Here is a 69,666-nt window from a genome sequence, read left to right as displayed (position 1 = left end):
TACAGCATGGCCCTCATCACGAAATAATAGTTGCGGGAATAATAGGAAGGGTTGTGGGTGATGTCACGGAACAACTACCTGGTGAACTTGTTGAGCTCCGACCCCGTCCTCTGTGGAAGGTGTTTTCAAACATCATCTTATTCCCGAGATCCTCTCATAACGTCGAAAGGGTTGATTATCCCCATCTTGCAGGAGAGGAAACTGAGTCTCAGGGAACTCGGGTGCCTGTCCCAGAGGCAGGGCGGAGATGCGAACCCAGCACATCTGGCCCCCACTTCGGAAGTGTGTGCCGCTTTGCTTTCTTCTCTACGTGTCCATTTTCTCTGAAAGCCTGTCTTACTGCACTAATCAGAAGAAAAAATAAGCAAACACTAGAAAGTGTCCCTTGGTGGTTTGCCTGTTTGTGCTGGAGCCGTGACACTGTAGACTCTAATTTCTGTCTCCAGGACACTCTGTCCTGGCCCCCACTGCCCGCACACTGGGACCCGCCCCAGGGCACTCTGGCCTGCGTCCCCCCCACAACTCCCCATTCCCTCATTGTGGACAGTGGGGTCTGCGGGCAGAGTCTCAGGCCTGCTCCACACCAGCTAGGCTAAGACGGTAACCTGGGAGCCTCAGTTTGCTCATCTGCAAAATGGGTGTTGATACCACGTAGGACTTGCCAGGGGTTTTAGGACATCAAATGGAATAAGACCGTATGTTCCACCAGTACTTAATACGCAAGAGCAGCCGGTCACTTGTTTGCAGAGTGGATTGCAAATTGAAGGACGGCCTCAGATCCTGGCTGGGACACAGCGGGTGAAAATAACTAAGCAAACAACCTCCCGGGTTGTTACCATCTTCACTGTTTCTGTCCCGATGGCCACAGCCTTGCGCAGCCGGATGGGCGCGGTGCCCTGAGAACTGAGCAGACCTGGGCTGAATGGCCATCCTCAGGGGATCGAGGGGAAGGCGCCACAGCCCACAAGCTCAGAAGACCCCAAAAGACCCTGCTTCACCCATTGGTTTTCCACACCGAGAATCGATTTTCAAGGGTGTTTCCCAGAAGTGGTCTGGCCTCTCTGGGGCTGTTATTCATCCACCCAACCCTGGCCGCCAGGCTGCCTCCTGGCCAAACCCTCTCCTCCCGCCCAGCCTCCTGCATTTAGGACTTCCATCAAAACTGAGATGGGTGGGGGGGGCATGATGCTGGTTCCCGTAAATATCCCCGCCCTCCGCGGTTCTGCATGCCAGCACCCTGCCCGTCCTCCCCATATCCCGGCCTTCCGCAGCTGAGGCCCTTGGCAAGGCTGGGCCTGGAACGCCACACTGGGACCGGGGCAGCCTTTCCCAGGCTGGGGCTTAGAGGACAGCGGTCCAGGCCAAGTGGCCAGGGCTGGCGGGGAGAGACACTTCCTGCCCCCGAGGTGGGGGGGCAGGGTGAGACTGCGGCCAGCTTCCCATGCCCACCCCAGCTCACAGATGTTGCAGGGAGTGTCAGGGGAGTGCGGGGATTAGGGCGGGGAGGAGGGAGAACTGCCCAGGGAAGGTGGGGGAGGAGCCCTGGACAGGTCACGGGGAGCCACAGAGAGGCATGGGACAGAGGATGTAGGCTGTGTCACTGCCCTGCCGTGGGCCCCCACGTCCCTCTTGGGCCCTGCTCCTCCTCCCCTGTGTGCAAGCCGATGTAGGAGATGGCTCCCTTCACAGCACTCACTGAGCACCTACTGTGTGCTGGGTCACGGGCTGGGCCTCTCCTCCCTGCACACGGAGCTGACATCTGGGTGGAGTGAAAGGCCCCAGGGGGCAGGTGTGGATGACAGGAGGCAGGAGCTCCCTGGGGTCCTAGATGAGTAGGAACTGGCTGGTGCCCCAGGGGAGGGGCAGCACGAGGGCCAGGGACTGGTCTTTCTCCACCAACACCAACAACGCCAACACTACCACGAGCACCAGTCCCAGCAATAACTACCACACTCACAGCCCTCGTCCCCACCCCAGCATGACCGATAAAAACATTGACACCACACCACCACCACCAATAACAGCCTCAGCACCGACACCAACTACTTCCACATCGCCAATGTCAAGAACAACTGGGCGGCCATTGAAGGTGAAGACGGGATAAGGTCTGCACTTTGATAAGTTCCTACCCAGAACCCAAATGGATACGGCAGACAAAAGGGGCTCTGCCGGGCCTGGGGCTGCGGTCCCTCAGCCCCCCTCCCATTCACAGAGACGTCTCAGAGGGACCCCAAGGCTTTGAGAGATGCAGTTTGGGAAGCACTGGCCTGGATGACCTCTAAGGGCCCACCCAGCCTGGCATTCTAGGCTCTGTGAGGATTTGGGGAGATCCTGAAGTGGGACCCCAGCCCCCACTAGCACCCACACACAGACTCTGACGGAGCCCCCCACCCCACCCCACCCCAGGGAAGCAGCCCACCATCCCTTGTGCCCACAACCCCCACCAACAGTTGCGAGAAGGGCGAGGTGGAGAAGTGAGGGTCGGTGGCTTCACCTCTGGGGGCTCCTCGAAGGTCAGGCCAGTTGTCGCCTCCTAGTAAAGTTCTCTCCCAGCCCTTAGACACAGCTGACCCCCCCAACCCTGTGCCTCCAGAGCTCTGAGTGCCGCTCCCACACACTCGCTGATCATCTCGCCAGTCTGCGCCCTCTCTGAGAAAAGGGGTGGCATCTGTTTGTGCTTCATTCTCATTCATTCCTTCACTCAATTAACAGGTGCTGGGAATAGTGTGAGGTTAGACAAGCTCCCTGCTCTGAAGGGTCACACAGTGTAAAATAGTGTTACATTCATCACAGTACATCAGGGATCCACCCAGGGACTGACACCGAGGGTCCCCAATAAGTCTGCTGAGTAAGTAAGTTAGAGAATGAAGGAAGGTGGACAGGAAAGGGGGGGCCTTGGTGGGGCAGGCTCTGTGAGCCCTGCCTTTCCCCATCTCCCACCTCCTCGGTATTGTCCCCTCTTCTCTGTCTGGCCTTGCCAGACACCCCGACCCCCTCTCTAACCCAGCTGAACTCTGGGCAAATGCTGTTCCAGTCCCGGCTGGAGTTTTTCAAAAGAAAAACAAAGAGAGCCAGATGCCGGAGCGCACAGGGCACAGACTCCTTGAGGAATGTCTGGCTGGAACAGCTGAAGCGTCATTGGCCATGGCATCGTTTCAGCCCGGCGGGGCCAGGTGCTGGGCTTGGAAAACAACAGCATCCCCCAAACTGCCACCACCACCACACCACCAACACCAGTGACAATGTCAGTACCAACACCACCATCCTCACCAACACCACCATCACCTCCACCACCCACAGGGACATCACCATTCTCAATAACGATGAAAAGAACATCAACACCAACACCAATCACTTTAACGTTACCTAAGGCAACAATACCACCAGTGACCACAATAATTACAGCCCTACCCCAACCCCAACATCACCAGTAGAGACATGAACACCACCACCATCGATAACAACCTCAACGTCAATGTCAGTGAGTTGCAGGGAACTCACTGCCGATACCAACAGTACTTTCTCTCTCTCACAACACTGCCACCAATACCATCAACTCTGCCAGCACCAACTCTAACACCAACACCACGAGCACCACCACCGACAGCTCGCCACCAATTACACCAACACTACCATCTCCAACACTGCAGCACCAGCCCCAGCCGGCAGCAGTCACCCCGACCTCAGCCACCACTACATCAGCCCCTTACCACTCACTTCTACGCTAACAGAGAAACCTGCATCAAAGCACCACCCCCGACCTACATCCACTGCCGGCAGCGGTGGCCATGTGCCAGGGACAGGACACGCGTGCTCTCAGGCAAGGCCTAGCCCAGCTCTATGCTGTACCTAATATTATCGCACCTCTCCCTACCTATGGGAACGCAGGCTCGGAAAGGTTGGCCCCACCCAGTGTGTTAGACAGAACCAAAGGGCTGGGTCTCGACTCCAGCCCAGGGCTCTTCCCATTGCGTCCCTGCCTGTCTCCTTGGCCTGGAAATCCTCGCTAAGCTGCTCCTGGTGCCTGTGAGGTGGGCCTGAAATCTCTCCCTGGCACTTCCTGGCTGGTCTCTCCATATCTCAGGGTCTTTCCTTCCTCGCCTGTCGTAATGGGACTGTAATTATTATGAGATCCCCGAGTGGTGGGCAGACTCCTGAGATGGGGTACGTAAATCATCAGGCGGGGCACCCAGCACTCAGAAGGCATGGCTGGGTGACAGCTGTCACAGTTGGGAGGACTGGCAGGGGAAAAAGGATGTTCCACTGTGCAGATCGGGACCCAAAGTCTTCACACACTGTTGGTAACAACGATCACAATCATAACAACTAGAGCAGGCTGCAGCCTTGCGGCACTGCCAGGCAGTGTCCCGGTGCTCAGGAATGGTAAGTGATTAACCGGCGCAGGCAGCCAGTCTCGGCCAGCGCCCTTAATCACTGGTCTAGATCTCCTCCAGGAAGACAATTAGCATCTAGTGAGCACCTACTATGTGCTGGTGCTTCTCACAGATTATCTCTAATCATTGCAACCTTGTACACAGATAATACTGATCCTGAGATGAACTTGAACTTGGGCTCCCCAGTTTGGCCGGGCCCAAAGTGAGGTTCTTGCTGTACCACAGGGACCCCAGCCAGGGCAGGTCTATGTCAGAGGCTGTCAGGCACAGAGGGTGGCAGATTCCAGGCCTGCCTTCCTGGCTTCCAGGGCTATGAAGGCTCCAAGTTGCCCCCGCCTCAATGCTGTTCCAACCCCAGGGGAGCTTGGAGGCCAGGCCGGTTAGGTTTTTGGCATCCCCAAACGCAGCTGCCCAACCATAAGGGTTTTGTCTTTCCAGGCTGAATGAAGAATCCTGCCCCCCTCCCAAGTTCTCGTTCCCAGAGAAAGGCCTTGGCAGGACCCCTGATCCCCCCTCCCTCCTCGGGACGGATGGCTTCCAGCTGCCTGCCCCCCAGCCTGGGAACATTCCTCGGGGCTCTGCACAGCCCACCATCTCTGAAACCTGAGTGGCCCCTCCAGAACCCCAGCCCCCTTCCTCCGCCCCACCCAGGGCTACCTCCGGCACATTCTCTTCAACACTCCCCTCTTCTTTCCCCTACCAGCCCCCCGTTAGCATAACCACAGGGTCATTTCAATCTGGAAGGGGCTGAGCACAGAGGAAATTCTGTCCCCAGTCACCTAGCACGTGCCTGGCCCTATGCCAGGCACCTTACAGATGGGCAGTCAGTGCTGCCAACTACCTGGTGAGCTGATGCGTTACAAACGGGGAGACTGAGGCCCAGAGAGGCCAGGTGCTTGGTGGGCAGCCCAGCGGGGTAGGAGCTTAGGCTGGTCTAAGGTCCTCCACACCCAGCCTGTCCAACTCTCTCATTATAAAGGTAGAAAAGCAGGCCCACTGGGGAGGGGGCTTGCCAGGGGGACACTGCCGGGAGGGGCAGGGCTGGGCGTGAGCAGGAGTGTCTGATGCTCCAGCACGTTCTCTGTCCACTCCCCACCTTGCCGCCTACAATTTGGGTGCACGTCTGGCCTCCCCTGGGTTGCATCCGGCACCCCCATCTCTGCCTCACTGTCCACTTTCCACCCCTCCTCACCCTGGTCGCAGAGAGGTTCGTTGTAGAATGCAATCTGCACACGCCCCTCTCCTGCTTTGGAACCCCTCATGGCTCCCAACGCCCGTGGGATTAGTTCAAGTGCACAGCTGTCTCTGTGACAGAGACCCTGCCTACATCCCCGGCTGAAACAGCCCCACTCCCTGTCTCACTCCCTACGCAGAGCTCCTCAAACACACCTGCCCGCTGGGCCTCTGAGCCTTCGCAGATGTTATTCCTTGAGCTGGAAGTGTCCCCTCGGCGCCTGCACTCCACACAGCCCTGTAATTCCCGGTCACCTTGTCTGCCTCCCTACCAGGCCAGGGCTGGCTCCCTTCCCCGCTGAGGACTCTCCAGGACTTGCCACGTCTTCTGGGAGGAAGACAGTGTAGCCCAGCAGCTGGAAAGCCCAGGCCTCAGGCAGACCCTCACTCTAATCACGGCCTCGTTACCTGGGCAATGTCATGTGGTGCTCAGAGTCTGCAATGGTGACACAGGGGCCCCCATGACCTCCCCAGCCACATCCCCTGACGAGGGACTAGAAGAACCAGCTTAGGGAGAGTGAGGGCAACAGGTGCCGCCCAGCCCCCAGCAGGGCCTTTCCCACACGGGCCGCCAGCTGGGGAAGATGGATGGGCCCTTCCCAGCCGAGGAGCGGGCAGCTCACATCACGGAGGGCTTCGCAGCCCTGGCCGCAAAGGCCATAAACCGTTCCGGAGCCAGACACGGGACTCAGGCCACTTTTTCAAGTCGTGGGAGGCTGAGGGGGTATTTTTGTTTTATTTTGTTGGGATTTTTTTTTTTGGAAGAAAAAAAGAAAAAGAGAGAGAGGAGGAAAGACCTGCTGCGTTGTCCCCTCTCTGTGTGCCTGTCCCCAGTGTGGCCAGGAGAGACCAGCCAGCCCGCCGAGGTGGCTTCCTGCTCGGGTTCCACTTGTGACCTGGTCTGTCTCACCGGGCTCTGGTGACCCAGGGCGGGGCCACAGCTCTCCAGCCTCATCTGCCAAATAGATCGATAGGCCACAGACCTTTAAGACAGACCCCTCCCAGCTCCACTTCCTACAAACCTGGCTTTACAACGGGCAGAGGCAGGGTTCCTATGGAATCAAGAGCCTCTCCCCGACTCAGTGTGCGGTTGGCACTTAATATTAAATAAATGCAGTACTCCCGCTCTCCAGGACTCACTTTTTCCTGCTGAGATATGGGTACAAATGTTCTTTCAGTCGTGGAAGCTGGGACTGCTGAGCCATGGCCATGCACCAGGCTCAATGCCAGACACAGATGGGGTGTGGAGGGGAGATTACCAGCCTGCCCCACGGTCACCCAGCAAGTGAGCAGCCCGAGCTGGGATTTGAACCCGCGCACCTCAGGCCCCACACTGTGCTGTCTCCTCCCAAGGCCTCCCAACAGGAAGCACTAGAACAACGCCAAAAGCGCTGGGCAAAACACAAACCAACACAAAACAAAAATGCAGGTTCTGGGCAAAGGCTCGGGCACAGCAGGAGGGGCCCATTCCCCCAGGCCCTGCTTCCGCACAGAACTTGCACTTGGCCTTCATGATGCCGAGGCTTCAGTGTAAACCCTGGGGTCTGACAGGCACAGACCCACCCCAGGCCTCCCCCCTCCTCCTCCCTTTGTGGCCTTTGTTCATTGCTTCAAAATGAGAGTAATGTGGGGGGGGCACCCCCACCCCATCAGACGATTAGCCCTGTGAGGCCAGAGCGGGTTGCTGCTTTCCTGAGCCCCACAGCATGCTCAGAGGGCCTGTCATCGATCATTCATTTACTCATTTATTGAGGACCTACTATGTGCCAGACACTGCGCGGGCCCTGGAGACACAGCAGTGTCTCCTGAGATAACGCAGAGCTTGCCACCTAGTGGAAGAGACAGGCACAGGTAAAGTCACTGGGGACAGGGCTGTGTGCCAGGGAAAGCGAGCCGTCTGCTGTGAATGAGGGGACAGACGTCAAGTGCCAGGGAGGGGAGAAGAGAGAACATCTCTTTTAACAAGATGACGTTTAAACCGAGACCTGAAGCATAAGGAGGAGCCAGCCTGGCTTACTGTTCCCTGGGAAGAAAGGGAAATTTGGCCCCACTCCCTCAACTTACAGATGGGGAAACTGAGGCCCCAAAAGCTCACACAGGCAGTCAGCAGCAGAGCCGGGACTAGGTACCAGACACTCGGTCCTGCCCCAGGGTGTGGACTCTTGTCCTCCTCCGGAGCCCAGGGAGGGGGCGGGGGAAGACCTCCAAGCCTGCGGCACAGCCTGGTGAGTGGGCAGGAGGAGGCGACTGGAGCTGGGCGGGGGGCTCCAGCTGGGCTCCACCTGTCGGGCAGGCACAGAGCCCCTGACCATGCCAGCCCCGGGCTCCCCAAGGCCCACCTGCCCACCCCACGGACCGGGCTTCAGAAAACTGATTTTCTAACAGCCGTCCATCAGGCTGGCACGTCCAGCTGTTGGTGGAACTCCTGAGTCCCCAGAGCCCCATCCACCGGAGGAAGCCGCCCCTGGAGCTCCCCCTCCTCGAAATGACCCCTGTGGCTCCAGGGCCGGTGACTGGAGACTCCAGGACGCACCTCCCCTGCAGGTCTCCCCCGCCCCACCCAGCAGCGCTGAAAGGGCCTTCAGCCTTCACCTCCTAGTACAGCCCCTCCCCCAAGGTGCCTCTCCAGCCTCACAGCCTAGGGCTGCTTGCATAGCCCTCAGGGACGGGGTGCTCAGCCCTCAGTGGTCCCACCGAGTGGGAAATCCTGGGAGTGGTCACTGTTCGCTTTATACTTGAAGACAGGTGACGAAGTTGGCTCCAAGGCCACCTACAGCCCCAGACCGCCTCCATGGTGTCAGCCAGCTCCTCCACCCTGTGGCTTCTCCCAGGATGTCCTTGCCTCTCCTAGGATGTCCCCAAATGTTCGCTGCGAGGCGGCGCCTTGAGGCCAACGCGAAGCTTCTCTACCCCTCAGCCCAGGTCCCTGACCTCTGCTCCTGGGTGAGGCTGGACGTCACCTGTCCCCCTCAGTCCTGACAACAGTCCTGGCCCTGGGGTGTCCACGGATCTGTTTCCAACGACAGGAGAGAGGAAGGGGCAGGGAGGAGAGGTCGGCCCTGGACTTGGTGGCAGAAAACTGCGTCTCCAGCCTTCTAGAGCTATCTGCTGAGTCGCCTGGGGGAATGGACAGTCCTCTCTGGGCCTCAGTGGCCTCATCTGTGAAATGGAAATAACAAACTCCGAAGAGCGGTAACAGTCTCTTATTGTGTATAACCTGTTCTGGGGAGAGGGCTGTTAAAAGGCGGTGGGGCCCCCGAGGCCAAGAACCAAATTTCACCCACGCGGAAAACCGCAGGATGACCCCACATGGTAAGCAGGACATTCCCCAGGGAACCACTGGGGTTCCTGGGTTGGAGTTGAGGAGTCCAGCCCAGAGAGGGGGTTTAAGCAGCCAAGGGTCACCCAGCTGCAAATGACAGACCTTGAACCAGAACCCAGGTGCTCTGAGCATTGGGGCCAAACTACCTTCTCACCCACAGGCCTTCCTGCAGGTCCCTAGGAGCTGCAAGACCCCAGAACGCCCACCCTCTCCCCATACGTCCCTCCGTCATCCCTGAGGGACCGGGTTTGGCAGGGCCAGTACGACAGAGGAGCTGTGCCTTCAGCGGGTAGAATCTGGGTCACAAAGAGTTAAGGCTCGGCTTGGCGGGGCTCTGCCTTGATCCTCCTAAGCGGGCAGGACCCCAGGCGGAGTGGGGGCTTGGGTTTCATGCACCCCCACCCTGGCCTGGCTATAAAATACGATCGTGTCTCACTGCTGATTGATGGTCTAAGGGAAACCTTGGGGAGGTAGGCTGCGGTGAGATTCGATTTTCAAGGGCTCAGCCATTGATATTCTATCCAAGACCTTCTGGAACCTACCACGGGCCCATCTCCATGAGCCTGTAGGCTCTGGAAGAGGCTGGGTGGCGGGCAGGACAGACACACTGCCCTCCACAGCCAAGACACCAGGTAGAAGGGCCATGCGCCCGGCACCTTCCCTGGGAATGGCCCACAGGGTCCACTCCAGGACCCCCGCAAGCCTTGACGTGGGTGGCCACTCGTTCAGTCAGTCATTTCCCAAGCACATACCATGTAGCAAGGAAAGGGGCTCAGAGGTGGGCAGGACTAGACACAGTCCTGGCCTCATGCAGCTTGCAGTCCAGCAGGCCCAGGAGGACTGACTCTGAGGTTGCCTGCCCGCCCGTGGTGCGCAGGGCGGAGGGCCAGGTCAAGAGTGAAGTGCTCGCAGGGGCTGGGGCTGTGCCTCCAGGCTGACCTGGGCCCGCACCTCCTCTGCCACTCAGGAACTAACTGTCCCATGCCCGTCCGTGGAGCAGGCAGGGACATAGCCCCACCAACAGCTAGCATCTGTCAACTGCACGAGGGCTCATGGTTTCCAAAGCCCGGCCGGGCTATCTGAGCGAGGCGCCCCCACGAATGGACAGTGGAGGGAGACAAGCCCCAGCCAGCAGCTGGCCCTCGGCCCTGCCCCAAGCTCCCCTCTTCTCAGCACCCCCAATCCCCTGGCCCTGGGGTCCCTAATCCACCCCAGAGTGACACAGAGCAAGTGCTGTGTCCCAGCATCTGCCTGCTGCCAGGATCACAGAGGCCGGGAGAAACCCAAGCCCCTGGACCCAGTGGCGGGATGTCAACAGCAGATTAGACCTCCTGCTGTTCCCAGGATCCAGAAGGGCGGGGGCTTTCTCTCCAGTTCTCCCCCACCTTCAGCTCTGGGCAGAGACCCAGCACCACCACCAACCCCCCAAAAACACTAGAAGGCCAGGACCATTGATAGGACCCTTTACTCACGTCCCAGAGGCTCAGAGGGAGCAAGAGGCTTGGCCAAGGTCACACGGCGGTCCTGTCCAGAGCCATGGCCAGCTCCCTGCTCTCCGTGCCCAAGCCTGGAAGCTTCCTGCACCAGCTCCTCCTCTTCCCATTCCCCTCTCACTCCAGTGATTGACTCTGACTGTGACCTTGACCAGGGCAGCGAGGTTTTTCTCCCTCACTCACTTGTCAGCTAACAATCTTCACGGCCTCAGACACCCTGGACTGATCGATCCCCCACCCTGGCCCCACCCCACTCCCACCCATGGCACCCCACTCCAGCCTCAGAAGGGCCCCCCAAGTCTCTTCGGCCAGGCTCTGTAGAGGGTTTCAAGCCAGCAGGCTCAGGACCCAGGGCGTTTGGTTTGGGAGAGAGAGGCGGGTTCTCACACCGTAGCTGTGGGAGGTTTCACAGTAAAATTCGGATCCTAAGTCTCTCTTGAAAAAAAAAGTGTTCAAGTTACATAGTTCCCCGCTGTCCTGTCCCCTCAGAGCATCAGCCTGGCCTCCTTAGGAAATTCAGTCTGCAAACCCTTCGGGTCAGGGTCTCCCCGGGGGCAGGGGAGGGAGTTGGGAAAACTTCAACACTAATCTTTTTTTAATGTATTGAGGTAACAGTGGTTAACAACGTTATAGGAATTGCAGGTGTACAACATTACGATTCCGTGTCTGTGTGCGGGTGTGTGTGCTCACATCCCAAAGTCTGGCTTCCCTCTGTTACCGTGCATCTGACCCTGTGCCCAGTTTGCCCTCCTCCGACCCCCTCCCCTCCGGCGACCCCCATTCTGTTGTCCGTGTCTAGGAGTTTATTATGGAAACTAATAGAGAGATTCCTTTAAAAACTAAGCCTAGAACTACCCCATGATTCAGCAATTCCCCCTGAAACAGGGAAACGTTAACTTGTGAGGATATGCACACACCTGTGTTCACTGCAGCCTTATTTGCTACAGCTGAGACGGGGAACCAGCCCAGTGGCCACAGATAGAAGATGGATAAAGAAGGCGTGAGGCGTATGCGCAGCAGAATACTACGCGGCCCTAAAGCCGACGGGGCGCTGCCCTCTGGGGGAATCTCGAGGGTACTGCGCTAAGTGACGTAAGCAAGGTGGAAGAGGACAACTGGTGCGGGTGGCGGGTGTCACCCAGACACAAGAGCACAGTGCCAGCAGCAGCATGGAGCCGACAGAGACAGGCCCGGACTGGGTCATGTGCAGAACCTCCTCCTGGGTGGGGTGTGGGGGTGCAAGAACGGGAGGAGTCAGGGCGTCCCCAGCAAGGCTGGTGGGGGCCGCTCCGTCTGTGGAAGAGCTCCCCACTTGCAGCCTGGGTTCAGCGGGTGTTTATAAAAGTTTTCCCACCATTTCTGTCCGTGAGACTGAGTGAGTTGCTTCGGTCCTCTGAGGCTCCGGGCACCCCTCTGTAAAAGGGGAGCGAGAACTGTACTCACGGGGGTGGGGGGAGAACTGTACGAGGTCAAGACTGCAAAGGGCATGGTAAAGTGTAAAATACTATCAATCACACACTACAAAACCACCAACGTTTGTAAAATCAAAAAGCCGCAAAATACTCTGTGTCACCATGACCGCTATTTCGGGTGGAGTTCCCGGTGTTGGGTGGGCGTGTGATGCCGTGCGGCAGGCTCCCTTGGTGTGGCCAGGGTGACCCGATGGCCCTGCGCCTGCTGTGTGGGCAAACCCCTGCCCTGAGACGGGACGGAGGCAGGGGCACGGCTCCGCCAGCTGAGAGGGTCCAGCTTGGGAGTCAGGAGGCCCTGGGCCTGGTCCCAGCTCAACACTGATTCTTGTGTGGCCTTCAGAGCTGCTACCCTCTCTGGGCCTCGGTTTCCCCTTCTGTAAAGTAAGGGGATTGGGCTAGTGACCCCCAATGGCCCTTCTGGCTGCGACCCTGTTCAAAGCCCATTTCCCTCTCCCTTGTCTTGCTCAGAAGTTCAGTCTCCCAGCGCCTCCCAGGGAGTGCCAGCTGGCCACACCTGGGGAAGGGCTATGCAGGCCTTGCCGACTCTCATGCCACCCGAACCTTCCTCTCCCTGCTTCCTCTCCCACCTCCTGGCTCCGGCTCTGCCAGGGTTAATTGGCCCACGGACCTCAACCCTGCAGGAAAAGCAGAGAAGGGGGCCCAGGAGCCTCCCTCCACAACCCCCCTCACCATACCCGGCACAGCTGTCTCCCCACATCCCAGCCGCCCCAGGATTACCAGGCTCCCAGGGGCCCAGAGGGAAGTAGATCACATTCTTAAGGGCCTTATGTCAGGCCTGCTGCTTCCCGCTCCCCTCTCCAGCCCCCCAGCCCCCACCGGTCCCCAGACCCCATCCCGCATGCCTCCTGGCCAAGGCAGACTAGTGGGCAGGGAGCCAGTCAGGCCTGGGCACGAATCCGAACCAAGCAAGAGTTTTACTTCCCTTTTTGAGTCTCAGTTGCTTCACCTGCAAAATGGGGATGATTCCCTTGTCGAAGGGGACATTGTAAAAGTCATATCTGAATACAGGAAGTGTGGTGTCTGTACCTTTGGGCAGCCCCGTCCTCCTGGGGGCTGTGTGCAAACTTAGTCCTCACAGGAGTCCTCTGAGATAGATAGGTCCCATCACTGTTGCCTCCATTGTGTAGACAGGGAAACTGAGGCACAGAGAGGCTGAGTGGATTGCCTGAGGTCACACAGCCAGTTATGGCATTCAGAGCTGGGATTCAAACCCAAGCCTTTCTGGCTTCAAAGTCCACAGGCTTAATTACACTAAAGTGACTGCTTGATAAGGGTTAGTTCCCCTCATCCCCATTTCCAAAGCCCTCTCTTGTGTCACACTCTGTGACCAGTCCAGCATGAGGAGAACCCTGGGTCAGGTGGCGGTCACAATGCAGCTTCCACTTGCGCTCCCCGAGCCACGGCTCTGCCTCCCCCAGCGCTGTGGCATTTGACCGGGTGCCGCCCTCTCTGGGCGTGACTTCACCTTGGACGTGAACATCAGACCAGGAGGTGCTGGCATGGCGGCCGGGCCCGTGTCCTTCTCCGAGCTCTTGTGCAGGCAGACAGCTCAGCTCCCAGAGGCTCGAGCAGAGAAGGGACAGGGGCCAGCGGCCGGAGATGTGCTGCTGATACACTTTAAACATGCAGATGGGGAGAAGGGAGGGACATTCAGACAGACCTGTGTGACACCTCACAACCTGAACCCCGCCATAATGGGTGCCAGCTGGATCTACCTGATGGGCTTTCTGCAGAGTCGCCACTTGCTTTCTGAAGTGAGAGTCCACATGGGCTCAGTGTGTCCCTCTGTGAAATGGAGCTCCAGACCAGAGACCAGGTTTCTCCCTATGGCACGAGATAGCTCATGGGGACATAGACGCTGGCACCCTTCACACCTCTGCCGTGGCTCCTGTGTCCCCAGCCTCCCCCCTCTTCCTCCCTCTCCAGTGCCTCTCCCCCCTGCCTCTCACCCTTCCCTGAGCCTGCAGGCTCCATATCTGTGCTCACACCTCTCCTGCCTCCTGGAATGCCCAGCCCCAGACCCACCTCCCTGGGCACCTTCCCTGACCCCCCAACCCCTGCATCTCCTCTGGCACAGAACAGCCCCTTGATGTCTAGTCACCTGCTACTTTGCTTTATACTGTGTGTGCGTCAGAAGTTGCTATTTATTCATGATTCCTAAAAAAACGAGGGTTCTATTTACTTTTTTTCAAAAATTTGCTGGCATAAATACAGGCTGATTCTTTAACTGACAGATTGAATTAATAAATTGTAACCCCCTCTGTCACCATCACCACCATCAATATCACCACCACTGACATTAGTACCACCAATGCCACTACCATCAACATCACCACCGACATCACCACCATCAACATCAGTACCATCAACATCACCACCATCAACATCACCATTGACATCACTATCATCAACACCACCACCATTGCCATTAGTAGCACCACTGCCACTACCATCAACATCACCATTATCAACATCACCACCAACATCACCACCATCAATATCACTACCATCAACATCAGCATCACTACCTCACCACCATCAACTATACCCGCAGCAGGAAAGCCCATGTTGCCATCTTCATCACCGTTGTCACAAATGCTACTGTTTTCATCCTAAGCTATTGGCATAATGACTTCCTTCCACAGCTTTACTCAGAACCTCCTGTGGGCCCAGCACCTGCTGAGACCTTCCCACTTACCTTCTCATGTAACTCACAATGGCCCCAGTCCCATCCCTGTCCCTGGGGAGTAGGTACGCCTACTGCACCCATTTTACAGATGAAGAAACTGAGACACTGAAGGGCTTCTTGAATATTTAAAGTGATAAAGACAGGAGAGGAATGCAGGCTTGTCTGACTCCAGAGTCCATCTCCTTAAACACCAGCACCCCAAACCACAGCAAAATTGCCATTACCTTCACCACCCAATAAATAACCAACATCAGCACCGTCATTAGCATTCCCGCCACCACCAGCGCCGTGCCCATCACTGCCAAGACCTACTGCCATTAAGCTCACCACCGTCACCTCCGTATCACCTCCAGTCCCACCATCGCTTTAAGATTCAGCTCCACTGACGTTAACCAGAAGCATAAGCCTGGTCCCCGGCCTTGTCTGTGCCCATCAGCAGGACCACACCTTCCTCCCTCAATCTTGCCACCCCGTCATACAAAGGATGCCCTGGAGAGAACCAGTCACTTGTTTCCTCATGACATCGGGGAGGGAAATTTTCACGGCAGGAAGGTCGGGCCTGGGTCTGAATGACTGCGTCCGATAAGCATTCATTCGATCATTCACCCTCTCAGTCGGCATTGACGGGGCACCACTGTCCACGTGGACCAAAGGGGTGCAGAAGAAAACAACACAGAAACAAGTCCTCTCCTCATGGAGCAGGGAGGGCCGGTGTCGAACAATCATCAGGAGAAGCGGAGCACCCCAGAAGCAGGCTGGCTGTAGAAAGGCCTGGGATGGGATAACCTAAGCTAGTCTGGGAAGTCCAAGAGGACCACCTACTCAAGCTGAGACCCGAACACCAAGCGGGAGTGAGCTAGGCAAAAAGGAGAACACACAGGGGTTGCCAGGAAAGAGTCCTGGTGGAGGACACAGCATGTGCCAAGGCCCCGAGGTAGGAAAGCCGTCTGTCTCCTCTTAGAGGAGCTGAAAGGACGTAATGTGGCTGGTGCAAGATGTCACAGGGGAGGGTGGAGGTGGCCAGAAATTGAGCCCTACCTGCCTCCTAGGGAGTGACAGGAGGATGGTGGTAAGGGGATGGTTCTTTCTGGGGTCTGAACAGAGAACTCCCAGTCCCAGAAGAGCAGGCATAGGCGACCCAGCATGAGGCCCAGAGGAAGCCGCCCCAGTACCGATGGGGGCTGATGAAATGTTATGGACGGTGCTGAGCCATTATGCAGGGAGAATCGATTGCTCGGGCTGATGCCTGCCTGGCACAGAGACACAGACACTGAAATGTCAGGCCTGTGATCTGAAAGCGTCACCCAGCAGCCGGTGAGTGAGCACAGCCCCACGGGTGCAGGCAACGATGGGGAAATTGACAAAATAAACCAACACCCCCAGATGGGAACAGGGTGCCCAGAAGGTGCCGGCAGGCAGTGGGTTCTTGTGCACGCAGACCACTCGGCTGCCAGGGGCTTGGGGAGGCTGGGCCATCACTACAAGGGGCTACCAGGTGTGTGTGCACGGATGCACTCTGAACATGCAGATTGGGGGAGGGGCAGGAGCTCCAGGGGACCGCCCAACCCCCACTTCCTGGGGAACTGGCGGCAAAGGAGGGGATGGAGGAAGGGAAGCTGCAGGCAGCGCCCAGGGGAGGCGGGGGAGGCCTGCGGGGCCGTGTTCTCACCCCAACACACTCCTGGCCATGCTCCTGCCCCCACGACGCACCTCTTTGCAGAGTTGTCCCTGTACCCGCCTCCCAGAAAAGTCTGGGCTGGCTGGGGCGGCACTCCGAAACCACATTTTCTGAGACCGATGCCGAGCCATGTATTCCCCATCTCATTTGAATTTCTGGCTATGCACGCTCTCAGCATGAGTGTGACTCTGCAGCAGGAGAAACTGTGGTTTCAGGCAGTTGGTGGCCCAAGGGGGCCGTTTGGGGGCCTCAGCAATCAACACCACGGAGCGGCAATGACCACGTGCGTGGCACTGGGAGCCCCCTGCCGGCTCCATCCATCCCATTTCATCCTCACCACCGCTGACCCTCTGAGAAGCATCGTCACCGTCATTTCACAGACAGGGAAACTGAGGCTGTCAGAGAAGTGATGTGGCCAAAGACATCCTGCCAATAAGAGACAAGCTGGGGTCTGAACTCTGTGCTGTCACAGAGTCATAGAAGGTCCACACAGGGAGACCTCACTCCCAAGATGCACAGCAGCAAACACAAAAAAGCGTCCTGCCCAAGGAAAGAGCTGGAAGTCACAGGACAACAAGGGGGTGGGAGGGTGGGGGCGGGGAGACCAGGCGGAGGGCTGGCTCCAGGGTTGGAAGCTCAAACCACCGCTTCCCAGGCCTCCTGTGTCCTGAGCCCTCTCTTCCACCGTGGACTCTTACAAAGGCCCTGCTTCAGGGACACACGTGAGCCCGTTCTGCAGGGTCATCAGCCCCATGGGACGTTCTCAGCGTGGCATCCCCGCCACCCTTAACACACCGATCAGATCGGGCCTTCGCCCGCTGAAACCTTCCTGTGCCTTCCCCGCTGTCCTGAGAATAAATCCAAGATGCTGGCGGTGCCCCACGTGGCCCTGCTCTGTCCAGCCGCTGCACCGTCCCTCAGCCTGTGCCCCCTCTGGGTGGAAGGCCTCCCAGCAGCCCCAACGTGACCTCAGGCCTCAGCTCCAAAGCCGCCCCCGAGGACACACCCTCCCTGGCCGCCTATCCCCCAACCCTGTGCAGAGCCACCCCAGCCACTGTGTCACATGGCTCTGGTCCGGTCTTCCTTCCTAGGACCGAACGCAGCATAAACGGGTCTCGTTTGTGCTTTCATTCCCCTCCCGTCCTTGCTCTCCTCAGTACTGGAGTTCAGGGTGCTTGGGTACAGGGGGTTTGTCCTGTCTTCAGCATCTGGAGCTGTGCTTGGCACATGTAGGTGCTCAATGAATAATTAACATTGTTAGCCAAGTTTCTTGTACTAGCTCAGGACTCAGCACGCAGGGACACTGAGGCTCCTGGACACTGGCCACCTGGGGACTGGACTTTTGTCCAGCTCCACCACTTCCTCACTGTCTGGCCATGGGCCGGTTGCTCTGCCTCCCGACCCTCGGTCTCCTCCCCCTGTAAAGAGGGAGGTTAGAGGGGAGTGAGGTGAGACGGTGCGTACACGGGGCCCGGCATGTGCCTGGCACAGAGTATCCATTCACTGAACTCACAATCATAGTAACAGCGCCGCCGCCTCCCCTCTATGCGGGACCCCCCAACCCTCCCCGTTCTGGGAAGGTGGCTCTGGGCACCAGGCCGACCTGCCTCGGTCCCACTTCCTAAGAAAATGAAGTCATCTTTCCGGCCTGCCCATCCTCAAACTGTTTATTATTTATTCTTCCTGCTTCTTATCCATCAGCCCAAGTGTGTGCACTTGGATCCATGTGTGGGCAGCTGTGGGCACATGTCTCCACACTCATGCACACACAGAGAAATAGTTGTGCTTAGAGGGACACAGAACAGAGGGCTTCCACACTCGACACCCACTCACACAGGTGTGCACACCCAGGCACTTGTGCAACCACACCCATGTGCTGCCCCCTCACCCCTGCACATGGGCACACACAAGGACTGAAGACACAGCTTGTGTGCATTCATGTCTGTGCACAGGGACACACAAAACACACCTTTGCTGTTAGTCCTCCCACCCTCACTCACGCCAGGCCTGGCAGATCCTGGTGCATGTGGGTCACGTGCAAGCGCCCGTGTGATCAGTGACAGCAGGCTGGGTGTTTGGCACCTCGCAGACAGACACAAGCAGCCCTGTGCACCTCCGTGTCCCATGTGACTGTGTCCGCCCATGTTCGCTCCCTGCTTGGCTGTGTCTCCCATCCGAGGGCCTTTCCCCAGGGCAAATGATGGGCCACAGAGGATGTGCTCGAGGGTCCAGACTCAGGCTCCAAGGAGCAGGGACCCCAAGCCCAGCAGAGCCTGGGAGACTCCAGCTCCTGCTTCTGCTCCAGCCCAGGAATGGGGTCAACAGCACCATCTGCTGTCGGCTTCTGGAACTGCCCTTCAGAGAGCACACGACTGGCCCTCTGCTCACTTTCCAGAAGAACCCAGGCCATGGTCGTGATCCTGAAAACAAGCTGGGACCGCGGGAACACCCACAGCTATGTTCTAGAATGAAGCTCATGGTCAGAACCACCCAGCAAGGTTCACACTCAAGTTGGGGGCCACTTCCCTTATGTGGGTAGGGAAACTGAGGCCCAGAGTCAGTGAGTAAGGAGATCCAGCGCTCAACCCAGGAAGAGGGGGCACCGCAGTGTCACAAACAGAGTGTTTTCCTCAAATTCCTCATGCCGTTGCACATCTGTGTTAGAGGGTGGGCGACTCCTTTGGGGGCCCCTGCGGTGGCACCAGGAGGCCGCAGCCTGGGGTGCAGGTGGGGAGACACGCCGGGCCCTGCCCTGGACGGGAAGACCCACTGTACCCATGAACCGTGTTCTCACCCACAGGGACGTGACACCCCGTGAGAGGTGCTGTGGAGGTGGGGAGGCCAGCCGGGAAGCCACAAAGGGGCAAGGGGCGTGAGGAAGGCTGATGGGGAGGAGGCTGGCTGCCTCTGTACATGCTCCAGTCCCATTGCCCGGACACCCACTGTATGTGGTGGGGGCGGGGCAGTCTTAAAGTAGCAACAACCCAGCCCGCCGTTCTACAGATGGGGAGACCGGGGCTCAGGGGGAGACATAATCCCCAAGGTCACAGGGACCAGTAGCCAGCTCGGAACTGGTCCTTGCAGTGGGTCCTCTGAGTCCCAGCCCAAAGCTCTCACCTTCTCGCTAGTGGCTCCTTCCTGCCCTCCTTCACTTCCTGCCCCCACAGAAGGATACAGTCTGTGCAAAGGCCCTGGGGTGAGTTCGTGTGTGGCTAATGAGTTCAAGAAACAGCAAGGAGGCCAATGTGGCTGAGCAGAGCGAGCAGAGGGTAGAGGAGGCGAGAGTGAGGTCAGTGAGGAGACGAGGAGGTCAGGCAGGCCCACTGGGCCCCCGGCAGGACACTGGTCTTCCCTCTGATGGGACAGGAAGCCACTGCGAGCAGGGAGGTGGCAAGATCTGGTTTAAGTTTCAAAGGGCACTTGGAACACTGTGTGTTTATTAGGTTGCAGCTGGCCATCAGCAGAAGCTGGGACACTGGGAGGGGCTGCCCAGCAATCCGGAGGTGAGAAATGAGGGCTGGTCAGGCCAAGGCGGTCAGACGGCCAGAGACTCAAGGTGCTGGTGCTTGTGACCTGTTCCCCAGCCCATCCCACGGTCTGCTCCGCCTCAGCCCGGAGATGGGTGGACACCCTACTGACTCTGATCTGGCACAGAGCAAAGTCTACATCTTGCTGGCATGATCAGGAGAGAGGTGACCTGGGCCTTAGGCTCTTAAATTGGAAGCTTAACAGAGGCATCTGGCCGGATGAAAAAGACCGGTATAAACATCCTCCCTGCCACCACCACCAAAACCATTGTCACCACCACAGCCATCACCAGCACCAGCACTATCACCTCCACCACCACCTGCAACACAATGACCACCATCACACCACCACTCACAAAACACCGCCACCACTGTCATTCCTGCCACCCACCTCCACCCGGTATAAACACCATCACAAGAATCGTCACCTCCAGCATCACCAGCATCTCCACCAACACCGCATCGCCATCGTCTTTATTGGCATCACCACGCCCCTCCTCACTGCCGCCACTGGCAGCCACGCCTCCCCGCCCTTCCCACCAGCCCTGCTGAGCCTGATCTAGGTTGAAATGCACCTGACACTGAACCCAGAAACCTCACTGAACCCAGAGAGGTTGAGAGGGCTGGGTCCCAGCCCCCCAGCCCAGGAAGGGCCAGATTGCTCAGTTAGTTGGCCGGGAAGTCGGGCCGGGAGGGCTAGACGGGCCTGGAGCTAGGGAGTCAGAAGCGATAGGCGGGACCCCCGCCAGAGCAGGCATCGAGCTGGTTAGAAGAAACAGACCAGGGAGCCCGCAGGTCAAGGAACCAGGCTACAGCCACCCAGAGTGAACACCAGGATCAGGAGAGCAGCCCCACAAGAGCCCATTCAGGGGGCGAAGGCTTCTCAGAGTCGGGGCCCAGCAGGCAGGCGGGCCTACCCCAGGTGGACGGACATCGTCATGGCTTCCGTGTCTATCGTGGCCATGACCACCATCACCAGGACAACCAGCCTCATGAATGACACCTTTACCATAGCTCTCGACAGTCCCTTGCATGACCTGCAGCAGGTCCTACAGGAAGACCTGAAGTTTTGGAACCCAACAGCTTTCCCCTAAGTCCATCTCTTGGCCAGGGCAGGACCACTGGCTCCTGGATGTCCCCAGCCACAGCCAGCCTCATGAACCCACCCACAGGGCACTCCTTCCCTTCTCCTTAAGGCTCAAGGTTAAGTTCAGGAGCCCCGCTGCCCTTCCCCGGTGCAGCGGGCAGAGGCAGAGCTGCATCTGTCCGGGCGCTTCCCAGACTCTGACACTTGTTCGTATCCTCCCACTTCCGCACGCCCGGGTCTGGTTCGCATTAGCACCCCGGGCCCCACGGTGGCTGGACTCAGGGTTTGGGCCCCGTCCAAAGTGTCAGATGCCGCCGGGGCCCTCCTGACTACTTATCTAACGTGCAACATCGAACGGTTTGATCTGCCAATTAGGCTCCCCGGGAGCTGCTAACGGGAAGCAGATGGGCCTGTACATTACTGCGTGGGGCGCCCCATGTGCCCCTCCTCCCCTGGACCACCCTGGACCACCCCGGACACTCCCGCCCGCTGGCAGCAGGCGTAGAGGTTCAAGGCCCTGGGAGAACGGGCCTCGTCACCTGCTCCCAGAGTCGAAGAAGCTGTTGCTTCTGGTTACGGGGTAAGGCCGGACGGGACTCTACCTGAGTGGTCCCAAGTTCCTGGCATGTCTACAAGCTTCCGGCAGCTCCCTCCGTCTGGTGCTACCGGGCCAGCCCTGGGAGGTCTTGACGAAGTGGACCTGCGCTGGCCAACAGACCCTAGCGCGCACAGAGAAAAGGGGTGGTGGGAATGAGCTCGGGTGCCTGCTGTCTCCTAGGTGGCCCACATCCCCTCACCTGACAGACTTCCCAGCCAGTCGCCACCCAAACCAGGATCCCGCCTGTCACTCCAGGGCCAGTCTGTCACCAAGAATTGTTGATGCGGCCTGAGTCCGTGGTTGTCGGCCCTGGTCCAGGCCACCGACCTCACTCACCAGCACCAGGAAGGAGGGTGACACCCCAGGGGTCTCCCTGACTCGACTCCAGACCCACGCTGCTGGTCTCTCTTCGGAGCTTCTCTTAGGACAAGGTACACAGTCCTCACTGTGAGCACGACAACCCCTGCTGGACACACGCTCTGGACCCGTGTCTGAGAAGGCTTCACACCACGCAGGCGCACCACCCCACCGCAGCCCCGCGGGGCGGTGCTGTGACCACCGCCCGTTCTGCGGGAGGGGGAGCTGCAACACACAGGGGCGGGCTAATCACACAGAGTCACAGAGCAGGACACCTCTGCCACTCTGGGTCTGTCCCTCTCCCCTTCTCCCTGTCTCTCTCTCCCTCCCTCTCTCCTCCTCTCCCCTCCTCCCTCCCCAGCTCATCCAGTCTCCGTTTTCCGGACCCACCTGGGCTCCCTTCTGCCTCCCAGGCCTCTGTTCATGCTGCTCCTTTGCCCCGTGCACTCTCCTCGGACCCCCCACCCCCACTGGACTAATAGCCGATCATTCTCCAGGTCTCAGCCTGACACCACGTGTCAGCCTCCCGAGGCGAGGCACTTTTTCTGGGCACCTCCGCAGCCCCCTGGGCCCATCTCCTGCCAGCACTGTGACATGGTGTCATGTTTGGTGTCCTGGGTCCCCCACTAGAACACGAGCCACTTGGGAGCAGGGACAGTCTTCCTAGATGATGCAGCGTCCTGGGCTCTGTGCAGGGCCTGACCCTACCAGTGTGATGCACAACCCCAGTGAGGGAGGGAGGGAGGGAGGGAGGAGGGGAGGGGGAGGCAGGGGATGAAGGCGTGCGTAAGTGCTGGCCCCCAGCACCCTGTCCTGGCTCGGGGACTCGAACCATTGCTTTTCCCACTTCCCAACCTGCTGCTGCTCCTCCCGCCTTCTGCCCTTGTGATCGGTTATAGTTGTTTCATTCATTCACTCACTCATTCATTCAACCCACTCTGTGCCGGACACATGTCCAGACACTTGAGACGTTCAGTGAGCGAAGCAGACAGCAGTCCCCACCCTCGGGGGACTGAGCGTGAACCAGGGAGGGAGTGACAACCAAGACAAAGAAGTGACATGACAGTATGTTACACGAGGGTGAGTGTTCAAAAGAAAGTTCAGCAGGAAGCAAAGTAAATGAGGGAACAAGCCGTGTGACTGTGGGGAAGAGTATTTGAAGAAGAGGGAGCAGCCGGGGCCGAGGCCCTGAGGCGGAAACACGGCCTGTGTTTCCCTGAGGGACGGTGTCCCCAGCTCAGGGGACGGCAGGAGGCCAGTGGGCTGCAGACTCGTCCAGGAGGGAGGGGGACGCCACACTGAGGTGGGAGAGGTGGCGGGAGCTCAGGGGGGTGACACACACATGAGGACCTGGGGTCTTCCCCTCGGGGAGGTGGGGATCCCTGGGTGCTGAGCAAAGGAAGGCTCTGGACTGACTTAGGTTTTTTAAGGACGAGCCTGGGCAGCATGGGGGCAAACGCAGGAGGTAGGATGAGAGGGAAGGAGGAGTCGAGCATGGCACCCAGGCTTCTGGTCTGAGAGGTAACGATGCTGCCAGCGAGTCCACTGCAGACTCGTCCTTGCCTGCGAGACCAGCTCCAGCTTTCTGGCTTTCCTCTGCCACCGTCTCCGTTCCCCGGGCAGCCCCTGGCACGAGGGGAAACAACACGACGGCAGCCAGATCCCCACGGGTCCCCACCAGCTCCGACTGCATCTGCACCTGCCCAGCAAAGGCCCCGGGCACTTCACCACCCAGCCAGCAAAGGCCCAATGCCTCAGCAGCAAATGCAATGGAGGGGCCACCGCAGGCACGAAAAGGCTGCGCAGAGAGGAACAGAGGCTGCTGCCCACTGCGAGAACGGTGGCAGCCAGGCCACAGGCGCTGGGACCAACGGGGGTTAAGCTCAAGCAGCTATGGGAACACAAAAGTCTCCCTCAGCCCCAAGGCAAGGAAGACTTCCGGGGGAGGCACAATGGAGCTGGGTGTTTAAGAATGACTACAGGTGCACCAGGGGATAAGAGACATTTGAGCACAGGTGTGAAAGTTGGGATGTTGGGAAGTCTGCTGGGGCCACCGGGAGAAGAGGGCATGGGGCCCAGGTTTCGAAGGGCCTTGAACGGCACAGCAGGAGGGCGAGCATGTGGGCACGGGAAGGCCACTGGGTGTTTCTGAGCTGGGGAGGCCTGGGACTGGGACTGGGGACAGGGGTCGTCACTTGCCTGCCCAGAAAAGATGCTCACTCATCTGAGGAGGAGGTGATGTCAGGCTGAGATCTGAGAGGCGACCTGAGAGCGATGTTTACAGGTCAAGTGTGTCCAAGGAGAGGACAGGGATGGTGACCAAATTCCGTCCTCAGGGCCACTGAGGACCTTTACACCAAAAGAAAAGATAATCAAGAAGACAACTGATGACACCCCCCTCCACTTCCCTTTTGAGCACAAATCCCAGCTCCCCCACTGACGAGCTGAGGGACCCTGGGCCAGTTAGTCAGCATCTCTGGGCTTCAGTTTACTCTTCAGTAGGAAAAAGACATACTGGGTTGCAGGTGGCGGAAAACCCAACTCAAACTATCTTAAGCCATAGTGGAGATTAATGGACTTGCAAAATGCAAGATTTCAGAAGTAGGACTGCCTTCAGGTGAGACCCATCAACTCAAAAGTTGCCAAGGACCCGGGTTTTCCTTTTCCTTCCTTCAACTTTGTCCTCCACAAGGCCCAGCTTTCTTCTGTGGCTGATTTGCCTCATGGTCCCACAAGAGCTGCCCTAGCTCCTGGGTCTACAGCCTTGCTAGTTCCTTGAGAAGGAATCTTTCTCCCAGCAAAATCCTGATAGTCCTTCTGATTGGACCAACCCAGGTCATGTGCCCATCCCTAAGCCAATCACAGAGTCTAGGGGCGGGGTATGCACAGACTGTCTTGGCCCAGGTCACCTGCTCCACCCCCTGGAGCCAGGACACAGAGTCAGCTTCCCTTGGAAGGACAGGACTGTGGAGAGGGCAGAGGAAGTGGATGCTGGGAGGCATCCACCCATGACCCTCAAGGGCCACCAACCCCTTGGGCAGGGTCATTGAGGGGACTAAAAATAGCATGAGTGAAGCACGAAGTTGGTGTTCCTTGAAAGGCAGTTTTATCTTGTTGTTACATATAAAAGGCCATCATGAGATGGAGGAATGAGATTTAATTTGTGGTCCCAAAGAATAAAACTAGTGTCCATAAATGGAAATCCCAGATAGTTGGGTTTCGATTCGATCTAAGAAGAACTTTCTAACTGACATGGTCCTCAGCAAGCCTCCCACCACTGGGGGAAAACAAGAAAGGATTACGGTCCCAGCTCAGGGCGGCTCTGGAAGGAGGTGAGAGCAGATGCCTCTGAGGCCAGAGGGATTCCAACATCCTCCTCTGAGGGTGGGCGATGAAGCACAACCAGGGAAATGAGGTCATTATCACTTAAAAAAGAAAAAATTCAACCAAGGCATCAGAAAAGAGAATTAAGAGCTTAAAACTCGCTGATCCTCTGACAATCTGGTCCCGAGGGTGGGGATGGAGCGGACTGGACACAGGCACATCCAGGAACGAGTGCTCGGAGGGGGTCCCCAGAAGTTCAGGGCTGGGCGGGGCCTCCACAGACGCTCTGGGCCCCAGGGGGAAGCGAGGGCCAGGAACAGAGAAGGGCTGTGCCCCCCCCCCACCGCCCGCCCCTAGGGCCTCCTCCCGGCAGTCTCCTGCCTGCCTGGTCAGGCCAATGCCGAGGACTCCAGGAGGAGGACCCAGGCAAAAAAGAGGCTGGCCACAGAATGGAGGGACTGCCAGCACATAGGGTGACCCGAGAGAAGGGCCAGACGCTGATGGTGGCCACCAGGGAGGATAGGGTGCAACCGCCAGGGCCAGGGTCCCCACGTCTAGCCCCGGCTGTCCTTCCAAGCTCGGTTCTGACAACCCGGCCACCCTCAGCTGTGTGCTTCCACGGAGCTCCCCTGGCCTCCCTGCACCCCACTTCGCTCCAACACCTCCCTGCACCCCACTTTGCTCCTGTTGGTCCCCTGCCTCTCCCTCACGCTCCAACTTCCTGCCTTCCAAGTACTTCTCTGGCCTTCATGGCTCTTCCCAAACGCCAGCCTCCCTTGTAGCCCTCCCTGCTCACCACCTCCGCCAGCCGTCTCCCTGAAATCTGAAGCCCCCAGCCAGCACGCCGTGCTGCCTTGGTGGGGAGACCGAGTCTCCCGCCTGCACCCGCTTCCCCATCTGTAAAATAAGGGTGCTAATAGTTTCATGAGGCATGAATGGGTAAAGTAGCAAAGTTTTTAGGGAGGGTAATAAATGTTGGCTATTGTCATTGTCCTCATCGGTTGTAGGTACAAATACTTGTTTTGTGTTTCTGAGTATCTGGCACTCGAGGCCATGGGAGGTGAATTGAACTTATGAAGCAGTGGTTTGAGGGGCTGGGTGGGGAGGTGAAGGTGAAGGAATCCAACAGTGTCTTAGCCACTGCGTCCATGTTCACGGGGCACCTGCTATGTGCCGGGCTCTAGAAAGAGGCTCAAAGAAGGGAAACAGGACTGTCTTTGCCATTATGCAGAAGTGGCCCCAAAATAGGAGGGCCATTCCCCCAAATCCCAGGTGATCCGAGCCAAATCCCGCCACCCATCACCTTGAAACATGAAAGAGGTAAATCCAAGACACGCAGGGGACAGAGGAGTGCACAAAAGTATCCCCCTTGGGGCTGGTGCTGGTCAAGCTATCGATCACTCCCAGGGTCGGGGGAGTTCACAGACAGTCACAATGTCACCGCAGTCGTGGCTTCTTCGGGGTGGTGAGGTTCTGACACCTGTTTTCTTACCTGTGAGCTTGGTGCCCCTCAGCTGGACACTTAACTTCTCTGGGCAGCAGGTTAGCAGCCTCAGTGCCAAGGTTCTGGCTACCTGGTGAGCTGTGTCAGGCCAGGTCTGACCCCCAGACAAAAAAGTCAGGGTCCCTCCTGCCCTGGAGCCCACCATTGGAGGTGGGCGGCGAGGGCACAGCCACGCCACACCACGCAGCTTCCCCACGTTTAGGCAGCACCCTGGCATGTGCTCGCTCGAGAGAACACCTGGGGCCCAAAGACCCTGAAGATCACACCCAAAACTGCTGGGTGGGGCCAACTGCCAACCAAAAGTAGCACCACGGACTAGACTGCACGCCACAGTCATCTGGATGTGAAAGGGAAACACACCGTATGTTGTCCCTGCTGGTTCCAGGGTCAGGAGGATCCGCAGTGGTTGGTGTTTACTGAGCACCTACTAGGTGCACCACACACACAACCTCTCTGGTCCTAGGTATCCTTGGAAGCAGCTATCGTCCCCACAATAAAGATGGGGAATGTAGGCTCAGGGCAGTAACGTCTGGCCCAGGAGACATGGCTGGGAAGTGGCAGTGCCAGGACCCAAACCGAAGTCCCTCAATTCCGCCTTCTCTGGGGACCTCTGGGAACAAGAAGGAAACTCATTTGTTTCACCCAAGTGAGGTTTATTCACGAGCATTTAGGAAGCACCCTCTGTGCCCGGCATGACTCAGAGATAACAGAGAAGTGTGGGTTCGAGCTCTGGGGGAATCTGGGAGACTAGACGCAGACACGCGGGGCAACTGGAGAACGATGCCCGGGCCACATTATATGAGCTCACATCCTCCCACACCAACCCCAGCTGGCCGGTGAGCGCTGGTGAAAGGAATGAGCCAGAATCTGCAGGTACCCGCTGTGACCACCAGATGGCGGCAGTAGGCTGATCCATCAGACTCCGTCCTGCAGACCCTTAATAGGTCACATTAGGTCATTTTTTTTTCTAGGAGTGGCAGTGCCTGGTTAAGATAAATAGCATGAGGGAAAGGAATATTTTTAGGCATCCACCACCAGGTGGGTAAAAACACCCAGGATGCACAGAAGCTGGAAGGGATGCCCTGTCAGAGACCAGGGTGAGGTGGGACTAGTCAGGGATGCCCTGGGTCTCCCAGGCCTCCACCAGGGGGCAGCGCTAGTCCCTCCCCATGGTGTAGCCCTGAATCATGCTGCTGAAGTACGCTGGCGTGTTACGCTCCGGGAAGAAGAGGATCATGTAGCATTTAGGGCCAAAGTAGCCCAGGCTGATGCCCATGAGGTTGAGCACAGTGACCAAGAGGTCCAGGATGGTGACCAGCACCCCCCTGTAGACAGACATAAAGGTGCAGAGGGAGACGGAGGAGCTGAAATAGAAAGTCATGCAGAAGGTGATGAACTTGGCCTCGTTGTAGTTGGTCGGCAGCTCCTTGCCCATGTAGGCGAAGCTGAAGCCTGCCACGGAGAGCAGCAGGTCCAGGCTGGTGTTGACCAGCAACCCCTTGAGGTAGTAGGGGTTGCAGGAGAGGATCATGACCTTGGGGTCGTCGGGGTCAGTGAGGGTGGTGGGGCTGGTGGTTGTGGACAGCAGGCTGCTCGACACGATGGCCACCTTGAGCGCCGTCATGGATGCCACAAAGACGTAGGGCCCGTGCCAGCGGACCCAGTAGGCATAGGCGCGCGGGAGGCGGCTGGCCAGTTTGAAGACGCAGACGATCTGGAAGGAGCGCACGGCGATGCAGGAGATGCAGATGGTGAAGCAGAGGGTGAAGAAGGTCTGGCGGCAGAAGCACGTGGGGACCGTGGGCAGCCCTATGTACGTGGGGACCATCAGGTACGCCACCAGCAGTGGCACCAGCATCAGGAAGCACATGGGGCCCCCAGCGGAACGGACCATGGGCGTCTGGAAGTGCCTCCAGACTATTACCAGGATGGCCAGGGTGCTGAGGAAGCCCAGGATGGCCAGCATGACCACAGCGATGGTGGACGCTTCGTGCCATTCCAGGAAGACCAGTTGCCTCTTGAAGCAGGAGGCGTCTCCCCTGTGGGACCACTCATTACTGGGGCAGGGCTGGCAGTCAAACTCATCTGCAAGAACCACGGCGATTCCCATCAGCCAAACCCACTCAGCCGGGCCCCAGGCACCCAGAGGGAGCTGAGGGCGACCCCTGCAGGCACAGCCAACACTCACTGAGCCCCCTTCACCTGCTGGCTCATCAAACTCCATAGCAGACCCATTTCTCAGACAAAGGAAACTGAGGCTCAGCCAGGGAAGGTCGCAAACCTCCTGGACTCAGAGCCTAACGACTATAATTCCTCCCTTTCAAGACCTCACTCTCTGGTGGGAGAGATATTCAACTGTTCATTCAAAAAATCCATTCAGCAAATATTTTCGGAGCACCGTCCTCAGGTGGGAGGCCACAGAGACAGACAAACCCAGCCCCTGCCTTCAAGCTACAGACAAGTCGGGAGAGGAAGGCCAGTGAGATCGCTGGACAGGCTTCCCTGGAGCAGCTGCCCCGCACACTGCGCCCTGCTGAGCACACCCCTGAGAGCAGACACTTGCAGGCACTCTGCACACGTGTCAGTGAGGCCGTGAAGACAATCACCAGAGCCCCAGCTGTGAGCTGCGGTGCTCAACACTGACATGGACAGAGGACACTGTTCCCGCCTTCCTGGAGCTCGTGCTCTGCCAGAAGAGACGTTAGTTAACCCTTCTAATCAAGAAAGTCACTCAGGAAGTAGTCACTGAGCAACCATTCCAGGCTCTGAACTGCACTATGCACTTGGGAGGCTGGACAGAGAAACTGGACACTGCCCCTGTCTGCCGGAAATGCTTCTTCCTCTGGCAGAGCCAGTTCATTCATTCATTCATCCTTTCATCCATCCACCGTCCAGTGCACTTCCCCTGGCCTGGCTCCCCTGGGCTGAGGACTATGTGTGTGTGTGTGGATCAAGGTCAGTTTCAGCCCCACCTGACTGGGTGCAGTTCCTCCTCCCTAAACCAGCCTGCATGGGAGATTTTTCTCTACACCAGGTACTGGGGAGATACAAGTGGAATAAAACATGGTCCCTGGCCTTTGGACACTTACGTTGCCTCAGGGAGACCCCAGAGACCCTGCAAAAGAGGAAGAGGCCAGGAGACCCCCTGGAGCAGGGGCAAGGGCAAGGGCAAGGGCAAGGGTGCGGGCTTGCAAGCCGTACCTGCAGTTTTGTTGAGAAAGGTGCCAGGGAGGCAGTCGAGACACTCGAAGCAGCAGGAATGGACGCCCATGGCCTTCTTCCTCTGCCCAGGCTGGCAGTCCTTGGAACACATGGACACGGGGGCCTGCGGGGAGGGGGCGTGAGGCCCGAGCCCTCTTTCCCCGACTCTGAGGGCCTGCCAGCTCTCCCCAACTGGCAGGACCCTCAGGGGAGGGAAGGCTGCCTCCTGTCTAGGAGAAAAAGGGGCACTGCGACTCCCGTTAGGAATGGACCTTTGTGATGACCCTCTTCGCTTTGCCTGCCCAAGACCTAACAGCCCCCACCCAACTGTCAAGACAGAGACTTTAGGAGACACTGCTGAGAGGACAGGATGTGACCCTGGGCCGCTGGCAGCCACCTGGTCTCCAGGGCACAGAACACACCTGGAGAGATGGAGCACGTGGGCCCCTGGATCCCTCCTTGCCTGAAGAAGCCTCCCTTCTACCCCTGCAGCTTTCCATGATGTAAGGCAATAAATGATCACTTTGCATCGCTTTCTGCCCCGGCAGCAGAGTCTCACAGAAGGCAGCCTTTACGGAGGGGCAGGGTTTCCAGGTGAACAAGAGCAGGCAGTAGTGACCATATCTATGGTTTCTGCTGCTCTAGTTCTAGAACCTAGAAGAAGACCCAGCGGGCAATGATTGTTCAGGAAGTGCCTGAGTGAATCGCGGTAGAGGAGGCAGTGAGAACAGGGGGCTGGAGGAGCAGAGGGGGCGGCATGCTTGGGAAGAGGGCGTGTCTGGGCCTGGCCTGGAGTCAGAATGTACGAGGAGAGGGTCGGGGAGCGCGGAGGCTTCTGAGGGCTCTGCTGTGACGCACTAAGAATGCAGGGGGTGGGAGGAACCGTGGTTCCTGAGAGTGGAAAGGGCCGGATCAGACTCGGTCGTACAAAAGTCATTCTGATGACCCATGTGTCGAGCATGCACAGAGGATGGGCCAAGGGCCCCAACAAGGGGGGCAGAGCAGGACCACTCAGCCCCAGGGGCCCCCCCTTCTTGCCTCTCAGAGGTCACCCGTCTTCTGCCCCACCTCTCAGTCCCTCTAGCCTCTGACACCACAGTTACAGCAAATAACAAGCACAGCCTAACGCCCTAACGCCCACCCAGATACGTATAAAATCTCCTACTAGAGATGTATGTAGCTCATCTTCTCCTAACGAATACATCATATCAGGCCTTCAAAAAAAATTAAAGAGCATGCAAAAAGACAAATACAAAAGTCACAGTCTGAAGAGAGAAAACAAGCATCGGATTTTAGAACATCCAAGATTTGGGAATTATCAGACCGGGAACTTAAATGAACTGTGACCAGCAGGCTGAGGCTCTAACCGGAAAAGTGGACAACATGCAGGAGCGGACAGATGACGTACGCACAGACGTGCGAACTCCAGGAAAGGATCAAAAGGAGGTGCTGGGGATTTAAAGAACAAGCAGACATGGTAACAGAGGTAGAGAATGCCAGTGAACTGGACTGAGTCAAGGAAAGAATCAGTGAGCTCGAAGATGCTCCAATAAAAATATCTCCCAACTGAAGAACAAAGAGGAAAAAAAAAGAGAGAACAGAATATCTGAGAACTATGAACAATTACAAGAGGTACAACATACGCATAATTGGAATAACCAAAGGAGACTAAAGACAGCAAAGCGCAGAAGAAATATTTAAAGGAATATTGGCCGAGAACTTTCTAAAGTTAATGACAGACCCCAACCCCCAGATCCAGGAAGCTGAGAGACACCCAGCAGGAAAAGTAGCCAAACATCTGCTCCTGGGCCTGCCACACTCAAAGCACAAAAAACAAAGACAAAGATGAAATCTCAGCAAAAACAACAAAAGCCAGAGGAGGGGAATACCAACAAAAATGTTACTTGAGAAAAAGGACATTTTATCATGATTACAGGGTCAACCGATTAGGATGATATAATCATTATAAACATACAGAAGGGGGGCCCCAAGACACACGATGCAAAAGCCATCAGCATTGAAAGGAGAAACAGACTATTGAAATATAATATTCCACAGTGATGCTTAAAGACGTCAGTGCATCCCTCTCAATAACGGGCAGACCGATCAGACAGGAAGTAAGTGAGGAAACAGGACTAGGCTGGCACAGCAACTGAGCTGACCTAACAGACATGTCCAGAGCACTGTCCAGTAAGGACAGAACACACGTCCTTCTGGAGCTCGCCCCGGGGCATTTCCCGGAACAGAGCACGTGTTTGGCCTCAGAGGAAGGGCTAACCGATGTTTCACAGGCAGACAGCACACAAGTTAGACATGAAACAGAGAAGGAAGCCCAGAAAATTCACAGATTCACAGAATTTAAACAATGCTCCTCAACAACCTGTGGATCCAATGAGAAATCACAGGGGAAACGAGAAAACACTGAAGAGAGGAATGAAATTGAAAACACAACCTACCAAAATGGACACAGCGGAGCAGGAGAAGGGGGATATTTACAGCTATAAATGCTCACGTTCACAAGCAAGGGCGTCGTATACTTGTTCCACACCTTTATCCACTCATCTGCTGACGGGCCCTTGGGCTGCTTCCACACCTTGGCTGTTGTAAATAATGCTGCAACAAGCACAGCAGCCAATGCATCTGTCTGAACTGGTGGTTTGGATTTCTCTAGACAAAGACCCAGAAGGGAAACTGCGGGGTCATTGGGTAGCTCTGTTTTTAATTGTGTGGTGACGTTCCACGCTGTTTTCCACGGTGGCCGCACCAAGCCGCAGCCCCCGCAGCAGGGCCTGGGGACCCCCTCCTCTCCACATCTTCACGGACACTTGCTTGTCCATTGATGGACACACTAGTTTAGATGAAGTCATACCGGAGCAGGGTGGCTCCTACTCTGAGATGGCCAATGTCCTGACAGAAGGGAGAGCCCCGTGTAAAGGAAGCAGAGGCCCCGGGTGAGGGAGCAGAAGCCGGGGAGAGCCAATAGTGGCCGGCGGGCCCCGGGGAGCCAGGAGAGAGGGTGGCCCAGGTCCCCCCTCACAGCCCTCAGCAGGAACCAGCCCTGCCGGCAGCACGGCGGTCTTGGACTTCTAGCCTCCAGGACTGCGAGACAACCTATTTCTGTTCTTTAACCGCCCCACCCACCCCCAGGCTGTGGCTGTTTGTTACAGCAGCCCCAGCAAACAAACAAAGACGGAAACCAATTTCCTCCATAAACATCCCCAAGAGGCCCGGGAACCAGCAGCATCAGGAGTCTGGAACTGGGGATAAAGCGCGAGGGAGAGCCATGAGGGGTCTTCGAGAAGCTTTGTGATGCCCTGGTCCCCTCCCCTCCTCCGCAGGCTGGGCCTCTACCCCTCCCTGCACCGGCAGAGCTCTGACAGCTGATGGTCTGAAGAGGATTAAAACGGGACCTTTGGGTTGACGGGCGTCAGACACAGTGGAAGGCAGAGCTACCGCCCCCACAGCACGAACATTAACGGACAGGATGGACAGGATGGACAGATGGACAGGATGCAGCCTGAACACCCTGGTGCCCGTGGTCCTGAGGGGCCAAAGAGCCCCGAACTTCCAGTTCTCAGTCAGCGGTGGGAGGACAGGACCCCAGACAAACAGAGACCCCACCAGCTACGGGTACCGAACCTGGATGCCATCCTTGATGAAAAGGGCCGTGGCCACCCCCCACCGAGCCGGCCCCACAGCCCCTGAGAGCTGACCATGCCGTTGGGCGTGTGCCAGGAGACATTGCGGACACACTCCAGCTGCTGCTGCTTGGGGTAGTAGGTGGCGATGCTCTCGAATGGGTTCTGGCTCAGGTCCCACTGCCACTGAACGACCTCCAGGGGGACGGGCAGGTCCCCGTACTGGTCGAAGTGGATGCGGTGGCCCAGGAGGGTAAAGTTGACCTTCTTGATCTCCTGAAGAAGCTAGAGGGACCAGAGAAGAGGCAAGTGGGGCTGGCCTCAGCAGGTGGGCCGACCTGGGAGAAATCTGCCTTCCCGCTCGCCTTATGCTGACAGCCCTGTCTCTGGGGCCAGACTTTTTGGGTTTAGGTGCCAGCTGTGCCGCTGGCTGTGAGGCCTTGGGCCTGTCGCTTAACCTCTCAACCCATTTCTACTGCAAAATGGGAGCAGCAAAACGCCTATTTTCTGGGCTCTAAAGCAATAAAGGAGTTCATCTATGTTTGGGGCTGAGACTAGTGCCTGAGAAACAGTAAATGTTCACCCCCTACTGAAGATTTGATCGTGTTCTTTTTTCTCAGGAAGTCCCCTTGGCCATCCCTCGGGGACCCAATACCCGCCCCCAGAGTCCATTCCCTCTCTCACCTGTAAGAGTCGGCTGGGATCTCCCCTGCACCCCTCCCCGCCCCCACACGGGTCCTGCGAGTCTCCCCCAACTCCATGCCTCACTCTCAGGATGCAGATGCTGGGACAAACTAGCACATGCGTGGAACTGGGATTCCTTGGGCCTGAATTCCACCCTAGCTCTGTCCTTGGTTTGCTGTGTGACTTTGAGCAAGTCATTGAACTTCTCTGGTCTGACCCCAAGAGCTTCCAGCTTAGATATCCCACCTGTCTGGTTCCTAGACTTTTTCCTCCATAAACAGGAGAGCCTATTAGGCTACATCTTGGGGGTCCAGAGCTCACCTGACCTTGGAGACTGACAGACAGACAGACAGCCAAGGGAGTCGGTTCCTAGCCTTCTCCCCAAAGAGACTTCCAGAGTCAGGACTCTCTTCCTGGAATGTCCAGCAGCTGCCCTCCCCTGCTTAAAGCCTGCCTTTCCTCCCTGCCCGCCCCCCACACACACACAACTCCAACTCTGACTTCCTGCTGCATTCAGCAGGGACAGAGTGTCCTCCTTGGGTGAGAGGCTAATTTTCTCACGGTGCCCAGCCTGGGCCTGGCACACAGTGGGTGTGCCACTCAGTAAATGGAGTTGGACAGCCTGGTGCTCCTTGGGCTCCACCATTAAGGGAGGAGAGACGCCAACTGATCCTTCTCCAGAGCTACTGCCAGTTGTGGCTGGGGAAGCAGCTGGCAGGAGAAGTCGGAAAACCACTGCGGAATGGGCCCGGCCTGGGTTCAAAGCCACAGTCGGAGGCTATCACAGGCGAATCGCTTCAACTCCCCGTCCCTCAGTTTCCCTGTCTGTAGATCGTCAACCTCACAGGATGGCCATGAGTTAAGGTGATGTGTGCTGGACACTCGGTGCTCGTGGGCACTCAAACAACGGTGAAGCGCCCGTGACTGTCACATGTGTTATTAATGTAGCAGAGCATCTGGTAAAACAGAACATTGACCAGCTGGCGCCAGAATATCTTTTAAAGAATAACCACATTTAAGCCCTGGCTGGTGTAGCTCAGTGGATTGAGCACGGGCCTGCGAACCAGACAATCGCGGTTCGATTCCCAGTCAGGGCACATGCCTGGGTTGCAGACCAGTTCCCTGCAGGCTAGTTCCCAGCAGGGGACGCACAAAAGGCAACCATACATCGATGTTTCTCTCCCTCTCTCCTTTCCTTCCCCTCTAAAGGTAAATAAATAAAATATTAAAAAAAAAAGAATAACCACATTTAAAAAGAAAGAATAGCTACACTTAAACACTTAGGTTTGCAAGTTTAGGCTCTGAGATTATGGGGTAGAGAGGTACAAATAAATAAAATAAAAGTAGCGAGGATTTTTAGAGAACTAACTAAAGTGCTCCATTCAGGAAGTGACCAGGTATCTAGGAGATGGGTGGGTATCTAGGAAAGAAGGGGAGAGTGAAGAGAGGCCAGAGACATGAGGTGGGTGATTGGCTGAGCCCCAGCCAATGAAAAACTGGGGAACAGCCTCAGCTCGGCCATGTCTGCCAGCGCCGGGTGAAGGGCACACCACAGCCGAGAAACCCCCTGCTCCTCCTGCTCTGCCGTGGAACCTTCTCTACCCAGGGCCTTGTTTTGGTAGAGGTGTGTGTGAATCAGCCAACACAGATTGAAGTTCCAGGTCTGAATCAAGGGGACACAATTGGGACAATGATCCTTGATCCTGATGTGGCACCAGGAGAACTGATGGGAATCCCCAAACCACTTCTCCTGGCCCCGGGCCCCGAGTGACCTCAGGGGACACTGCCGCTTCCACTTTCTGTGGGGTCTGTTCCCACGTAACTTCACCTGAACCTCCCACGACAGACTATCTTGGATGATGAGGATTAAACTAATGAAGTAGGACATTTGTTTTGGCAGCATGAAGGATTTCTGGTTTCATGTTTCCCAGAGGCAGGGCACCTCCCACGGCCTCTCCCACCTATTGGCCCAGAACCCACCAAGGGATGAAGAGGCTAGAGCAAAGGTGGTGGGGGAAGGGTGTCCCTGCACTCTCCATGGCAACCAAAGGCTCTGCACCGTCTCCCCGGGGGCTCTGGCTTTCCTCCTCACCTGCCAGGGATAGACCACCCTCTTGGGGCAGCCTGTCTGGCTGCAGCCCAGGAGGCTGTGCAGCGCGTGGGCAACGGCGTAGATAGCAGCGTACACGTTGTAGGCCCCACGCTGGCTGGAATATCTGAGCAAGGTGTACAAGGACTGAGGGGTGTCCAGGCAGGTGTCGCACTCCTGGTTGCAGGTGGCGCTCCCGTTGGACGTGCGCGGCCCGGCCTGAGCGTGGAGTGCGTGGAACTCGCCGAAGCCTGGGATGGGCACGCTCTGGGTGGTGATGCCCAGGAAGGTGCCCGTGCGGCGCAGCTCGGTGAGGCTGTGCAGGACCAGATCGGCCGCCCAGGACTCGGAGGCAATCCATACGATGCCACTGATGTTTCGGCGCAGCACCTCGTGGAAGAAGTTGCGCAGGGCCAGGTCCGGCGAGAACAGGACCACCACGCGTGCGGAGCTCTGCTGCAGCTTGTCCACAATGGCCTCCAGGCGCTCGCGCTCCTGCCGCGTCACCTCCTGGTTGGGCTGCGGCGTGGGCAGCGCCTCCTGGAAGGCGATGCAGATGTCTTGGCCCACCAGGCGCTCGCTGAGCAGGTGGCCATTGTCGCGGCCGTAGTCGTCACTGCTCACCAGGACGATGATCCAGTTCCAGTGGAAGTGCAGCATCAGCTGCACCATGGCCTCGACCTGGTGGTCCGCACCTGGCACCGTGCGCAGCAGCGAGGGGAAGCTCTGCTTGTTGCGCAGCTTGCTGCTGAAGGCACTGTAGGTGATCTGCCAGAGGGGAGGGGCCACCAACACTGACACCCCACCCGTTTAGAATTGCAGTCTCACTCCCCCTGTCCAGACATGACGCAAGTCCCTTACCCTGCTAGACTTCTCCTCTCTCCATTGCACTCCTGACTGTTTAACGTCCTAAATCACTTACTTATTCACGTTTACTGCCTGCCTCTCCCCACTGGAAGCTAAGCTCTATGTCCCCAGCTGTTTCTCCAGTGCCTTCAACTGTATCTGGCATAGTAGGTGCTCAATAAATATTTGTTAAATGAATGAAAGAGTGAGCTCAGTCCTGGACTAGATGTTTCACACGGGAATAAAAAAACATACTGAGCACCTACTATGTGTCAGACCCTGTGCTAGATGCTTTACACAACAAAAAATTACAGAACTGGTAACCACCTACTGTGTGCCAAGTCCCTTGCTAGCTGCTCTTTAATGTGTAGATATTTTATGCTAGTTCTGGACTAGACACTTTTGATCATGCTGGTGATAACACTGCTGATAATAGTAACAGCACTTTCTTGAGGACCTACTTTGTGGCAGGCCCTGGGCTAGGTTACTATATAGGAAAATGTTGAGCATTTTCTGAGTTTCCATTCTGGTGCAAGATGTTCTACATAACAGTAACGTTACCAATGACCTACTGTGTGCCAGAAACACTTGCATAGGTTAAACACTTTACTCTTCAGACAGTCGTAGGAGAGAACTGTCAGCATCTCACTTTACAGTGGGGAGACTGATGCTCAGAAGAGCTGAGAGACATGCAACAAAAGGCTTCACAGTGGGCGAGACTCAGAGCCAAGATGCAGGACCAAGTTCACCCACCTCCAAAGCCTAAACTCTCAACCAGAAGGCCAGGTGCCTTCCCAGGGTTGGGGTTGATGTCCCGACCTTGCCTTTGCTCTTGCCTCCGCCCCACGACGGGTGAGGGGAAGTGAGCTCTCTGGACAACTGCACCTCTGCCCCCGTCCCTGGCCCTTTCTCCCAGGGCCCGGGGTCCTCACCCACCTGTGGGAGGAGAATGAGGGAGAGGAAGTTGGCCATAATCACGGCGGACTCAGAGTGGTCGGGGCCGATGACGGCCATCACGCGGGGCAGGTAGTGGCTGTAGTCCTCCTGGATGGGCAGGAGGTAGTCCTTGCCTGCCAGGAAGAAGAGCACGGGCTGCACGTTGTTGGAGGTGTAGCACACGTCCACCATCTCGTAGCCCAGCTGCACACCCGGCAGCAGGCCGCTGCGGTTGTTGATCTCCTGCACCGCAAAGCGCATGGCCTGCATGAAGGTGTAGCCCAGCGCCTTCACTTCGTACCTGCAGGGGTGCAGCGGGGTGGGCAGCAGGTGCAGAATGAGAGGGGCGGGTGGCAGAGAGCCAGCCTATTTCTCCTATGTGCCCAAGGGAAGCCCAACATTGCCCAAGAAAGAGCCACTCTGGAAGATTCTGGTACTTTTACCACATTATTGTCGTGGTACCACATCTCTAGGATCATCATTGTCCCTATGACCACCTCGGACACTGATCTCTGTGGCCACCATCATTACCATCACCACCACCATCACCACCACCATCACCATCACTGTCACCACCACCATCACTATCACCACCATCACCATCACTACCACCATCGCCACCGCCATCACCACCACCATCACTACCACCATCACCATCACCACACTCTTCACCATTTTTATGACCATCAGCATTACTGCCATCACCATTATAAACCTCGCCCGCATCCCTTCCATCACCACCATCCCTTCACTGGACTCCCTACCGTTATTACAGGTGTCGGGACAGCTACCATCCTGCTTGGTGCCACGCCTGGGACCACCACCCTCACCATTCTCAAGCCAGCACACAACCCCCCAGTGGCCTATAAGTCAGGGCTCAGTCATCTTCTGCACGTTCCTTCCTCCCCCCTCTCCCTCCCAGAATGCCTCCACCCTCTCTACACAAGGTCATTAATTTATAATCCCAGGCTGGCTCCAGCATCTGTCCTTCAACCCAGCGTGGAGATGGCCCACCCGATCTCTGAGTGCCCCAAGGGGGCTCACAGGGGAGGGAGGGAGAGCAAAGCCCCTCCAGGCCTGGAAGCACCCCACCCCCTCCCCACAGCCCTGGGAAAAGGCGAACCTTCCCCCGCCCCCCGCCCCAGTCTGAAAACCCGCTGCAGAAGAGCCACATTCTGCCTGTGAAGGTCGGACACCTGGTTTCTCTACTGGGCCTCGGCAGGGACGCACTGGGAGTCCCCTGGTTGCCAGAGGGGGCGGTGCTGGTGTTGATGGTCTCTGAGCCACCGTCTCCTGATCTCAAATATCCTAAAGCTCTTTATATTCACACCGGGACAACCCAGGTCACAGTGCTTCGGGGCACAACGGCCAAAGATTTCAGTCACACAGACTGTGCGGGGCCTCCCCGAGGGCTGGTGAGGTGGGTCCGGGGTGGGGATTTGACAGTGAAAGAGAAAGAGCTTTCTGAGCCCTCAGTCTTGGCCTTGACCTGGCCTCCCATGGATCTCAGAACCAACCCTGGTCCCCACGCACCCCCACCGCCACGGCCAGCCTCCCACTGGAGACTCACTCCTTGCACTTGGGCACCTGCAGGAGGTTGAGGTGGACGATGCCCTTCACGTTGGCGTGGAGGGTGAAGAGGCCACCCAGGAGGTAATCCCCAGCCAGGCTGAAGTCCGAGTTCTCGACCGGCTCAGCCAGGACCCGCAGCAGGAAGAACAGGGAGCAGACCACCCTAGCCTGGGGTCTCATGGCAGAAAGTGGGGGTCCTAAGAAGTGGCTCTGCCTCGCCAGCGAGCTGGCCGCTAGACACCAAGGGATTTGCACAGACATTTACATAGTGACGGTCCTGCCACTGTCCGGGGGCGGGGAAAGCACCTGGGACAGGTGGAGGGGTTAGAGGTGCAAGGGAAAGGGGAGGAGGCTGGAATGAGGACGACCCCCCCGCCGAGGGCACAGGGGCGGGGGGCATGTGCTGCCAACTTGGCCCTGACCTTCTGTCTCATGATTGAGGACAAGCTGCATCCCCCTGACGCTTCAAACACCTGGGAGAGAAGGACGTAGGTGATCACACGAGCAGATAGAGTAGGGTGGCCGATGGAGCCCTGCTTTAGAGCCCGACCAAGCTGGCCTGGCACATGGTAATAAGAATGGCGCCGGGCCTACAGCAGGTGTCCCCAGAGTAGCAGCCATTGTCACCAGGAACCAGGCACAGTGCTGAGTGCTCGTCATCCTCCATCCCTCCTAACACACACGAGAACTGGGGCTGTGACGAAAATCAGTTCACAGGCGAGGAAACTGAGGCACAGAGAAGTTAAGAAACTCACCCTGGGTTGCACGATCACAGAGCTGAGACTCAAATCACGCGGGCCACTCCACGCCACGTCACACACATCTCGACGTCACTGGTTCTGATAAAAGCAGCCGGCAAAGAGAATGGGAGGTGGGGGCGGGGCTGGGGCGTCTCGGGGAGGGGGGCTGGGGGTCTCGCTCCCTCTGACCGCTGCTGTGCTCAGCCCATAGGCTGTCAGCTTTGCAGAGTGAGCCCACTCTGAGTCACCCATCTGGGACCAGAGCCCACAGACAGGGGTCCAGACAAAGAAGCTGACAGTTCCTGAAGTCAAATGTGACAACTCACAAAAAGTTGGGTGGAGGGAGCCGGCTCTCAGGGCCCCACTGGAATCAGAGACCCTCGGCCATGCAGTGCTGCTCCGGTCCTTCCAGCCCTAACCACGGGGGGCCCGACAGGAGTCTGGGGGGACAAGCGCCCAGTGCCCAGCTCTGCTGAGCCTGTCCCGGGGCCTGTTGGGTTGTGGGGGGAGGAGGCCCTAAAATACAAAAAGACCACTGGAAACCCAGTGTTCTCCCTCAAGGGCCAGCTGGAGCCTCCTTCAAGAAACGGTCCCTGCCCCCGGTTTACAGGAACCACCCTGCTCTGAGCTGCAGTGACCCAGCTGTCTGTGTGGGTCCAACAGCAGCCTCACATCACCGACTGGCTCCTGCTGATGTGCACGTCCACGCCGCAGGAACCCCGGGGCAACAGGCGCTGGCCCGCCCGGACTGGACCGCCGTGCTGTCTGCTGGGTGCGCCCGGGCAGCTCATGAAAACTCTCTGGGCCTGTTTGCTCCCCAGCGGGAACAGGGATCACAGTCCCAGTGCCACGGGATTCACGTGGGGGTTGAATTAAATGTCACGTGAGAATGTCCTGGCGAGGTGCCGAGCAGACCCTGGGGAAAGGCAACTCTGCCAAAGTTCGACACTGTCCCTCTTGTAACACCATGAACTGCCCCAGGGGCCACCACGGGCCCTGCACCCAGCCAAAAGGGCCAGAGCTCCTTGAACTCGCCTTGAAAGATGCTGCATGTTGGTAGCAGCTCGAGGAAGCGTGCCCTCCCTGGCTTGTGACCTATCCTGGGGTCGTGTCATTCCACAGACATTCAGAACAGCGAGGAGAGGTGCCCTAATGCTGCGGGAAGACAGGATTTACTGTGTGATCTTGAACTTGTGTCCGCCCCCCTCAGGGCTTAGGCAAACCGTTGACAGGGAGGGGAAGATCCATCCCCTAAAACAAAAAGAATAGCCCTGCATGGGGTGTGGGTTCCTGGCCTGGCCCTCCCCTCTCTGGCCTCAGTTTCCTCATCTGTACAATGGAAGGCCCTCTTTGGACTGCCCGTATCCACCCTCTCTGACTGCCCATCAAAGGCCCCAGTACTAACTCACCCTCTGTTCCTTTTGTTTTCTCCAGGCCCCTCCCCCTTTGCCACACCCCAAGCTCAGATCCTCAGCTTCCTGTCTGGACCCCTCTGTGCCCTTCGTGCTGACCATTTAAATCCCTGGCGGTTTACATCCTCTGAGCCTGTGGGTCCTCTGCTCTGACACCTCGCGGGGCTCCCCATTGCCTGCAGGATCATGGCTGAGCTCCTTGCCTCGGCATTCAAGGCCTCCCTGTCCCTGCCTTTCCAGCCTGCATATGTGCCCCAAACGACAGCCACCCTGGCCCCTTGGCAGCTCAGCCCCTTGGAACTTCTAGACACTTCAGGAGTTTGGAGGATAACAACGAAACAGTACCCTTTCCAGGGCACGTCAGACACTGTGCCAAGAATTCCATGTGCATTATGCCACTTAATTCTCACAAGTACCCTGCAAAGTGGCCGCGGGGAAACTGAACTTGAGAGGTTAATCTCCTGAACGTCACACCTCTAACAGGGGGTGGCACTAGAACTTCGACCAAGGCGGCCCCAGCACTTGACCTCCGTGCTACCTGACCTGGCTGTGTTTCGCCCACAGGAGCTGTCCCTGCTATGACCGGCCCGATGCCAGGCTGCAGGGGGGCTGAGAAAGCCATTAACCCAGTGGGCACTGGCTGAGCCCACCATGTAGCAGGGCTGGGTGCAGCACCAGGGACATGGCCAGGGACATTGCAAGGGATCTGGCTTACGGTCGGGACAGAAATCAGGGTCCTCACAAGAGCAGCACGTGCTGGAATGGCAGGGGCCCCAGGGCCCCCCCGCCCCCCAGTGAGGAGATCATGGCTGAGCTGAGATGGCCTGAAGAGATGTACAAACCCACCCATCACACAGATGGGGCAACTGAGGCCCAGAGAGGGACACTTGCCCAAGGGTCAGAAAAGCAGGCTGATTTCCCCTTGACTCAAGTCTAAAGTGTCAGGACAGCTCTGTGATGCTCCAGGCCACACCAGCCCCAAGATGGGACAAGGATGAGGGAAGGCAGGGGCTGCACCACAAAGCACGGAGCAAGGGGGTGACAATGAGCACAGGTTATTTCTGTGGTTGGAGGGCTCACTGCTGAGTGCTCACCACACTTCATCGTCCCCCTTTATTGTCACTACTTCCCCTATTTCCCCGTTTTGTAGACAGGGAGGCAGATTCAGAGAGAGACAGTAACTTATTCAAAGCCACGTAGCAGGTACGTGGAGAGAGGAACCCAAGGCTCAGATGGGGGCGCATGGAAGTGGTGGAACCAGGGGCTCCGAGGAGGAAGGAATAACAGGGCCTGTGACAGGGAGGGCTTCTTAGCGTGTGCGGGCGTCGGCATGGACGGGGAACCTCCCTGAGGACCGAACTCCGAAGGAGCACTGGACAGGGAGTCCGAAGTCTCTGCTCTGGCCCATCCTGCAGGCTTCCCTGGGGCAGGGGGCTTCCATTCTCTGGACCTCAGTCTCCCCACCTGTAACAGGCACTCAAGTAGGGGCAAGGGTCCTTTCGAGATTCTGATGAGGCCCCGGACACTCATGTGACACTCGGCAAGCACAGCAGACCACGAATCCAGGTGCCGCCAGGCCTGCTCCATGAGGCTCGTCTGCAGACCCTGTGCCGAGACGCCCGGGCTGGGGGATCTGCACCTCCCCCCTCTGCCCCGACACCGTCTGGGACAGGTGACTCGGTGTGGCTGAGGCCCTGACCACTCCGAGGACAGATGCCCAGGAACACTGTGTCACCCTGACTCTCTGCCAGGGTTACACAGACATAGCCCGTGCCCTGGGTGGCCCAGGCTGGACACACTGTCACCCTTCTGGCCTAGTCCAGGGCCCAAGGTCCCCATGCTGACACCTGTGTGGCCACTGGTTGCCAAGGCGACAGAGAGCTATGATAGGCTTATGGAAAGTACATGGGGTGGGGGCGGTGTGGAAATGGGGGGCCCTGGAGAAGCTGTCCATTTGCCTGGCACCCGCTCCGCCAGGTGCTCACGGAAAGAAACTGGCTGGAGGGGGCTGCCCTGACCTTCCTTCCTCCCGCTCCCATGGAGCACAGGGGAGCCCCAGGAAAGGCCTGACCCCAGGGACTGGAGGCTGCATCGGCTCCTCTTTCCCTCCCCTACCCCATCTCACCTGTTTCTTTCCTACCGTAGTCCCTCCTCCAGGAAAAAACTGGGCAGCTGGAAACCTAGCTCCAATCTGGCTTAGGGTGGGCAGGCAGGGCCTCCCCGAACAAGGTCTGGGCAATGGGCCCCCTGAGCCGGCCAACTTGGTTCAGAGAAGCGTTGGAGGAGGGTCACCGGGGAGGCCTCCGAGCCCCTCCTCAGGGGGTCCAGCCTCATCAGTCACCCCTGGGAGAGGTTAGACCTCGAAAGTGGAGTGGGCCCTGGAGGCTGGGGACCCAAGGGTCAGCTGAGGCCTGCGGGAGAAACTCCGCTGTGGTCGAGACACCCACTCAAGTCCACAGAGTTGCCTAAGCCTCCTCACTGAACTTGGCTGGGTGACGTCAAGCAGTCTGTGTCTCAACCAGACAAAGACCTGGAGGCTCCAAACGACCACGGTCTCAGTGGGAGTCCGAGGAAGGGAAGCAGCCTTTACGGAGCCTCTGCAATGCTTTCGAACATCACTGCGTCTGCCCAGCGCAGTTCCGGGAAGGATTTTTATCCCTATTGTACGGATGAGGAAACCGAGGCTCAGAAGCCTGAGCGCCTTCTGTGGGAGGACTTACAAGGCCACAGGTGGAATGACTAGCCCAAGGTCATTCAGCTAGTTAGCAGGAGGGCCGGCGTGGAACCCAGGTCTCTGGACTCCACAGCTCACGCTCCTCCCACCGGCTGCATCAGGTCCCGCCCCTGTCCCTCTACCACTGACATTTAAACTCCCCCAACCCGGCCCTTTCGCCTCCATTTAACCAGGGCAGGCTGCGGGTCAAAGCCATTGCTCACTGTTTCCTCTGCCTTCCCCTGTCCCCCAGACTTGGGGCTGGTGGCTCCCGAGAGCCCAACACCTGCCCAGGTGCCCAAGGCCTCTCTGCATGGTCGCCACAGGAAGTCCCCGTGTCCGTGTCCATGGTGGCCCAGGAGCCTCTTCATTTCCCTGCTGTGCCCCGGGGGGCCAGCTGCAGGTCTGGGCTCAGAGCATGAACCATTTGCCTGAGGCCGGATGTCCCTGCCGCCACCATCCCCCGGCTGCCAGTCGGGCGTGCACTCTAAGGAAATGAGGGCCACCTGTGCCAGCTCCCAGCCGACAGGCCAACTCGGAGCTCCTGGGGGTCCAGAGGAGGCGTCAGGGCGCAGGCCCACCCTCTTCACGAAGCCAGGTCACTTTCATGCATTCCCCCACCGCATGCGCATCCTCTATTCCCGCACCGTCTATCTGGAGTTGGGGTCATGAACAGACCTGGCAGCACTTGAACGCAGGCCGAGCCGGGCACTGTGCCCATGTGTTGGACCTCGCACCCTCGGACACTCACACAGCCACACAGATGCGTTCTGTCACGCCCATTTTACAGAGGAGGAGACTGAGGCACAGGTGGCTGAAGTAGCTAGTACACCTAGGTGTGCTTTACCCAGTAAGGTCAGTGTCAAGGCTCTATGAGACTAGACAGCCAAAGCGCTTAGCCAGTGATCAGCCAGACAACTCTGCTACTGCCTCAGTGTGACCTCAAGCAAGCCACTCCACCATGCAAAAACAGTAATAGCTATTAAAACATTAAAAACTATAAAATACAGTTGCCATCCTTCCCATCCAGAAGCTCCAGCCTGGGCACTGGGGGCCACCCTTTGGTGCTCAGGCAAGGCCCCTCTTGCCCAAATCAGTGGCAGCCCTGGGGTGAGCAGGGTGAGGGCTCTGCCAAGGGTAAAGTCTCCACTGCCCCCCATAGCTCCGAGAGCCCCAACGACAACAGCACAGATTGATGGACGCTGGGACAGGGATGCTGACGTGGCTCCGGGGCAGCTCCTTCACATTGTCTGTGGGTGGGGGCAGGCCAGGACACACATGTCCCCCCTCCAAGCCAGCTGGCCCAGGAGGGCTTGGACCCACAGATTCTGGGCTCAAGCCACCTGGCCACCGTCGCTCCCCACATGTCACCTGGCAGCTGAGCTGAGTGGAAGGAAGGGAATGGCTTTTGGCGTCAGGCAGACCTGGGTTTCTGTTCCAGTGATACCACGCTCTCGGCAAGTCCCCTCACCTTTCTGCGCTGTCCTCATCTGCACAACGGAAGCACGGCAGCCCTTACATAAGGCTGCCGTGAGGACATGCAAAGGCCTTGGCACGCGTGTTCTCGGGGCTCTCCAGACAGACAGAACCAACAGCAGGCACACAGGGGGAGAGATTTACTGCGAGGAACTGGCTCACAAGATTGTGAGCGTTGGTAAATCCAAATTCTGCCAGTGGGCCGGCAGCCCGGAGACCCACGGAGAGCTATGGACAAGCCCAAAGACGGTCTGCTGGTGGGAATCCTTCCTGCTCAGGGCAGCTCGTGGGCCGGGGGGTGGGGCCAGTCTTTGTTGTTAAGGCCTTCGACTGATTGGATGAGGCCCACCCACAGTATGGAGGGCAGTCTGCTTTCCTCTAAGTCCACCGATGGAAATGCAAATCTTTTCCAAAAACACCCAGAATAATGTTTAAGTAAAATGCACGTAATCTTAAACATCACAGCAGGCAACAGTGGTTGTTTCAACAATGGGCAACACTGTCAAATCGCTGATTTCTGCATCTGGCACTGTTCTAAACACCTACAGTCAACTCAGTTCATTCTCGTGACAACATGTGTGTGTGTGTGTGTGTGTGTGTGTGTGATCATTCCCAACTTACACAGAGGTGAAGAGACAAGGTCAGAGAGGCTGTGCAACTTGGTGGAGCTGGGATCTGAACCCCGCCCGTCCAGCCCCGCAGTTCCCACCGCCTGCAGCAGCGATTCCCATTCACCAGTGCCTGCCCTCCCTCCCGCCACACTGTGGGCACTGTGCTACTGACACCTAAGGACACGGTGGCAATGCCATCAGACTTAGCAGCTGACTAGCCCCCAGAGCCGCACCAGAAAGACCACCAATCTGATGAAGTAACAGGTACTTTATTGGGTGACACCAGGGCAAACCCTGTTGCCACTTCACAGTGCAGAGCCAGCGGAACCACGGACACTTACAGCCACCCGCCCACCCGGGCGCCGGGGCTGGCCCCTTGTGGGAAAAACAGTGCAGAACCTGGAAGACATGCCCTGTCCAGGTGATATCAGTACGGCCCTGACCGATAGCCACGGTCTGGGATCATGGCACTTGGGGAATGGCCACATCAACCCCGTGGGGACCCCCTGCCAGCTGTCCTTGCAGAGGGCCCTGCATTTCTAGGGCTCCCAAAAAATGTGCTCCAAAGTCACTCCTTATAGATCCCTGGCCACCCAGAATCTGACCCATTTGTGAGAGTCCACCGATCGGCTACTTCAAACAAAGAGCGGGCCACCAAGGGCCAGTCCACACAGAGCCACTTGCATGTAAAGGAAGGAGGATTCTATGGCCAATCCTCGGCCCTGGCAGGATGGGGACCCACAGTGGGTCTCGGGGCCTGGGAGGTGGTGGGAGCAGCACCTACTGGAGCCTGTCCCACCACAGCTGGTGGGAAGGGCGCTCCTGCGGAAGACCCCAGGCCCGCATGGGCTCTGGGAGTGGCCGCCCTGGGGGCAGGGCAGGAGCGCCCAGGGAAAGCTGACACGACACAGTCCACCCAATTTCTAAAATCATAGCCCCAAAAGGAAGGACTGGCATACCCCACACTTTGGCAGGTGGCCTCCAGCAGCCCCCAGGCCCACCCCTCAGAGACAGCCAGGAACCACGTGGTCATACAAGCTCCGAGGAAAAAGGCACATGGGCATCTAAGGTTGAAGGTTGGGCATAGCTACCCACTGGCTCATGGGAATCCAGGCAGCGAGCTAGCGTGAAGGGTGGGTGGCCCAGACCAAAGAGGGCAAAGTCAGCTGGAGCCCCACGCCCTACTGGTCACACCAAACTCAAAGACCTGGATAGCCAGGGCCCGGGAGCCTCTGTGGGTAATGAGGTCACCAGGGGGCGCAGAGTCACCTTCTTTCCTCCAGGGACTGGGAGCTTCCCCACTATCACTCCCTGAGACCCTAAAGCACCGGGCCACCGTGTTGAAGAACGAGGAGGAAAGGACAGGTGGAGAAACAGCCACACCAAGGTCACACCTACGAGATGTAATTCCCAGGACTCCCAATGGGATGAGGGGCAGGAGGCCTGTTCCTCCCCAGCAGGATCTCAAACCAGAGCTGGGGTGCCTGCCCCCGAGACGTGGGGCAGGCCAGGACATGGGGTAGTGGGGGGCCAGGGGCTGCCCCACAGGGAGCAGGTGGAGGGGCTGGGGTGGGCCCGGTGCATGAGGCCAGGCGCCCAGACAGACGGACGGGTGGACAGCAAAGGCGCCGAGCCAGCTCACTGCATGTACGAGTAGCGCCAGTCCCCCAGAGGCTCATGCGTCTCCTTGATGACCTGGGGCGACGTCCAGCGCAGGATGTAGTGGGGCCCCCCCGGCTTGTCATTGGTGCCTGTGGGAGAGACAGCTCCGTTTTTCTCCAAAAAGATACAATAGCTTGGGGCACAAGGGGAAAGGGGTGGGGAGGACAGAATAAATGGGGTACCAGCGTGGGCTGCAAACAACTAAATAAAACAAAACATGTTCACAGGGCCCACAGGTCCCCAAGTGCATCCACGGGGAGCGCCCTTGGCCAGAGGGCGGGTGAGGCAGGGGCTGTGAGCAGACAGGACGTCGACGCTCCCTGGTCCGTGCGCCCCGCCTGCCTTTGGGGGCCTCGGAGGAGGGGAGCACTGCGGACAGCGCACTGGCACTGCCACCGGGCTGCTCGAGGGACCCTGGAAAGTCCCCACCCCAATCCGAGCCTATTTCCCATCTGTAAACAGGAAGGAGGTGGGCTGAAGGGGCCTGGAGCATGTTGGTCCACGCCGTTCGTGCTGGATTCAACAGCCAGCTCTTCCACTTCCTAGCCATGCGCCCCTGAGGGAGCCACTTCGCCACCTGTGCCTCCGTGTCCTCCTCGGTAGAGTGGGGAGGAGAACTTAGCACCTTGGCCCACGCGGTTGTTGAAAGGATTCGGGGTGCGCACGGTGCCCGTCCCGGACTGCTCAGGGAAGGGCGCTGTTCCCACTGCTCTTGACGTGAAGGGTCAAGAACAATGGAAATGAAGGGTCCCCAGTCTCCCACCAGATGCTTGGCTCCCCTCGGGAAACAAAGGCTTACTCACCAGAGGCTCGAGCCCCCCCGAAGGGCTGCTGGCCCACCACCGCGCCGGTGGACTTGTCGTTGACATAGAAGTTGCCAGCAGAGTACCTCAGCATCTCTGTGGCCTCCCGGACGACGTCCCTACAAGGCAGGGCAGCGAGCTCACCCACTGGTGTGGCCCCAGGTTCCATCTCCAATACCCACCCTGGCCTAGGCTGGCTGGCCAGGGGAGCACTAGGCCCAGCCTGGGACAGCGACAGGGGCCAACCACCAGCTGTGGGCCCTCAGGCCGGATCCTTAGGGTCTCTGAGCCTCAGCTTCCTCCCCTGGAAAGGGGGGTGGCACGCCTCCCTTGCAGGGTTCCTGCAAGGACTGAGAATGTAGGTCAGGCAGCATACACTCAGGGGAGCGGCCCCTCCCAGTCCCATTTCCCTGCCCCTGGGGAGCTGGGGAACCCCCAAGACCCACCCTGCCCCCCAGACTCACTCCCCTGTCCACTCTCTAGAGGCAGACAAGGGGTGGCACCTGGGCCATAGAGGGAGGAAAAAGCCAAGTCTCAGAATGAGCACCTGGCACCCAGGTTAGAACTCTGCCTGTGTAAGATGGACAGGTGCCCCTGGCCTTGAGCCTGGGGCCCACTCCGCAGCATAAGGCCATGGCCTTGCTTAGATTGGAGGCCCCATTGGATCGAAGGGGCAGGTCAAAAGCACCCATTCCCCGCCCCTCCTCTAGAGGTCCAGATTCAATAGTGGGGCTGCAGATTCTGCACTTTGACAAACAGCCGGGCTGCCTCTGTGTACCGGTGCGTGGAAGGCCTGCCTGCCAGTCAAGGCTGAGGTGGGAGGGAGGGGAGACAGAAAGTAGGGGTGGCTTTGTAGGATCCATGTCCTGGTGTCCTGCCCACACCCTGGACAGCACACACCAGGCCCAGAAGAAGGGCTGCAGCCACTCACTTATCCTGGGCGAACACTGCCCCCGTGAGGCCATAGCTGGTAGTGCTGTCGACCAGCCGCAGCGCCTCCCTGTACTTGTCATCTGGGTAGACGTACACAGTCAACACAGGCCCGAAGATCTCCTGGGAGAGAAGCCTTGGTGTCAGCCCCGGTGTCAGCCCCGGGTGGGACCAGCACCGAGGCCTCCCAGCCTGCTCTGGCCTCTGCCTCTGTTCTCAGTCCCTGGTCCCCAGGCCTCAGCCCCTGCAAGGGCCAGGTACAGTCTCCTGCTGGATTCCCTCAGGAGCACTGTGCCCAGCTCCTGCCCTGCCCACCCCACTCCAACCTGGGGAAAGATCCGAGGAAACTTTCTGCCCCACTGCCAGCCAAACCCACACCCAGAGATACACGGGAGACTTTTCGCAACAGCCAGTCCAGAACTGACTGACATAATCACTGTCCCTGCTGCCACCAAGGTGCATTGACCTCTCAGAACCTCAGCTTCTCAGCCATAAAATAGGACTGGTAATACCCCCCCAGCTCAATCAAGTGCCAGCTATAGCCAGCCCACGGCTGGGTCCGCAAATGTCAGCCACGAGGACCCCTGTGGAGGCCATGGGCTGTGGAAGTGCTTCGACACTGCACCGACTCTGGGTCAGGAGGCCTGCGCTCAGGGCTGGCTCTGCTCCCACTGGGTGTGAGACATTTACTTTCTGGGGCCTCACGTTCCTCATCTGAGCAATGGGGTGACACCCCGAGAAGAAAACCATGAGCCCGGGCCCTGTGCATGCCTGGTGTGAGTGAGAAGCTGGCCTCCCTCGTGTCCCAGCCACCTGCCCAGTCACCTCCTTCATGATGGGGTCCTGAGGGTCCTTGCTCTCGACAATGCAGGGCTCCACGAAGTAGCCCACGGAGTCATCGCACTTGCCCCCAGCCAGCACGGTGAGGCTGGGCGAGGAGTGCGCATGCTCCAGCCACTTCCTGATGCGGCCAAAGGCCTGCGGAGGATGGAGGGGGGTGTCAAGGACCAGCTAGGGGCCATTTCCGGAGGCAGCCCTCCCATACACTCCCCCCCCCACACCTGTTCTGAAGGCCTGACTTCTGAAGTGGGGGCGGGGAGGCCGAGGGTCTGTGTGAGCCCTGACGGACACATGGGCAGATGTGCATGCTCGTGTGCCAGTGTTAGAGCTGTGGGCACACTCACACCCATGTGACAAAACACACGGATGACGTAAAGGTACACACATATAGCCATGTCTTTGTTTAAGCTTTGTTTGAAGATGCACAGGGCGAGCAAAGTGGGTTTATAGTACATGAAACAGTGTTTATGCATGCACACCTACCCATGCCTCTGCACACATGCAAACACGCACATGGATACCTGTGCATGCACATATGTGGGTGGGTTTGTTCATGTGTCTGTGGCTGTGTGTGCACTTATGTGGAAAGACTGGCATGCACTCCTACATCCAAAGGTGTTCATGGGTGTGCAGTATGTTTGGGTCTACCCACACAGATGTGCACACCTGTTTGTGTCTGTGCATATGAACACAGCACTTCAAGGGTGCATAGCAAGCGCCCTTGAAGTGCTATGTTCATATGTTTATAATTGTCCAATTCTCTGGTTGGACAAGTCTGCCCTTTGCAGCTGGAGGAGAGGGTGGCAATCTGGATGCTTCCCAGAAGCGGTGGGGCTGGTCCGTCCCCCAGTCAGGGGCCCCCATATCTCTTCCTCCCTCTCCACCCAGGCCAAGGTTCAGCTCCCAGAACAGCTGGGTTCCAGCCTGTACCTTGGCATCAATCACTGCGGAGAAGAAGGTCCCAAAATCTTCTGCGGGCTGAAGGCAGGGAGACACCAGAAGAGATAGAGTTGCCACAGGCCCCCAACAAAGGGGGCCCCTTCCGCACACCCCAGCCCCACCCGCTCAGGAGCCTCCAGCCCCCTCACCCGCCCAGTGGGCCCAGGCAGGAGGAGGGCACCGCTTACGTCGCCCACTTTGATCCGGCTGTGCTCCTCAAGCAGCCGCTGTTTGATCCGCGGCCACAGCGAGTGCGGCACGTAGAGGCGGGAGCAGGCCGAGCACTTCTGGCCCCCGTACTCGAAGGCTGAGCGCAGGGTCCCGCTCACCACGCTGTCCACGTCGGCGGAGCGGTGCACGAAGTGGAAGTTCTTCCCACCGCACTCTACAGGGGCCAGGGCAGGGGAAGAAAAGAAACAGTGGGCTCCCCTGCCAGCCCAGGGGCCCACCACACTGCCTACACCTGTCCCTGGGGCCCTGTGACCAGCCCCCAATTATGGGCAGATGAGAGGAGAGGCACAGGGTTAGAGCTGGACAACACCCAAGGAACCGAAGCACCAGGCCTTTTCTTCCACTCTGACACCCAAAGGTGGAGAGCATCAGAGGTCACCAGGACCAACCCCCCCATTATACAGAGAAAAAACTGAGGCCAGGGGAGGGGTGCTGCCCAATATAATGGCAGAGGAAGGACCACTCCACTTCCAGAGGTGGGCACAGCTGTCTTGGAGCTTCCCTAACCCCACCAATCCAGCGAGAGAAGAGGGGGCCACTCCTGTCAACCGCCAGGGCTCCATCTTCCCTATCCACGGTAGCTAATTTGCTGAATGACACATGAATGAATGAATAAGAAACACACATCCTGAGGCACAGGTGCTCTGCACGACCCCCAGGACCTGCCAGAGCAGCGGCTCTGCACCTAAGGCCCCAGGGCTCAGCCCCTGCAGGGCAGCCCCACCTATGGCTGCCTTGCCTTCTCCTCTTTCATGGAGGCCAGGGAAGGGACGAGTCCCTGGGCCAGAGGGGAGGGGGCAGGGAGAGGGGCCCTTACCTCCAGCTAGGCGTGGGAAGGTACGAAAGCGATCCAGGTTCTGGGCTACCTGCTTCCACAGGTGTTTAAAGGTGCTGAAATCAGAGGACAGGGTGGGGATGAAGAAACTGCTTGGGTGCCTGAGAGGGTGAGGGTCCTGGGGGATGGGTGAAGGCCCTGCCGGAGAAAAGGGTCGGAAACCCAAGGGAGGAAGGCCAGGGTCAGCAGCCTAGGAGGAGGTGAGCAGGGGTCACATGGGGGAGGGGAGGAACCCAGGAGGTGGGGGCAGCTGGAAACGGGCAGCATCGCAGGCCTATGGGGAGGGAGCAAGGCGGGGCTTGGCGGCAAGATGGTTTGGAGAAGGCCAGGCGAGGGGCGGGTACTGGGTTCGAGCTCTGCCTCAGACACCTGTGGTTGTGTGATCTGTTGCTCATTACTTAACCTCTCTGAGCCTCGAATTCTGCACCTCATCTGGGAACTGGGGGAACAGTCCCACTGGGCAGGGCTGTTCCGTGGTTCACTCCAGTGAGAGTCAAGTGCTTAGGACAGTGCTGGCAGACTGGGGGGGCCTGATGGAGGACAGATGCTGTCGCTGTCTGGGAGCCACGCCCCTAGCCCAGCACCCAGGCGCCAGAGGCTGAAATGAGGAGGGTCCTGAGAGAGGAAGCCCAGGCCCCCCCCCCCCCCGCCTCCTCCCTGGGCTCCGAGTGTGACCAACCTCAGCACCAGGAAACAATAAAAATGCTAATGGCCAGGGAGCCAGCGACACAGCAGCTAATACTAATTTATGACTTTCCCTCCTTTAAGCCCCACGCTCACTAGAGCATGGCAAATGGGGCGAGGCCGCTCTGCCCGCTAACAGGCCGGGACCCATGGGGCCCGCGGTGGGCAGAACAGGCCTTTCGGAGAACAGCCCGCCTCAGCGATTCTAAGGCGGCCATCACCACCCTGCAAACCCTGGAGGGAGTGGGGGTGGGGGAGCCTGGGGCCAGCAGAGAAAACCACTATCCCAGTGACACCTGCAAGGACCCCGGTGCTGGCCCCAACATCTCCACCCAGGCGACCCACAGGCACCCAAAACACAAAGTGACCAAATCGTGGGTCATCTGTGTCCTGACCTTCCCACTGCTGGGCCTTCCGGTGCTCACCTTGTGAACAATACCCCCCTGCCCCGAGCCTGGACATTCTCATTGACCCCCAACCCCAGACAGGTGATCGAATCTCCCTGCTCCTTTCTCGCTTGAACTGGCCCGCTTTTCCCTCATTCCCACTGTCTCTTCCCTGGTTCAGGCCCTGCCCAGCCTCCTGCTTCCAGCACAAGTAGTCTGTGGACAGAGCAGCCAGAGCCACCATTTAGCGCAGAGGCTGCAGACGCAGCGCCCAGAGAGGCCAGCAGGGGACGACAGAGGCCGACCAGGCAAGCGGAGACCTGTGGCCAGGCTGTGGTGGAGCTGGGGGAGCCGCCCACCTCTGGCCAGTGGTGCCACGTAGAAACGCAGGCCCAGGGGACCCAGAATGTCCAAAGAAGCCACTGTGTGGATTTTGACATGAAACTGTCAGAGTGGTACAAGGTTGGCTCAAAGAAAACAGAACCACTTGCCAGCCCCCCCCCCAAGGAGCTACCATTTGTACTCTGCTTGAACTCTAAGCCACGCCCCCAGCGTAAAACCTTTGCTGTCTCTACCATCTTCAGGGTAAAGTCCAGACACCTGTTAAGTCACGGGGCCTTAGAATCATGACTAACATCCCCAGAGAGGCGGGGCCTTGTCCGCTCCACGAGTTCACTGCTGGGTCTTAGCATGAGCAGAGCCCAGATGAACAGGTGGATGAACAGCAGTCAGGACCCAACCGTGTTTCACTCCCACCCGCACCCCCCACTCCAGCCATGTGGAACCACCACCACCTCCCAGAGCACAAGAGCTTCAGCGTTAATCCTCTGTGTCTGCTGTTCCCTCTCCAACACTCCCCTGACCTCCTCACCCTTTGCCGGGCCAACTCTCAGCTTAGATGCCACCTCCTCCAAGAAGCCTTCCTGACTCTCCTCCAATTTATCCCAAACTCCCTTGTGCCCTTCCTTTCCAGTGACAGAGATGGCATCAAAATCGGTATCGCCAAACACCTGTAAGTTGCTTCCAGCCCGTGAAGTTCTTTCCTGTTTAACTACTTCAACCCCCGTGGTTACTCTACAAGGTAGGGATGTCGGTCCTGCTACACAGGTGAAGAGGCTCACCCCCAGCCACACTGCAGGTGAGTGAGCATGGTCAGTGCCAGACCTCTGGGTTCATCGCCCCAGCACCTGGACGGAGGTGAAAAGGTGGTGGCCCTGTGAATGTCCCTAAAGCTCCCCCTCCCATACCCCAGGGACTTACGGCACGCTGCCCGTGAAGTTGATACCACACAGGTGCTCTGAGCTGGTAACAGTGTCCCCAAATGTGGGCCCGTCGGCCGGCACAAACTGGATGATGTTGGGGGGCAGGCCAGCCTCCCGGAGGACGCGGTAGACGGCATAGCTGGCCAGCACGGCAGTGTCGCTGGGCTTCCACAGAACCACATTGCCCTGCCCGGGAGACACAGTAATGACTCAGGCCAGGGGACACCAGCCCTGACTCCACCCCACCTAAAAGCATGGTCACCCCTCACCTGGTACCACCAGGCCCCTGTGCAGGTCAGGATGTCACCCACCCAACCCCACACCTCCAGCTGGCAGGCACTATGGTCTAAGAGCCCTTGCCAACATGACCACAGCAGCCCTGCCTGCTCCCGCCCGGGCCAGGCTCCCATCCTCTGGAGGCCTGCACAGGCTGGTGCTGCCAGCACCCCGCGGGCAGCTCTGTGTTCTGGTGCTTCTGAGTGCTGGGTGCTCCCTGGGCGCGGCCGGGCAAGTGCTCACAGGGCTCCCGCTGCACGTGTCCCGGCGAGGGTACGTGGGCGACGGGTGTGTGTGCACTGAAGCACGAGGACGGCCCTGTGCGTGAGTGTCCCTCAGATCGCCCGGCCACCCCGAGGGGGGCCCAGGCCCCCGATGACTCGCAGCCCCTCTGCCTATGACTCCTCAAGCCGCCCAGGCCCTCTGCAGGCAGGGCTGCAACCACCCCATCAGGCTGGAAGCTCACGAGGGTGGTAGCCACCTTCACACCGGTAACAACAGTGCAGCCCAGTGACCTCAAAACCCAGCCTGAATCCTCATCTGCCCCATCATTCACCGACTGTGCCACCGTGCAACCCTGACAAACCAGTCACCAGGCACACAGCAAGCATTCAGAGGTGAGCTGTAAGCATCACTGGGGGTGGGGGTGGCCCACAGTCAGTGCCCACAGTAAGTTTTTAAAAATCATCATCATCACCAACAGGCACCACACGCTTGCCCGCACGGGGCCAGACCTGCCTGGCATTTGACGTGCCTGGTCTCGGCGGCTCCTCACAGCCCTGAACTGCAGGCTTCCCATCGTCCCCACTTCGCAGATGAGGAAACTGCCTCAGTGCAGTGCGGGGGTCTAACCTGGGTCACCTGGAGCAGGCGAAGCCGGGATCTGAACCAGCTGCTGACCCCAAAACCTCTCCACGGTCCCATGCCGCCTCCGCCCTCCAAGCTTTCCCCATGACGAGGCCCGGGACCCCGGGGCTTCAGTGTGGCCCTTTGTCTGCCGAGATGGGACTGATGCTGAGCTCCTACCACCCCTGCCCACTGCCCACGACTCACCATCAAGGCCGGCGCCCCCACCAGGTTGCCGCCGATCGCAGTGAAGTTAAAGGGGGAGATGGCCGCCACAAAGCCCTGGAGACAGAGGAGGTGGTGAGGCCACGCTCGCGCCATCCAGCGCCCCCTCCCGCCCCGCACCTGTGGGTACCTCCAGCCCCCGGTACACTGTGCTGTTGGTGCTGGGCGGCACGCTGAGGGGCTGTTCCCCCTCCAGCTCCACGGCAAACTTGGCGTTGAATCGGAAGAAGTCGATCAGCTCGGCCGCGGCATCGATCTCCGCTTGGATCACTGTCTTACCCTGCCAGGAGGGAGGGCCAGGGACTCAGCAGTGGCAGACATGCCCCGTTAGCCCTCACGGAGACCCTGTGCCCGCGGTGGCATCGTGGGCAGAGTGCTGGCGGCTCCTGCCCGGGATGAGTGCATGTCCCCACTAGGCACGGTGGGCCAGGAGCCAGGAAGCCTGGCGGCTGTCGACATTTCCTTAGACTGTTCTTCCCGGTGGTGAAAGTGAACCACAGAGAAAGGGCCGCAAGAACGGCCCCGCCTGGCACCCAGGGTCACGGGCAGCTGCTCAGCCTGCTCAGGACCCAGAGCCAAGGAGGCTAAGAGGCACCGCCCCTACTCCGCAGAGCCACGGCACTTCCTACAAGCCCTTGAGTGTTCAAACAAAGAGGCACCTCCATCTGGTCTTCAAAGTGTCTCCCTGCCCAGTGTGGCTCACCGGGCGCACCCTGGAGCCTGGCACCCACCCCGGGGGCTGCGGAGAAAGTCAGGGACACTCGGCAGGTGTGGAGTTATTACACCACCTCTGTGCAGCAGGGGGACCGTTCTCTGCCGGAAGGGCTGCCCCGAACCCCCAGGTCTGCTTGCTGGGGCTGGTGAAATCAACCTTTTCTCCCTGCTCTGCCCCTTTCCCAGCACTCTGGGCTGCTGCTGCCTCTTGCTGGCTCAAAGGCGCTCACTCAAAAACACGGATCAGGAGCTTCCACGGCTCCAGGAAGACATGACGCAAGGCCGGGAAAGATGGAGGACATTAATGCGTGTAACTGTTCCCAAAAAGTTTGGAAAGAGGTGCCAAACACACAGGAAATCACTGCGCCCAATGCAATCTGAGCTGTAACTGACAGATGAACAGCATGCTATGCAGCGGGCCTGATCCTTTTGGGCAGAGAAGGTTCTGGAAGTTTCATAGAGGAGACACTATCTGGGCTGGCCCTTGACAGGTTACGGGACAGAGAAGAGTGAGCATCCCAGGCCCAGGGCAGAGGCAGAAAGAGGGGACACCCGTGGTGTCCAGGAACCTCACTAGGTCCAAATAGGCACCATCCCTGGCAGGATGACCTGGTGGGAAGGGCAGAACAGCTGGCGAGCTGGATGGGGTGGGAATGCAGGGCCCTGGGGTGGTGGGGTGGGACTCAGGATCCAGGATGGGAGTCTCAGGGACAGATCTTGGTGGCACGTAAGCCTGGAGTGACCCACTGGAGGTCTCAGAAAAACTGGAGGGCTGCAGGAGTTTCGCTGAGCCCAGAGGTCTGCACAGGGCAATTGTAAGTCCAGAGAAAGCATGACGGAGGCCGGGCCTAGGGTGGGGACAGATGGGCGAAGGGCGAAGGGCGTTTCCAGGGCAGGACACACAGGCTTAGCACAGAGCACCTTGCCTAACATTCCATATGTGTCTGTTCCCTCTCCTAGGCCTTGTCCCTGGAGGACACCTCGGAGTCACCAGCCAGCAGCAGGGGTCTGGGCACCTAGAAACTGCTCGGCTGACATCAGCCGCAATGGAAGGGGCACAGCTGCCTCCCACCCAGCTGTGGCCGTAGGCGCCTCACCTGTCCCACCATGGTCTTGGCAAGGACCTCTGCCCGGCGCAGCCCACTCAGCATATCCGCTGCCCGCAGGAAGATCTGGGCCCGGTCTGTGACAGGCTTCAGGTCCCACTCTTTCCTGGCGGCCAAGGCAGCCTCAATGGCTTTGTTGAGCAAGGCCTAGTGAGGAGGAAAAGGTTGGGGGCTTCTGACTGTGGCAGGAAGGGTCCCGTGGGAGGAGCGACAGAGGACAAGTCTGGAAGTCACACTCCACCTGGAGGGGTGGGGGGCCTCTGTGCTCCCTCCCCATAGCTGCCAACACTGTGTCCCACGGCCGGCCAGGCCACCCCAGGCTTGGAACCTGTTCTGCTGCTGGTCTGGAGACGTCTGACCTGCCAGCCGGGTCAGCACGCCAAGCACGCGGCACGGAGGCCCTCAGTTGCTAACCCTGCTCCATGCTCTCCTCTGGGCCTCGCCGTACTCCTGGGGCCTGGGGCCTCGCACCCACCCCCCAGAGCCACCAGGCCTGGAGGTCAGGGCCCTGGTCTTGCCCTCACCAGGCCAGAGCCACAGCCCGAGATACACAAGTGCTGTTGGCATCCCAGGTGTCAACAGCCCTCACGGCCACACAATGCCAGCTCCCAGTCTCCATGCCACGGGTCACTCCCTCCCCTCTTAATGGTCCTCCATGATCATGGTTCCCTGTTGGGCTTTGCATTCATGATGTCTCCAGATCTTCCAGACTCAGCCTTCCAGAATCTATCCCCCACCCCCACCTGCTCCAGACACCACGTCAGGGTCATGGCAACTGGCCTAACTGGGGATGTCCCAGCCCTGACAAAAGAGCCTCCACTGGGCTCGGGTTAACCACGCATGCCTGGCCCAGAGAAAGACGCCCGCCCAGGGACGCCCTCAGTCCCAACCACCCCAACTGCACCCCCACCCCATCTGCACGGCTAGAGGGGAACCGTGTCTGACCCCACCCCATCAGCAGTCAGCAGACCAGACCAGACCAGCACCCTTACCTCAAAGTCGCCAGGGACTCACCTTGTCTGCATAGCAGAACTTGGCCACCTTGTGTCCATGATTAAAGGGCTGAAAGGAGACAAGAGTGAGGTCACTGCCGGGGGAGGGGGGGGAGGGGGCTGGCACCAGGACAGGGTGAGGCTCAGAGCTGGCTTTCCAGGTAGGAGCTTTCAGCACAGCCGTTTTCTGCCCCGTGGCCCCCATGAAGCGTCCAGTAGCCTGGCGCATGATGACCTCTGACCTTGAGGGTCATGGGGGCACCTGCTGTTCTACAAGTGAGACTTGGTTCCCTCTCCAGAAGGCTCCCAGTCCAGGAGAATGGCACAGATCACAGTCTTTCAGAGAAAGCGTGGACTTTGTGGTCAGACACGGGTTCGAATCTCCATCTGCCTCCCACTAGCTACGGGGCCCATGTAAGCTGACTCCCCCTCTCCAAGTCTACCCATCTGGAGGATGGGGACTCCCTGCCTCCCAGCAAGGAGAGGAGGACCAACTGGGGTCACGGGCGGAAATTCTTCACACCCCGTCTGGCACAAGGCTGTCACTTGGTGAGGGGCACTGCCACCCCTCGAGGACCAACCCAACACCCTGGTACAGCAAGGTGCTCAAGACCCCCGCACGCCCCAAGGTCCTTGCGGCAGAGCCATTGCCTCCAGAGCCCCGTGCATGGGACCCAAACTCACTCACCTGAAAGGGACAGCCCTGACGCTGCCATGCAGACCCTGGCACCCCTGGGTGCCAGCATGGGCGTAACGTGGGGAGACACCTCCCTTCTTCCCCACCCAAGGCTGGCGATGTGTTTCACACTGTAACTACCAACACTCTGCCACCTGTTGTCTGCCCACAGACTGTGTGGGGCCTTCCTGTCTAACATGGCAGCCACTGGCCATGTGACATGTAAGCTCAGTTCCTCAGCTGCACGAGGCACGTGTCACGCGCTCAGTAACCACGTGTGGCTGGTGGCTGCGGAGCAGACGGCACGGATGTAGGACGAACCCACTGTCAGGGCAGAAAGTTCATCGACTGGGCTGTGCAGCCCAGGTCTCAGTAGAACACGGCCCTTCCCCCTTCATTTAGTGCCTGGCACAATCACCTGTCTCCTGTCCATGCCTGTGGCTAGCCTGTGACACCTAGGGGTCCGGGAAGGCAGCTAGTAGCCAGGGTGATTGCACCCTTCAATTCAGCATGTCTGAATGGACTACGGACACCCCAAGTCAGCAGTGTGTCTCCATGACATTGCTCCTGAGGTGTCTGCAGAAGGAGCCTTAGCCTCACCTGGCCATGCCCTGGGCACTTATCTCAAAGGAGCTCACTGTCAGCTGCACCTGTGGTTCCCAAGTGCAAACCAGGGCTTTGGCGGCTGCCCTTCCCTTAGAAGGGTGATCTTTAATTCTGACATTCTATCCTTGCTTCCTACGAGAGAGCGCTCCACGAGGCCATTTTTCTAAAGCGCTGGTGGAGCTGCACCTTGTATGCGGGCCTCAGACTGCTCTGGAAGGTGACGTGCGTGCGTGGAATCCCCAGATCTGAGAGTGGGCTAAAAAGCCTCTGGAGGCAGAGATCCCACCTCACATGCTCACGTGCTGCCCGAGACAGACCCCAGATTCGGGGAGGGGCCGAGCCCTGCCCACCCACCGCACTTACCGACACCTGGTACTGCACGTCCGCAGTCCACACCTCCTCGTCCCCCACCACGCACGGGATGGCTTCTGTCCGGCCCTTCAGGTCCTTCAAGGCCTGAGGAGAACACAAGATTCCCCTGTTCTCCCACCTGAAACTCGACACAGAGTCTGCAAGTGCAGACACCCTGGTGGGACCGGCTGGGCCAGGTCTGTGGCTAGAGATCGTGTGCTCCCCTGGGGGCAGCAGGACTCGGCCCCTCCACTGCCGCCTCCTGTCTGTCCTGCAGGAAGGGGAGGCCTGATTTGTCAGGGTTCCTGTTACAAAAGAAGACCTAAAAAACTATACCTGCGATGTACGTGGAATCTCACCATTTTTAAATTACTAGTGATTGATGGGACAACATGATGAAGCATAAAACGTCTACAAGCTCACGGCCCCTGACTGGCACTGAGGCCCCAAAGGGGCCCCAGCTGCCAACTGGCTGCTCCTGGCCCCTCCCACACCCCAGACACGGGTTTCCTTCCAGGGCTGGGAGCAGGGGCAGGAGCTGGCAGCGGCTGCAGGCACAGAGCAGCATCTTGAGGCTGCGGAAGGCTGACTCTGCTCCACGCCCTACACCCGCTAGCACCCTCCTCCTTACCTTCTGCAATGCAGCTCGCTCGGGGCTGCCCTGCGTGAAGGTCAAGATGGGCTCATTGGCTACCTTCAGGGAGGAGTTATGTTTCCACCGCAGCCTGGTACAAAGACGGAAAAGGGAGGCAGACAGGTCAGCGGGGACCACCAGAGACCCAGCCCCTCTGTCTCCAACAGGGGATCCTGGAATGGCCCAGGATCCTGAAATCCAGAGCAACTACAGAACTGGCAGGGCAAGGCAGGCCTTGAGGTGCAAAATCCAAGTTCAAGTCCCAGTCCTGCTACTGTGTGCCCTTGGGCATGCTGAGCTGCCTCCTCTGAGCCTGTTTCTTCTGCCTCTAGGACGTAAGAATAATGACAGAACTCACATGGTTGTTTGAAGTTTAAATCTGCAGATGCAAAACCATTTCTAAAGCGTTTGCCCATGGAGAGTTTATTTCCCTTCCTTTCCCAGCAATGCAAACTTGGTTCCAAAACAGACCCAGTCACTTTCTCTATGCTGAAAAGGTAGGACATCCCAGTGCTGGGTACCCCCAGCACTGAACCAGCTGACAGTGCCAGGTACAAAGACGTGAACTCAGGGTGAGCAGGAAGTCCAAGATGTGGACCATGAACTTGGAGGAGTGCCCTGCACTCAGTTCACAGAGATGGGGAGGGCCGGTTTGGGTGTTCAGCGTCAGAGTCCTGGGTGCTGAGTTTCGAGAACCCCGTTCTGGCACTGTTCTTCATTCTGGAACCCGGGACCTCACTAATAGTGACTGCCACCCCTAACGTGTCTGGGCTCACAGGTGTGAGGATGCATGGGTAAGACATTAGGGTCAGGCACCCCGAAGCAGGAGCCTCAGCTGCGGGGCTTCCCCGCAGGCCTCAGCGTCCTCGTCTGTAAATGAGGACTTTAACGACAAAGGCCACCTAACACACGCAGGGCTTGTCAGACTTCAGGATGCCTCCCATCCATCATAGACAGGTTGAATGGGGCTCACCGGCAGCCCCACTAAAGAAATAAGGGAACTGAATATCCTAAAAGGGAAATGACTCGTTCCAGACCAAGATGAGGAGAGACCTGGATTTGCATCCAGAAAAAACCCAGAGATCATCCCCTCTGGTGTCGACATCCGTGGCCGGAGGCCGGCAAGGGCACCCCTGCAGTTGGACAAGAGGGTTCCTATTTGATGCAGGAGGGATAATGCACATCTCGGGGTGCAGGCCCTCATTTAGCAAGAGGGGAGGTGTCTGGTACTCTGGGAGTAGCACAGTGACCCTGGTTTCCTCTGGGCCTACACAAAACTAGGGCAGGTACTGCTGCACATCACTGCCTCACGGCCTCGGAGGGACCTGGCTGAGGCCTGTGCTTAGTAGGCTGGCTCATGCCCTGCAGGAGAACAACATTTTGTCAGAGGCCCTTTTCCCTTCCTCAGCGGGAAGAAGTCTGGGGGCTCACAGAGCTACCCCCGGAGGCCCGGAGGAAGTGCACGCGAAGGGCGCCATGAGGGCGTGTCCCGCCATCATCGTCCTGGTTGCTGACCACCTGCTGCCTCTCTACTGCTGTTCTAGACCCTGAAGACATGACAGCGACAGAGACAGCAGGGCCTCTGGCTGGACGCCACTGACCTCCAGTGAGGGACACAGGCAAGAAATAAACACTAACAGGACAGAAGGGACCCGAAAATGAGTGGTGTAGCCACATTACCCAGGGGCGAGGACCTCTCTGAGAAGGTGAGCTTAGCGAAGACCAGGAGGGGGTTTGAGAAGAGCTGGGAGAAGCGGTTCAGGGCCAGGGGAGAACAAAAAGGGGCCTGAGTGTGTGTGGGGGGAGGGGCTGAGTCACCCAGGATGCCCAAGGGCAAGACACCGGGCAGACCTTTTCCCTCTTTCTCAGGCCACACCCATCAGGCCCAAGGAAGCCAGTCACAGGCCTCAGGCCCCACCCTCCCCACCACAGGAAGCTCAGCTTCCCAGTCGCTGTGTGACCTTGGGCAAGTCACTGACTAAGGGTGCCGCCCATCTCATGCGGTTACTGTGGAGGCCTGAAGAGATACTAATGCTAAGCCATAGGGCTGCTCAATAAATTAAAATCCACACTGCTCCTTCCACCCATTGTAGTGGGGAAGGGCAGGAGGCCAGATGAGACCAGCATGGGGAGGATGGTGTCTACTCCTAGGGACATCTGGAAGGTTCCGGCAGCCCCTCTGGGCCTCAGGAGCAGCATACCACCACTAATCAGTAATCAGATATGGCCAGGTCCTCTCTGAACCCAGAGAGTGCGGCTGAGCGTCAGCAGAGGAGGAGGGATGGGCTGGAGCCAGGAGCTGGGTGCCCCCTGCACCCCTCTCCGAACCCAGGCTTCTGCTGGGTGGGAAAAGCACGAGCTCTGAAGCAAACATATCCCGGACCAAAGCCCACACCTGCTCCGAGACCGCAGCCATTACTCTCAACGCTGCGGGCCTCTGCCCCTCTCCTGAGAGATGCGGGTAAGCACAGGCCCCTGCCCTTAGGTTTTTCTAAGAAAACAGCAAAGGTCTTTCAGATGGTTACTGTGCCATGCCAGGCTTTCAAAGGCAAACTGGTCCCCAGACACCCCGGAGACAGTCAGATGTTGGCCCCAGTCTGCACCACGTTCCACCCAAGGGCAGGAGCTGCAAATGCCGGTGCTCCCAGCTCTCCCTTCCCTGCTCCCTCCCAAAGTCCCGCAGGCCCCACCGCCCCCAGGGCAGAGGTCCACCTGAGCCCTGGATCACAAACCACCAGGGTTTTCTCTAGGCCTGCAAAGTCCAGGCCCTGTCACAGCCATTAGTCAGCTGAGTGCAGCTTAGGGGACAGAGAGACTAGTTCAATAATCAGTCCGAGTCATCCAGAGCCAAAAATCAATCGATGGATTGAGAAATCCAAGGACTCTTGTCAAACATGGCTTGTTTGTTTTTTCTTTTTTGGCTCAAGGGCCATTTGGAATTAAGAGGAACACCCTTCCTCTTAATTCCTTGGGAAATTCATGCCTCGGGAAAAGGTGTAGATAGATCACTCGCAAAACCTGGGGCCTCAGGGGGGCGGCCAAGGCCTGTCCAGGCGGGACTGCGCTGTCCACTCAGGCACACGTTCACTCCACCTCCAGGACTCCGCGGGAACATAGCGAGGTGGGAAGGGCTCGCATGGTTCCTCCCCGCAGGTTTCCTGAGCACCCACCGGGTGCCTGGCTCTGGGAGGCAGAGGTGACCCCACCCCAACCTTCCCACTGCAGGAGGGAGGCACACGGCAGAGTCTGAATTTGACTCGGATTCCCTAACAACCTGGAGCGCCCCTCCGAGTACATGGGGACCTCACAGCCTGGGCAGGAGACCTGAGCTGCCCCCCACCCCACTCCCGACCCCGTGTAGGTACCAGGATCACAGCTAAAAAAGCCACATCAAAACATCCCCTGACAGGACTGGTGTCAGGGCAGGCCAGAGCTGCGGGCGGGCCACCGCCACCTCAGAAATTTGCAGACGGAAAAACTGCGTAGAAGCGGGGCAGGGGTGAGGGGAGAGCTCAGTTTTCCCCCTAGGTTTCCTGCGTGCCACGTCCTGGGACACAGCACCACCAGCTTCTGCAGTGGCCACTCCTGCTCCGCTGTCTCCAAGCTACTCTCCAAATCTCAGCCAAAGTTACAGTTTTAAAGTGAAAATCCAATCATCGGACAGAGAAACAGAGGAAGCGCTCGGCTCCACACTACGCAGAGGCCTGTCTCTTACGTCATACAAAGCCAGACTCCTCACTGAGGCCACAGGCCCCTTTCCCGTGGCACCTCCCGCCGCGTCTGCTGTGGTCCAGTCACCCGGGTCACACTGTGGTCCCCTCTGCATGGGACACTCCTGACTTGGAGCAGGCCTCACACCACCTGGATGAGCCCCTTGGATCTCCTTTAGCCCTTCATTTTTCTCCTGACAGGGGCGCTGACCCTCCCCCCAGAGCTGACTAGCCGTTGGTGCTCCCACCAGGCCATGAGCTCTGCTTGGCCGGCCCGTGCCCACTCCATCCGCCACCAACACCCTGTCCGACCCAGGGTACGAATTTGAGAAATACCTTTTAGAACAGTTCACACCCAAGTGACGTCAGAGCTGACATGAGAACTGGACTCCCAAGCCAGTGCTCTCCTCCTAAGACCTGGGGCAGGACGCAGGTCCCCGTGGGCTCCGCAGGGGCTGAGGTCCGGGGTGGCCAGGGCGAAGAAGGGGAGTAGAAAGTAAACTACTCCCTGCTGCATTCCACACCCAGGCTTTTCCAGCTGTTATCTGGAAACTAATAAGGCTAATTTTCCTTATCACAGAAATAGGAGCCAGCAGGGGAAGTGAGCAGGGAAGTGTAGGCCCGGAGCAGATCCAGCAGGGAGGGGCATTGGGCCCAGGACACTTCCACTTTATTGCCCCGGAAAACGCCCAGGGACATTTATAAAGCACTTACCACAACCTGGCCCTAGGCCAAGTGATTATCTCGTCGGACCCACCCTAAAATTGTATTATAACCTCCACTCAGCAGCTGAGGAAACTGAGATTAAGAGAGTACATTACTCCAGCACTTCCCACCTGAGGTCGCACGGTGGCCCACTGGCACTGCCGGCTCAGCCCAGGGCTTTCATCCACAATGTTGTCTGCCAAGAAAGGGGGGTCTGGGGGGAAAGAGCTCCCCACAAAGGGCGGGTGTCTCCCCCATCCCCGGGGAAAGGCTTGTGTGCACATCAGGGTAATTAATTAGAGGGGAGGGAAAGGGCTGAGGACATCTGAGTTCCACACGTGCCACCATCCCTGTGCTGCAGGGACCCCCTTGTCTTGACGGTCCTGACAAAGGACAGTCATTCAGGGGAGCTCGCTAGTGGAGGAAGGGATCAGAATAATGACAGAGAAACACTCAGTTCTCTAGGTGCCAGACACTTGAAAGTGGTTTTCAGGTATGGATTCATTCACTCTCCAAGACAATCCTATTATCTTGATTTTCCACATGAGCGCAGGAGGCAGCCCAGAAAGGTCAAGGAATGTGCCCAGGGCCCTAGACCTGCTAACGCGTGGAGCCAGGACCCAACCTCACGCTGCCCTCTGCCCCTTCCAACAGGAACAGTTTAGCACCTGTAAGTGCTGAGCCAGGCGCTGGGCCCTGGAAGCAAGTGCTCCAGCGTGCGCCAGCGCCAACTGCTGCCTGATGGGGACTTTCTAGTCACTTCAGAAGCAAGTCCTAGGTTCACCGTAGGTTCCACTTACTCCACTATTCAATCATGGCAGAGTGCACCCCAGGGACCAGGCCCCCAGCACTGCACTGCGCTCCCCCCAGACACGTCCCGGGCCCTAACCTGGTAAACTCCAGGCCTGCCAGTGAACTGCCTCTGCTCTCTCGTGGCCCTGACTTCTGCCCTTTTCTCTATTTCATTCACTTTATCGTGGGTGTCCTAAGTTATGTCTTTGCAAAGAGCCAAGACACATATCTATCTTTATGCATAAATTTAACAAATTAAAAAAAGAAAAACTAGCCCAGGCACGTAGTAAGTTTACAATGAATGTTCATTTTTGTCCCTTACCTGCTCTTGTACCAGGCCCCCTAGTTACGCAGGGAATAAAATCAGTAAGTGTGATAACTACGTGTGGTGCCGAGGGGAGCCAGACATGGTGATCACTTTGGAAGGTACAGAAATGTCTAATCACTACGCTATACGCCTGAAACTAACATAACATGATATGGCCACTATAATTTTTAAAATGTACTTGCAGATGAGCTTGTTTTTATGTTGCTATTGTTTTTTAAGCAGATATATTCGTAGATCGTCAAAAACTATGAATTAAAATGGTGACAGTGATTATCTGTGTGGAGAGCTTATGGGGATGTTTGTATTCTTTTTGGTGTTATCTGGACTTTTTACTATGAACACATACTCATTAAATAAAAAGAAAAGCCAATCAAAAGTATTTTTACAAAATGGCTTCGATTCCTGGTACTCTGGGCAAAAAGGGAAACACTAAAGAACGTCACCTGCACGTGGCGGCTTCTCAGTGAATAATTCACTCTGGCACTTCCACCTGGAGTCCAGGGGGGTGGTCTCAGAGTGCAGAGAGGCCTGTGAATGGGACAGGCTGTGCCGAGCGCGGGCCCAACCTTGGCTCGGGGGAGGAGCCCTTCTCTCCCCCGACTCTTCCTGTGCCCTTTTCTGCCCAATCCCCACCCACTGAGGACACACAGCAGTCAGTACTGTGTGTCCTGAATTCCTGCCCAGTGTCCTTCTATGCCATCCCTCAGGACATCAATTAAATCAGAAAAGGCCTAGCTCAGCAGAAGAGACAAGCTGGCCACAGGTCGAAGGGGCCAGGCCAGCAAAACTCAAACAGGGGGCGGGGCTGCTCAGCTCTGAAAGGGAAACACGGGCCCTTAAGAGGGCAGCCTCCCCAGACCCTGAGCCCCTCCTTAGCAGGGTCTGTGTCTTGCCTCCCCCTTCAGCCCACAGCAGACAGGGGCTCCGAGAACATTTGTCACTGAGTGAGCAAGGGTCTAGGGAGCCAACACCACAGTGTGGGCGTTTGCAAATCTGGATTTGCAGGGCACCTTCGCTCTGCAACCGCACCTTGTCTTTATCGATAATTTGAAAGAAAATGCCGTCTACCGCACTGAAGGTTAAATACACATGATATAGACTATCATGACAATAACTGGGCATTGCCTAAGGGCCTGCCACCGTTCAATGCACTTTAATGTATTAAGTCATTCAGTCGTTACAATAAAACATTTTTGGTAAAAAATATACCAAACGCCCAGCACAGCGTTTGGCACATTATAAGCACTCCATAAACATTATTCCACCTACCACAAGAAAGGAGTCCCTTTTCTGCCCCACACTGAACTTGAAAAAAAAAATGGGGAAGAGGGAGAGAGAGATAGAAATCCCCGTAGAGAGACGAGAGAGAAGACTGGGAATTCCAAAGGTGGGTCCTGAATGTGAGTCCGAGGGAGGGGAGGGAAGAGTGTGGTGTGCCCAAAACAGAGGTCCCGAGAGGAAGCCAGCGCAATCTGGGAGTGGGCACATTTTAAAGATCTGTATTCGGAGCAAAACAAGTGCGTAGGAGGCTATTCTCCGAGCGTGGGAGCTGGGAGAGCACGGAGGCACAGCAACCGGCCTCAGGATTCGGGAAGAGGGTTCCCCTTGCTGTAGGAAGAAGACTTGGGAGTCACAGTGGGAGGAAGACCTGGGTAGCGGCACTAAGCACTGCAGGAAGCGACCTGCGTGGAGGGGAGCCCCTGGGAGTCCGGCAGGGGCGGAGTCCCCCTGCAAAGGACGCCCAGCAACTCCGGGGACCCCGGGCCAGCAGCGTCGCCCGGGGCCTCCCTAGGCCCTGTGCTCACTCACCTGGCCCCACTCCACAGGCAGCCAAGCAGGACACGGCGAAGAGTAGGTTGCAGCAGCATCTCCAACTCCAGGTGTGGTTGTTTGCAGAACCCGCCACCCAAAGCGCAGCTAACCTTGGTGCCCCACCCGGAGCGCACTATCTCGGAAAGAAGGGGATTCCGGTCTCTCTAGCCATCCTATGAGTCAGGGTCAACGGAAATATCTTTATATTTTCTCATGTCAATAAGTAATTTCTTTTTTTAGTGCATGAGAGAGGCCCTTACGCGACACAGAGCAAGAAAGTACAAAAGGGAAGTCTTGAAATGTACACGTTTCTCCCTCCTCTCTTTATGGTATGATCCAGTCGCATTCTTAAGCCCAGGCCTGGGGCGGAGGGGTGGGGCATCGGCCAATCAGAGTAAAACATGTAAGTTTCTGGGCCAATCAGAGGGGTGGTCCTGTCGCAGTCTTCTACAGCCAGGGGTGGAGCTGAAAGATCCAATGAGAGAGCGGGAATGGTACAAGTGTGGGCGGGGCTTAAGGTCCACCGGTTTGGGTTGGTTTGGGTTTGTGTTGGTTTGGGTTTGTGTGTCAGGCGCAGCAGAAGTCCTAGCCCTTTGGCCGGTGGTTATCACTCCTTTTCCCTTGCAGGGACAGGAGTGCATTCCTGGCGCGGGATGGGGGGCGGAGGGGGGGGGGCGACTGCGGTTCCTGGATCCAGCTCTCTC

General features: G+C 57.9%; 2 protein-coding genes across 2 annotated transcripts; both read right to left on the bottom strand.

Moving 5' to 3' along the window:
- Positions 1–27,855: 27,855 nt before the first annotated feature.
- Positions 27,856–39,845, bottom strand: TAS1R2 (taste 1 receptor member 2). The gene is made up of 6 exons (XM_037148001.2): positions 39,664–39,845; positions 38,094–38,394; positions 36,315–37,079; positions 33,614–33,823; positions 29,901–30,024; positions 27,856–28,784 (listed from the first exon to the last, which is right to left on the bottom strand). The coding sequence occupies exons 1-6, from the start codon at positions 39,843–39,845 to the stop codon at positions 27,856–27,858; spliced, it is 2,511 nt and encodes an 836-aa protein (XP_037003896.2).
- A 7,025-nt stretch (positions 39,846–46,870) lies between these two features.
- ALDH4A1 (aldehyde dehydrogenase 4 family member A1) lies at positions 46,871–69,270 on the bottom strand. Its single transcript, XM_037147994.2, has 15 exons — positions 68,960–69,270; positions 61,613–61,706; positions 60,994–61,086; positions 59,371–59,418; positions 58,348–58,503; positions 56,667–56,816; positions 56,519–56,593; positions 55,188–55,375; positions 52,840–52,913; positions 51,980–52,176; positions 51,783–51,830; positions 50,838–50,990; positions 50,014–50,135; positions 49,083–49,201; positions 46,871–48,368 (listed from the first exon to the last, which is right to left on the bottom strand). The coding sequence occupies exons 1-15, from the start codon at positions 69,016–69,018 to the stop codon at positions 48,256–48,258; spliced, it is 1,689 nt and encodes a 562-aa protein (XP_037003889.2). The 5' UTR covers positions 69,019–69,270; the 3' UTR covers positions 46,871–48,255.
- Positions 69,271–69,666: the final 396 nt, after the last annotated feature.

The sequence above is a fragment of the Artibeus jamaicensis genome, unplaced genomic scaffold, assembly GCF_021234435.1.
Source record: "Artibeus jamaicensis isolate MK-2021 breed Jamaican fruit bat unplaced genomic scaffold, CSHL_Jam_final scaffold_847, whole genome shotgun sequence".
Taxonomy (NCBI): Eukaryota; Metazoa; Chordata; class Mammalia; order Chiroptera; family Phyllostomidae; genus Artibeus; species Artibeus jamaicensis.
The sequence above is the reverse complement of the archived record's forward strand: the minus strand, read 5'-3'. Positions and strand labels throughout refer to the sequence as shown.

Bases quoted from the DNA above. Each gene is read 5' to 3' on its own strand.
- TAS1R2 (XM_037148001.2), bottom strand. From the start codon at position 39,845: ATGAGACCCCAGGCTAGGGTGGTCTGCTCCCTGTTCTTCCTGCTGCGG. The intron at 38,395-39,663 runs GTGAGTCTCCAG...GCACCCCTGCAG, and splicing joins CAGGTGCCCAAGTGCAAGGA to GTACGAAGTGAAGGCGCTGG. The intron at 28,785-29,900 runs GTACGGCTTGCA...TGGTTCTTGCAG, and splicing joins CTTTCTCAACAAAACTGCAG to ATGAGTTTGACTGCCAGCCC.
- ALDH4A1 (XM_037147994.2), bottom strand. From the start codon at position 69,018: ATGCTGCTGCAACCTACTCTTCGCCGTGTCCTGCTTGGCTGCCTGTGG. The intron at 52,914-55,187 runs GTAAGTCCCTGG...CTCTGATTTCAG, and splicing joins AACTTCACGGGCAGCGTGCC to CACCTTTAAACACCTGTGGA. The intron at 50,991-51,782 runs GTACAGGCTGGA...CATCCTCCGCAG, and splicing joins CCGCAGTGATTGATGCCAAG to GCCTTTGGCCGCATCAGGAA.